This window comes from Salvia splendens, chromosome 8 (genome assembly GCF_004379255.2).
Source record: "Salvia splendens isolate huo1 chromosome 8, SspV2, whole genome shotgun sequence".
Classification (NCBI taxonomy): domain Eukaryota; kingdom Viridiplantae; phylum Streptophyta; class Magnoliopsida; order Lamiales; family Lamiaceae; genus Salvia; species Salvia splendens.
Genome location: NC_056039.1, coordinates 29101377 through 29173465, shown reverse-complemented (window position 1 = coordinate 29173465; position 72089 = coordinate 29101377). Strand labels below are relative to the sequence as shown.

At 36.8% G+C, this 72089-nt stretch overlaps 4 protein-coding genes across 6 annotated transcripts; 1 reads left to right on the top strand and 3 right to left on the bottom strand.

The window, feature by feature from the left end:
• Positions 1-25382: 25382 nt before the first annotated feature.
• LOC121746038 (uncharacterized protein At2g29880-like) lies at positions 25383-26628 on the bottom strand. Its single transcript, XM_042139973.1, has 3 exons — positions 26574-26628; positions 26120-26472; positions 25383-25997 (listed from the first exon to the last, which is right to left on the bottom strand). The coding sequence occupies exons 1-3, from the start codon at positions 26626-26628 to the stop codon at positions 25383-25385; spliced, it is 1023 nt and encodes a 340-aa protein (XP_041995907.1).
• A 6501-nt stretch (positions 26629-33129) lies between these two features.
• On the top strand, positions 33130-37697 carry LOC121743853 (calcium-dependent protein kinase 2-like). The gene is made up of 8 exons (XM_042137232.1): positions 33130-34333; positions 35368-35511; positions 35605-35757; positions 36348-36457; positions 36632-36799; positions 36882-37009; positions 37136-37235; positions 37310-37697. Exons 1-8 carry the CDS (start codon positions 33559-33561, stop codon positions 37382-37384), a joined length of 1653 nt encoding a protein of 550 aa, XP_041993166.1. The 5' UTR covers positions 33130-33558; the 3' UTR covers positions 37385-37697.
• Positions 37698-37893: 196 nt separating this feature from the next.
• LOC121743854 (putative late blight resistance protein homolog R1A-3) lies at positions 37894-41923 on the bottom strand. Of its 3 annotated transcripts, none has more exons than XR_006038338.1 (3): positions 41330-41923; positions 40324-40994; positions 37894-40108 (listed from the first exon to the last, which is right to left on the bottom strand). XR_006038338.1 is itself a non-coding variant. In XM_042137233.1 (3 exons), the coding sequence occupies exons 1-3, from the start codon at positions 41432-41434 to the stop codon at positions 39872-39874; spliced, it is 834 nt and encodes a 277-aa protein (XP_041993167.1). In that variant the 5' UTR covers positions 41435-41923; the 3' UTR covers positions 37894-39871. The 3 variants fall into 3 exon arrangements, 2 of the variants coding, with proteins under 2 accessions (XP_041993167.1, XP_041993168.1); XM_042137233.1 differs by having other exon boundaries at positions 40324-40815; XM_042137234.1 differs by lacking the exon at positions 40324-40994 and having other exon boundaries at positions 37894-38868.
• Positions 41924-49548: 7625 nt separating this feature from the next.
• LOC121745275 (tRNA wybutosine-synthesizing protein 2/3/4-like) lies at positions 49549-55034 on the bottom strand. Its single transcript, XM_042139115.1, has 9 exons — positions 54174-55034; positions 53245-53629; positions 51831-52970; positions 51587-51716; positions 50988-51223; positions 50730-50865; positions 50403-50479; positions 49933-50039; positions 49549-49827 (listed from the first exon to the last, which is right to left on the bottom strand). Exons 1-9 carry the CDS (start codon positions 54976-54978, stop codon positions 49733-49735), a joined length of 3111 nt encoding a protein of 1036 aa, XP_041995049.1. The 5' UTR covers positions 54979-55034; the 3' UTR covers positions 49549-49732.
• Positions 55035-72089: the final 17055 nt, after the last annotated feature.

Sequence of the window (72089 nt, the reverse complement as noted above, 5' to 3'; positions counted from 1 at the left end):
TGCACATGCATAGCGCGTAGTTATTTTTTAACTGATATACATGATGTACATATTTTATAGTATAGTGCGTAGTTTAGTTTCTATAATGCATTATTTGTGATATGTAATGAACATTTATCCTGGCGCGTTTAATTTAAGTTGTGCCGTGTTTCGATGTTTGGCGCACGTTTCTTATTTTCCCTAAGGGTTTAACCAGCCTAGGGGCTAGGGTGTAGTATGTTTTAAGTCTAAAAAACGTTGTCCAGATACACGAGCTGCGGTAATTCATCTGGGGTGCACATGCATAGTGCGTAGGTTATATAGTCAATAATATCCATTACTCGTTACAATTTGGTGCATTATTCGTATCGGTTTACAATTTGTTATTAATGTCTACGTACTATACCCTAGCCCCCAAGCTTATTAAACCCTTAGGGAAACAAGAAACGTGTGCCAAACAACGTAACACGGTACAACTTGTTCGTATACATTGCAGTTCACATATTGTGCATTAAATAGTCATTAATATCCATTACTCGTTACCATGTGGTGTAGTATGTACATAATAATGCAAAATACTTGACAAACAATCCATCCCAGAACATATTACGAAACTGATATTGTACATTGTTAGCGTTGAAGGTTTTTCATTATTATGCACACACACTTAATGGAATGTACAATAATAATATACTACAGTTTAGAAACTTAGACGTGGTTTGTCGACAATAGAGATGGTCGACCTCTCTCCCCCTGGCTTTCTTCTGCTCACCCTGTTCTGGAGTCGTGCTTGGGCCTGCCTCGGCCAATCGTTCCCTATATTTTTGTGCTAGGGCTACTGGAATAACATCATTGACTGCTTCGTCGATTTGCAGTCGTAGCAGCTTCTCTGATATGGAATCATCAAAATTAAATATCAGACTTTTACTATTATAAAATACAATAATGCATAATATATGCTATATAATGCATACTACTGGTTACAGAATGCACAGATTCTTTAAAATAATGCACAAATGAGTAATACTAAATATTTTTTTGAACTCTCGTTAAAACCTTTTGAACCATGTACGCATGAAATCTAATAATGCATAATACCAGGTAAATAATATTTACTACTACAACCAAAATGTTCAGAGTCATTCGAATATTGCATAATAAATGACAATTATGGAACAGTACCTCATAAATAATGTATAGTTTCAAACAAATAATGTACAAGCAAACTTTTGAGATGTGGTAAGCAACAATTCACCCATCTACACAATAATTATCATAATGCCTACTAGATTACAAACAATGACAACTACTTGATACATAATGCACAGACTCGGGTAAATAATGCACATATTTATGATGAAATTTAGTTGATTAAGCCAGATACACAATACCCCCAATAATGCATAATATAATGCATATAATGACTCTTTAAACATACAAATACTCATAATGCACTAATCAAACCAAACAATATACGCATGTACTCTTGACTAAACTGCACAAGCACTACATAAAATACCCCTAAAATGCTTGCTATACTGCAAATAATTACATTACACATGTACATAATGCACTGCATATTCAAAAACCATAAACACATACAGATTTTTAACACACCACTTTTCATCAACAACACTGAAGTACATGGTACAGTTATTCCATTTTTAAAATGGATAATACGCAATCAACAGAGTTGCAAATAATCTTTCACACACTCAACAAACAAGATATTGAATTGCATAAGTTGTGAGTCAAATTTTACCTGCAGCCTGTGATGCTTGAGAGCGCGGTCGACCTCTCTTAGGCATTTTGGATCTGGTAGAAAACAAAAACATCAGAAATCGGAATTCATGCCTATTTAACCCGACCCAATGTCTACACGACAGATTCAGAGAAAACCATAAACACACAACAAGTTATTTCTGCATTATATGATCCGCGGAATACTCAAAGATTCAATTTTTAATTTTCGGGTAACATAATCACGAAAAATAGGTGCCGAAATCAATTTTCAAAAATACCTAGTCGAAACGGGTAGGTGGTTTGGGGTAGATTTTAGCACCGGTGGATAGTTGTCGCCGATCTCTTGGAAAGTTGCTGCTAAACCTTCAAACACGGCGAATGGCGGCGAGAGCTAGGGTTTTCCGTAGTGGAGAGAGTGAAGCGAGTGGTTTTGGAGGTGTGAGTAATGAATGAGAATGGATGAATAGACGGATTGGTTCAAATCCCATTAATTTCGCAATTACCAAAATATTGCGGTTCACTTTCCACGGAGTGACTATATTACCCCTCTAATGCATAATGGCTTCCCCTATAATGCAACGCGAAAATAGATTTGTAGCATCAATCTAGTCCGTTAATGCATAAGATCTAACGCCTAATATTAAGAAGGAAAAAAGATCTTAGAGATGAAAAGGAGAATAATGCTCCCCTATATATATATATATATAGTTGTGATCAATGTCGAACCCTTCTTAAAGATCAAACTAGAGACCAAATATTGTCCATCCATTTTCTTAATCTTGTGGTTAGGATTAATTTTCCATTATTTCATTATTTTATCCCAAAAAAACTTGCTGAAGGGTATTTTGGGAAATCAATATATTATGAAACATAAAATACGCGTTTCCTCCTATCTCTCAATTCTTCAATCGCCGATCTGCCTGAATCGATCGATCTCCTTCATCTTCATCGATCTCCTTCTCGTAATCTCCTTCAATCTTCATTGATATCCATCATCGGACAATTGTGTTGCCTCAATTGCCTCAATCGCGATCTGCCTGAATCGGAGTCACTAGTGTCGTCATCAATTGCCCATCTGTCGCCATAATCGGAGTGACTGGTGTCGTCAGCCAGGAGTTTCTCTCCGTCATTCCAGACAGAGACTACCCCTACCAATCCCTCAATTTGCTCGCCTCCAAGCGCTTCGCCGAAAATCGGATTGTTTGTGAAAAATTAGTAATGATGTGATTGTTTGTGATAATTAGTAATATGAGAAAAATTGGCGCTGGTGCTTGTGAAATTAGTAATATGAGAAAAATTGGCGCTGGTGCTTGTGAAATTAGTAATGATGTGATTGTTTGTGATAATTTGTAGAAACCGCATTGGATTTCAATTACTCTGCACTACTTCTGGCTGCGATCTGGTCAAACTTGGGGGATTGTGTTGTTGATTTGTTGTTTTATTGTGTTTATGTGTTTGTATGTGGATACTGAGCTGCGTGTGTACTTCAATTTGCAGATCTAGCTAGTTCATGCATGAGTTGTGCATTTTTTTTAAAAAAATAAGAGCATTTTTCGCTACTGAATTTGGAAAATTTTCTTTTTTGATAAAGAGCTGAACCTTTCTGCAACCAAACCTGACTTATTAAAGCCATCATCTTCTTTTTTTTATTGATACAACATATATGTAAATTACACTTGGAACACGGACACACACACACACACACAAGCATGATGCATACAAAATCGAGAAGTGGAAGAAGCTGCAGAGCAGCGTTGTCTTCCTCAATCATCGCGGTTGATTGAAGGCATTTCAAATTGGAGAAGAACAAGTGTGGAAATCGCCAATATTTAGATTTCTATATTACTTCATTCAACTAGGATATTACTTATTTCAGTTAGATTATTACTTCATTCAACTAGGATATTACTTCTTTCAGTTAGATTATTACTTCATTCAGTTAGGTTATTACTTCATTCAACTAGGATATTACTTCTTTCAGTTAGATTATTACTTCATTCAGTTAGATTATTAAGTACTTCATTATTTAACTTTCTTATTACTTCATTGACTAACTCATTACTTCATTTTCTGTTTTACTACTTCATTCAAATAGTTCCATCACTTCATTCGACTAGGTTATTACTCTAAAGGATTTTGGAGCAGATAAGAAAGAGTGATCACTACTTCATTCATACATGCAATTAATTCATTCAACATGTATATCAATTCATCAAAATAGGTTTTTACTTCATTGAACTTCAAGTGAGTTATTACTTCAGTCCACTACCTTGTTAAATGAGGTTATATATATATATATATATATATATATATATATATATATAGGGATGTATTCATTCCCTTTTTGTATCTTTTGTTCTATTGTTCTTTTTAATCTCAGCCCCACGATTTTGTCATCCGACGGTTAGATTGATGTCACGTGTCATTTAATAATGCAGATTTTTAGTTGAATAATGCACACCAACTAATAATGCACCATTATGGTGTAATAATGCAGATTTTCAGTTGAATAATGCACACCGACTAATAATGCACCATTATAGTGTAATAATGCAGATCATCACAACCATCCAATTCAAGGATCCAAGGGCTGTGATTAAAAAGAAGCTTGGACTGAAAAGCTGCGAAGGACCTTAACACACCCATATATATATATATATATATATATATATATATATATATATAGGGATGTATTCATTTCATTTTCTCATATTTCCTCCTATTTCCTTCTTGATCTTAGCCGTTGATTTCCTGTATCCAATGGCCTAAATTAGTGTGTTTAATCATTTAATTTAATGATTAAAAAAACGAAAAGGGCTGAATTGGTAATCAATAATTTGGTTGGTTATGGCAACTTCCTAAATTTACTCCAACTCAATCTTCACGGTTATTATTCCTTGCCAAACGCCACTGACGTGAATTTCTCCATTACATCTGTGCTTTATGAGAGGCAGCGACGGGGAACAGGGGTTGATGCGACGTCGGCTCTGGGCTGGATCGCGCACAGCCACGACGGGAGGAAAACAACAATATCCGTTCAACGGCGACCCTAGTGGCGGCAGCGGTGGCTGATCAACAACGATAATGGAGAGTCGCGGCTGCGACGAATCGCAGCGGCGATGAGAGAAGAAGATAGGCGGAGAGCTGAGCTTTCGAGCTCGCCGACGGTGACGACGGAGTACAGATCGGAGGGCAGAGAAAGCGAGGTTGGGAACAGGGGCAGTAGTTGCGCGAAGGACAGCAGTCGCGCAGCAGTTCAGCGACGGAACGCCGACGAAGGAGGGAGAGCAGACCTAGACAATGGCTGACGGCGACGGAGAATTTTCTAAGAGAGAGGGAGCACTGCGTGAAAGGAGATGCGATACTTTGTTGAATTTTGATCTGTAGAGTATAATGCGCAGTTTAGTTTCTGTAATGCATTATATGTGATATGTAATGAACATTTATCTTGACCCGTTTAATTTAACTTATGCAGTATTTCGATGTTTGGTTCACGTTTCTTGTTTTCCCTAAGGGTTTAACAAGCCTAGGGGCTAGGGTGTAGTACGTTCTAGGTCTAAATAACGTTGTCCAAATACACGAGTGCACTATTTCATCTGGGGTCGCACATTCATAGCGTGTAGGTTTTTTTTACTGATATACATAATGTACATATTATATAGTATAATGCGCAGTTTAGTTTCTGTAATGCATTATTTGTGATATGTAATGAACATTTATCCTGATCCGTTTAATTTAGTTGTGCCGTGTTTCGATGTTTTGTTCATGTTTCTTGTTTTCCCTATGGGTTTAACAAGCCTAGGGGCTAGGGTGTAGTACGTTCTAAGTCTAAATAACGTTGTCCAAATACACGAGCTGCAGTAATTCATCTGGGGTCGCACATTCATAGCGCGTAGGTTTTTTTTACTGATATACATAATGTACATATTATATAGTATAATGCGCATTTTAGTTTCTGTAATGCATTATTTGTGATATGTAATGAACATTTATCCTGATCCGTTTAATTTAAGTTGTGTCGTGTTTCTATGTTTGGTTCACGTTTCATATTTTCCCTAAGGGTTTAACAAGCGTAGGGGCTAGGGTGTAGTACGTTCTAAGTCTACATAACGTTGTCCAAAAACACGAGCTGCAGTAATTCGTCTGGGGTTGCACATTCATAGCGCGAAGACATTTTTAAAACATATGTACGTAATGTACATTTTTTGTAGATTATAATGCGTAGTTTAGTTTCTGTAATGCATGTTTTGTGATATGTAATTCACATTTATCCTGCCCCGTTTAATTTAAGTTGGGCCGTGTTTAGATGTTTGGCGCACGTTTCTTGTTTTCCCTAAGGGTTTAACAAGCCCAGGGGCTAGGGTCTAGTATGTACACATTAATAATAACGTTAACAAAGACCATTAGTTTGATCTATAAAACTAGTGTTTAGTTATAATCGCGGATATGCACTCATTTTGACTGATTTACATAATGTACATATTATGTAAGAGACGAGGGCCCTTTCTTCCTCTACGGCTCTTCGGCTCACCCTGATCTCCAGCTGTACTTGGGCCACCTTGGCCAATCTATCCCTGAATCTTTTCGCAAGTGCTACCGGAATTACATTGTCGATCGCTTCGTCGATGTTGAGTCTTAGCCGCTTATCTGATATGGAACAAACAACATAAAACGTCAGAAAATTATCATTAAAACAGAATACAACAGGATATGCGCACTTTGAATCTTCACTGAGTTGATTAACCCATATACAAAATAATCTCATAATGCCTAATATACTCCAAATAATGACAATAACCTGCTACATAATGCACTGCCTAAACCAAATAATGCACATATGTAACCTTCACTGAGTTGATTAACCCATATACACAATATCTCTCATAATGCATAATGTACTGCACATAATGACAATTAGATAATATATAATGCACTGCCTATACCAAATAATGTCCATATGTAACCTTCACTGAGTTGGTTAACCCATATACACAAAATCTCTCATAATGCATAATGTACTGCACATAATGACAATTAGATATTACATAATGCACTGCCTAAACCAAATAATGCCCATATGTAATCTTCACTGTGTTGATTAACCCATATACACAATATCTCTTATAATGCATAATATAATGCACATAATGACAATTAGATACTACATAATGCACTGTCTAAACCAAATAATGCACATATGTAATCTTCACTGAGTTGATTAACCCATATACACAATCTCTCATAATGCATAATATACTGCACATAATGACAATTACATACTACATAATGCAATGTCTAAACCAAATAATGCACATATGTAATCTTCACTGCGTTGATTAACCCATACACACAATACCTCTAATAATGCATAATATACTCAGTTAATGACAATTAACAGCTACATAATGCACTACCTAAACCAAATAATGCACATACGTATCTTCCAATAACCACAAATAATACCATGAATAATGCTTAATATACTGAACATAATGCCCAGCCCAGTTTAAATAATGCACATAAATTTTTTTTTGAGTTTAGTATCTAAAACAAACAATACCTTACACATACATGGCCCTAAAATGCATGATATACTGCAAATTATGCCAGTATACAGCTACATAATACACTGCATATTCAAAAGACAATATGAACTGAGAGTAATGAGGATTAATACATATACCACAACAAATAATGCACCAGTCAGAACAAGTAATGCATAAAACTTGCTCCATAATGCATAAGACAAAGCAAATAATGATCATGATAAAATCACATTACAGCCTTATCAATCTATTCGTCAAACTGAATCCTCTGTAATAATCTGAGTCTACAGCCCAATACAAACACTAATTATGTTTTAATCAACATAATGCATATATCATTGTACATACTGCACAGTCTTGCCTACATAATACACACATACACACCAACGAAATCAGTTAAATTCCTTCATCCAAATCCACAAAAAACATAGATATAACTGAATAATCAACCAAATCGCCATTAATGGACATAATCGACAACACACTGAATACAAAATCGACAATTTCCAGAAACATCTACAAAATCCGTATGGTTTCAATCGCAAAAATCAAACATATACCAAATACAACTCAGCAATAAACTAAAAAATTAAATAATCGGCGCGCGCGAAACTTTTGAAACATACCTTGTCGATAGGAGTCGGTGTTTAGGAGCAGCTGTTAACGCACGTAGCTTGTTGTCGCAGAAATTTTGGTGCACTGCTGCTATTTCTTCGAACGCTGCGGCATGGAGTGAAAACTAGGGTTTGCGGTAGTGGAGGGAGTGGATGGAGTGGTTTTGATTGTGTGCGTAATGAATGAGGAAAGAAGAAGAGGCGGATGTTTTCAAATCCCGTAAAATTTGCATATACCAAAATATGGCGGTTCATGTTTCCATCAAATGTCTACATTACCCTTGTAATGCATATAACCACCATCTATAATGCAACACAGATATAGATTTGTAGAATCAATCTGATTCGTTAATGCATTAGATCTAACGGATAATATTAAGAAGAAAATAGGATCTAATAGATGAAAAGGAGATTAATGCTCCCATATATATATATATATGTATATAGAGTCGTGATCAGATGATAACCCCTAAATATCGTAATAACCCTATAACCAAATCTGGACCACACATATTTCTAATCATGCGGTTGAGATTCAAACTTAGATTTACTTCATAAAAAAAGCGCGGGGGTAAAACTGTCATTTCTCTCATTTAATTTCTGAATTTTGCCAAATATCACGTAAAATGATAAAATGATAGGTTTATTGCATAGAATGATAGTTTTGAGATTCAAACTTAGATTTACTTCATAAAAAAAAGTGCGGGGGTAAAACTGTCATTTCCCTCATTGAATTTCTGAATTTCGCCAAATATCACGTAAAATGATAAAATGATAGGTTTATTGCATAGAATGATAGTTTTCCCGGATAGAATGATACTCTGAGTTGATAAAATGATACTTTTGACCGACTGATAAAATGATAAAATGATAGGTTTATTGCATAGAATGATAGTTTTGCCGGATAGAATGATACACTTAGTTGATAAAATGATACTTTTGACCGACTGATAAAATGATAAAATGATAGGTTTATTGCATAGAATGATAGTTTTGACGGATAGAATGATACTCTGAGTTGATAAAATGATACTTTTAGCTTATAAATGTTAGGTTTACTGCATAAAATGATAGTTTTGCCGGATAGAATGATACTTTCAGCCGATAGAATGATAGTTTTGCCGGGTAGAATGATACTTTCAGCTAATAGAATGATAGGTATTTTTGGTGTATAAAATGACATTTTTGTTTAATAAAATGATACTTTTACCTGATAAAATAATAATCTAAGCGGATAAAATTACAGAAACCTTATCCAAGCCCCTTGGCCTAGCGGTAAAGGGTGCTGGATACCGCGTCCATCCTGGAGGTCTCGAGTTCGAACCCTGGGTGGCGTAATTTGTCTTTCCTCCTTGTTATAGGAGTTAATTTGTAATTTCCTCCTTCATATATATGATATAAATATATGAAGTTAATTAAAAAAAAAAATTACAGAAACCTTATAAAAATGATAGTTTTTCCGGATAGAATGATACTCTGAGTTGATAAAATGATACTTTTAGCTTATAAATGTTAGGTTTACTGCATAAAATGATAGTTTTGCCGAATAGAATGATACTTTCAGCCGATAGAATGATAGTTTTGTCGGGTAGAATGATACTTTCAGCCGATAGAATGATAGGTATTTTTGGTGTATAAAATAACATTTTTGTTTAATAAAATGATACTTTTACCTGATAAAACGATAATCTAAGCGGATAAAATGACAGTAACCTTATAAAAATGATAGTTTAGCTGAAGAAATTGCATATAAGCTGATAAAATGATACTTTAACGTGACAAAATGACATAAAACTGATAAAATGATAGTTTTTCCGGATAGAATGATACTTTCAGCCGATAGAATGATAGTTTTGTCGGGTAGAATGATACTTTCAGCCGATAGAATGATAGGTATTTTTGGTGTATAAAATGTCATTTTTGTTTAATAAAATGATACTTTTACCTAATAAAATGATAATCTAAGCGGATAAAATGACAGTAACCTTATAAAAATGATAGTTTAGTTGAAGAAATTGCATATAAGCTGATAAAATGATACTTTAACGTGACAAAATGACATAAAACTGATAAAATGATAGTTTTTCCGGATAGAATGATACTCTGAGTTGATAAAATGATACTTTTGGCTGACTGATAAAATGATAAAATGATATATGTTAGGTTTATTCCATAGAATGATAGTTTTCCCGGATAGAATGATACTCTAAGTTGATAAAATGATACTTTTGACTGACTGATAAAATGATAAAATGAGCGAAATTCTGAAATTAAATGAGCGAAATTTGGATACGTAAATTTTATCATGAGCGAAATGACATATTTACCCCCGCGCTTTTTTTTATGAAGTAAATCTAAGTTTGAATATCAACTGCGTGATTTTAAAAATGTGTGGTCCAGTTTGGTTATAGGGTTATTACGGAAATTGAGGTTATCATTATAATGCACCCATATATATATATATATATATATATATATATATATATATATATATATATATAGGGAGATGATCAAAATAAGTATGTGTTTAAATCCAGAAATGCAGACCAAATCTTGGCCCTAGGATTAGATGATCTAATGGTCAATAATTAACCAAAACACGGAAGGTCATAATTAAACAATTTTAGGTCATATTATAATATTTGGGTTTAATGTCATGCTAAGATCGTTTTAGGTCATGCTTTGTTAGCATGACCTAAAAATTACCTAATTATGACATAAAAGTGCCCTAATTATGATATTGTTCTGCGTTTCTGTATTTAAATCTAGTTTTGCATAGATCAAAACCCTATATATATATATATATATGTATGTATATATATGGGTGTATTAGAGTCCTCACAACTCTTTAGTGTTAAGCTTCAAACAGATCACGACCCTTGGATCCTTGGATTGAATGATTGTGATCAAAATAGCCCAGCTACATTATTTGATGAAAAATCTACATTATTAGTCGGTGCACATTATTAGAATGAAAATCTACATTATTAAATGACACGTGACATTAATCCGACCGTTAGATGACAAAATCGTGGGGTTGAGATTCAGTTGAATGTTTGGACAATATTTACATGTTGAACTTGAATAGGGTTTAGGGTTATATATATATATATATATATATATATATATATATATATATATATATATATATATATAGAGAGAGAGAGAGAGAGAGAGTTGTGATCATAGGATAACCCACAAATCACGTAATAAGTCTATAACCCAATCTGAACCACACATATTTTCTAATCTTGTGGCTGAGATTCAAACTTTGATTTACTTCATAAAAAAGGCGCAGAGGGTAAATATATCATTTCCCTCATTTAATTTCTGAATTTCGCTCCATTATTTCACTCTCTCTCAGTTCGATCTCTCTTCTCAGCAATTTTATTTCCATATTTCTCGCCTATTTTATTTTCATAGGCTCCAGATTTTCTTCCGATTTGGTTCATTATTCCATAATCTCCAGATTTTGTTTCCATATTTCTCGCATAATTGTGACCGGGAAGATGTTTTCAATTTTGCATATAAGTTGATAAAATGATACTTTAACCTGACAAAATGACATATTATGCATTGCCGATTATGTGTTAACATGATACTTTTGACTTATAAATGTTAGGTTTACTGCATAAAATGATAGTTTTGCCGGATAGAATGATACTCTGAGTTGATAAAATGATAGTTTTGCCGGATAGAATGATACTTTGAGTTGATAAAATGATAGTTTTGCCGGATAGAATGATACTCTGAGTTGATAAAATGATAGTTTTGCCGGATAGAATGATACTCTGAGTTGATAAAGTGATAGTTTTACTGATTTGTAGGTATGTACATTCCTGTTTGTGATGATGCTTTGAAGTCAATGATTGGTATGAAATTCAATACATTAGTAGAAGCAGCTGATTTCTATGAACATTATGCTCGTTAAGTTGGTTTTGGCATTCGTAAACTGGGCAACAAATCAGTTCATGATATTATGTAATTATATTATGCATTGCCGATTATGTGTTAACATGATACTTTTGGCTTATAAATGTTAGGTTTACTGCATAAAATGATAGTTTTGTCGGATAGAATGATACTCTGAGTTGATAAAATGATAGTTTTGCCGTATAGAATGATACTCTGAGTTGATAAAATGATAGTTTTACTGATTTGTACGTATGTACATTCCTGTTTGTGATGATGCTTTGAAGCCAATGATTGGTATGAAATTCAATACATTAGTAGAAGCAGCTGATTTCTATCCCTGGTATCATTTATCATTTGAAACTATCATTTTATCCCCTGAAACTATCATTTTATAATTTAAAACAATAATTCATCATGGAATAAGGTATGAATTGATGATACAAAACAAAGTATGAAGTAAATTCAAAGTAAATTCATCATGATGTCATATGTAACTCTAAATTTACACTAAAAAACTATAGAATCTAAAAAAATGAGAATCTCTAGCAAAATGATAAAATCGAGCAAAAACAAAAGTGAAATAAGTAATAAAATTCATCCAGCCTTCCTTCGATGATGCTTGAGTGTTTTCCTTCGACATATTCTAGAATTTGGATGATTTTACCTTCGAAACTGAAGAAGCAAGGGTTTGAAATGCTGTTCGAAGGGTTTGAGTGTGAGAGAAATTGAATGCAGCGTTTAATTCACGTTTTCTTCTTACCCGCCCAATTTTATAACGAAATGACAATTTTGCCCTTAATATATCCGAAATATGATAGTTTTATTTGATAAAATGATAGTTTTGTTAGAATAAATGTAGACCACATATTTTAAAAATGTGTGGTGGAGATTTAGTTATAGGGTTATCACACAAATTGGTGTTATCATTATAATGCACCCCTATATATATATATATATATATATATATATATATAGGGTTTTGATCTATGCAAAACTGGATTTAAATACAGAAACGCAGAACAATATCATAATTAGGGCACTTTTAGGTCATAATTAGGTAATTTGTAGGTCATGCTAACAAAGCATGACCTAAAACGATCTTAGTATGACATTAAATCCAAATATTATAATATGACCTAAAATTGCTTAATTATGACCTTCCGTGTTTTTGGTTAATTATTGACCATTAGATCATCTAATCCTAGGGCTGAGATTTGGTCTGCATTTCTGGATTTAAACACATACTTATTTTGATCATCTCCCTATATATATATATATATATATATATATATATATATATATATATAGGGGAGCGTTATTCTTCTTTTCACATCTTAGATCTTTTTTCCTTCTTAATATTACGCGTTAGATCTAAGGCATCAACGGATCAGATTGATTCTATAAAACTGGTTCCGTGTTGCATTATAGAAGGTGGTTGTATGCATTACAGGGTTATTATTGACATTTGACTGAAAAGTAACTGCCACATTTTGGTATCTGCGAATAATGCACCACATGGTCACGAGTAATGCATATAATTGACTATATAATGCATACGAATAAGATGTACCATGTTATGATGTTTGGACACACGTTTCTTGTTTTCCCTAAGGGTTTAATAAGCTTAGGTGCTAGGGTATAGTACGTAGACACGTATGTAATCTTCACATGGTAACGAGTAATGGATATAATTGACTATATAATGCACAATTTGTTAACTGCAATGCATACGAACAAGATGTGTTGTGTTATGATGTTTGACACACGTTTCTTGTTTCCCCTAAGGGTTTAATAAGCTTAGGGGCTAGGGTATAGTACGTAGACATTACTAACAAATTGTTGTTATTGGAATATACGTATGTGCATTATTTGGTTTAGGTAGTGCATTATGTAGCTGTTAATTGACATTATCTCAGTATATTATGCATTATTAGAGGTATTGTGTATATGGGTTAATCAACGGATTGAAGATTACATACGTGCATTTAGTAATGTCTACGTAGTATACCCTAGCCCCTAAGCTTATTAAACCCTTAGGTGAAACAAGAAACGTGTGTCAAACATCATAACATGGTACATCTTATTCGTATACATTGCAGTTCACATATTGTGCATTATATAGTTAATAACATCCATTACTCGTGACAATTTGGTGAATTATTCGTATCGTTTTATAATTTGTTATTAATGCGTACGTACTATACCCTAGCCCCTAAGCTTATTAAACCCTTAGGGGAAACAAGAAGCGTGTGTCAAACATCATAACACAGCACATCTTGTTCGTATGCATTGCAGTTCACAAATTGTGCATTATATAGTCAATTATATCCATTACTCGTTACCATGTGAAGATTACATACATGTCTACGTACTATACCCTAGCCCCTAAGCTTATTAAACCCTTAGGGGAAACAAGAAACGTGTGTCAAATATCATAACACAGCACATTTTGTTCGTATGCATTGCAGTTCACATATTGTGCATTATATAGACAATTATATGCATTACTCGTGACCATGTGGTGCATTATTCGTAGCGGCTTCCAGCCATTATTAGATTACTATTGTACCCTCATAATGCACAAAATAGGACAAATAATGCAACACGGGATTAATTACCCAATGTTGATCTTGACCGTCCATTTCTATAATCTAATGGCTGATATTAAGAAGGAAAAAAGAGGAAATATAGGAAAAGGAAATGAATACATCCCTATATATATATATATATATATAGGCCACATGATTATGTTCATCTAATGGCCTAGATTCATGCGCCTATTATTAATAAAATTATTATTATAATATGAAAAAGGGTAGTTTAGGGAGTGATAGTTTTAGGCGGTTAATTGTATTCCTTAATTCACTCCTTTTAACTTTGTTAATATATAATATAATTTATTTTTCTTAATTCACGCCTCCCATGATTTGGTGGTTATAATCTTGAATATATTAGTTGATTAACTTAATTATTTTGCAGCATCTTTAATTCTTTATATCAACCCATACATCAAGTCCTTATGATGACTATGTTTAAAAGTGACGTTGTACATCAATATACCGTTTTCGTACATTATCTTATTTAATTTCTATTTGTATCCTTTGGTTTTGGTTTCATACGGAACTGGATGTACGAATATGACTTTGTAATGTACGAAAGACTTAGTTTAATGTACAAAATGCTTAGTTTAATGTCTTGCAGCACGTTGAATCCATACCCTTTGGGTTTAGCAATCCATCGGGCTAGGTTGTAGTACCGACCGACTAAAGAAAACTTTACCAAGGGCGGGGGGTTTAGCAATCCATTTGGCTAGGGCATATTACCAACAATTTCCTATAATTTTTGTTTTTATCATTTGGTTTTGGTTTCATACGGAACTTGATGTACGAATATGGTTTTGAAATGTACGAACGACTTAATTTAATGTACAAAAGAATTAGTTTGATGTCTTTCAGCACATTGAATCCATATCCTTTGGGTTTAGCATCCCATCGGGCTAGGTTGTAATACCGATCGACTAACGAGAACTTCACCAAGGCCAGGGAGATAACTCCTTTCCCCTAGGGTTTAACAATCTATTTGGCTAGGGAATATTACCAACAATTTCCTATAATTTCTGTTTGTATCCTTTGGGTTTTTGGTTTCAAACGGATCATGATGTACGAATATGGCTTCGTAATGTATGAACTATTTAGTTTAATGTACAAAAGGCTTGGTTTAATGTCTTGTAGCACGTTGCATCTATACCCTTTGGGTTTAGCAATCCATCGGACTAGGTTATAGTACCGATCGACTAACGAAAACTTCACCAAGAGCGAGGAGATAACTTTTTTCCCTTATAGTTTAGCAATTCATTTGGCTAGGGCATAATACCAACACTTTCCTATAATTTCTGTTTTTATCCTTTAATTTTGGTTTCATACAGAACTTGATGCACGAATATGATTTTGTAATGTACGAAAAACTTAGTTTAATATACGAAAGAATTAGTTTAATGTCGATGTTAATGTATGAAAATAGTATTTGAAAGTATGAATCCCAGACTTTAATGTAATTGAATTAATGAATAGTGTATGTACATATATAGCTACATCATGTCGCAGGGAATGATATTTTGAAGTTGTGTACAATTATGCACGTATAATGTATCTTGGGTTGGGAAAAGTTGCATGTCCTCCCCAAAGTCCTCATCACCAACATCTTTTGGGCGCTTTGTACCTATTTAAAAATATTAAGATTGAGAAGATTAGACTACAAGCAATATCAAACCAAAGTACTAGAGATTACACTATAAGCAACATCAAAGAAAAGTACATCAAATAATAATGTAGATAATCAAGTATACGTAATGTACAGAACATGTTCAACAATGTAGCAATCTATATCAAAAGTAAATAATGTACATCTGGGATTGTATAGTGTAGCAGTCTATATGAAAATAATGAACAACGAGATTTTGTTAGTGAGTCGGTATTACACCCTAGACTCATGGATTGCTAAACCCTTTAGGGATGGATTTAACTTCCGCAACACATTAAACCCATTATAATCTATATTAATACGAATGTTACATATCCATTAAACAATCATAATCATACATTAAACTCAAAGAAGTATTCACAGTGATTGTTTGATATTCGTACATTAAATAACCTTAATCGTACATTACCGAATTAATGTACCAATTTGTGTGAATAATGTACACGACCTGATTGTAAAAAAACATTCAATCGGCGACAAGCACACACCAACATCACATTACAATCAAAATCACACATAGAAAGATGGTTCAGGGTGAATTCAGGCACCGCATCAAAGTGAGTTTCACCAATTTCACGACTTTAGATTCCCTAAAGTACAATAACAGGCGAATGAACAACATTCGAATCCACAAAACTAAAAAACTGTACAAATCAGAACGATAATTGCAGAGCAACATAAATTTTCAAAGGCATGAATTTAGAGCACAAATAGACCTCTCAATCAGACACAAATCAAAATTGATATCCAATAATGTGCATAAAAATCAAATTCCATGTCCAAAAGTTTAGATTAAACTGAAATTTGATGAAAATTTCTCGCTTTTGGGCTTTACCTTTCATGCCGCCGCCGGAGCTAATTAAACCGAGAGAGAAATTGGGGATACTAGGGTTTGAAAGAGAGAAAACTGAGGGAGATGAAAGATTGGTGGTGAGAGAGAGAGAGAGAATGCAGTTTTAATTAGAATGACTGAAATCATGGAATTGCAGTTTAAAAACTGTTGTAAATCATAGCTTCTGAAAATTTTGCCCTTTAATGTACGAAAACGATGTAATAATGTACCGACTGACATTTAATCAAAGTCATTGGATTAATAGATCTAATTGATTATATTAAACCTATGTTTTATACTATAAGTTAACCAATTGACGTTCGATATACCCCAGGTCCTAGGTCCCAATGATTATAATGCTTTTATGTTCGATCATTATCATATTTTTATTTACTCCCTCCGTCTTTTAAAAATAACAACTATTTTCATTTTTGGTGGTTTCTTAAAAACAGAAACTTTAGAATCTTTCTAATTTAGGATATGGACCCCACAATCCACTTAATCTATTTTCACTACTCTATCTCTTCATCTCTTTTACTTTACTCATTTTTCTTTTTCTCTCTCTTACTTTAGAGCATCTCCAGCGGCGGACGTCCGGCTCGGACGTCGGCGACGGGCGACCGGACGTCCGCCATTGTGGCAAAAGGGGTCGGATACGCCCATCAAGGTAGGACATCAGACGTCCTCGGATATCCGAGGGACGTCCGAGTGGACGGGCGCCATTGTGGGGTGGGGGTAGGACGTCCGGTCGGTCGTCCGGTATTTTTTATTTTTGAATTTTTTTTTAACTCTATATATACGGCCTGTTGAACTTCATTTCATTCGCACCACTTGTGTTTTCTTTAAATCATGTATGTTTTTTTAATGAAGTTGTTAAAGTGTTTTTTTAATGAAGTTGTTAAATTTTCCCGTTCGTATTCGTGTTGAAATTTTTATTTCCGTAAACGTAAATTGCATAATAATTTGTGAATTTGTGATTTATTTTATTGCGGGAAGTCCTAGTGGGAAGGGCGATGGGAAGGGCGAATTGTGCAGGGGAAGTCCTACTGACGTGTCAGTGGAATGAGAAGTCCTAGTGACGTGGCAGGGAGGTATTTTTGAGAAGTCCCAGTGGATGTCCGAGTGGGATGGGCAACCACCGGAGATGCTCTTACCAATTTTTCTTACTTATTTTATCAATTGTGTATTAAAACCCGTGCCGTTTCAAAGGTTTCTATTTTTTAAATACGAAGGGAGTATTTCTCTCTCTCAAACTACTGTTGGCAAGATAGAATGAATTTTAGGTTTTATCCTAAAATCAATAGATAGGAGGAGTGATCTATAAACTTAATTATATAATGGTTTTATTATCTTTTTAATTATACTGATATAGGATATTATTATAGTTATTTTTTTATTTGCCAACAATATAATCTTAAGTTCTTATCTAATTAATGGCTATTTATGCCTCTCTTACATACTGTTAATGTTTTTTTAAGAAATGTATTTTATTATCATGTCTGTTCTTTCACATGTATGTCTTGCTAAATCATAATTAAGTCTAATGGGTCCAATTTAAACATCAATTAACAACACTATACCACTATTTAGATTTGCAATGACGACGAAGATTCCATTTTTGGTGGTTTAAATGCAGTTTTACTGTCTAATGGATGTCCACCAATCGAAATTCCTCCACTTATTCTTTTGTAGATGAAATGTCATTAATCAGTGCAGCAAATATTACTAGAATAATCCACAATTATTTGATAATGAGATTCTGTTCAAACCAGACATCATAGAATATCAGTGTTAGTAATAAAGTTCATGATTCCAAGTACACAACCACGTTTAACTAATAAGTTCAAACAAATTAATATAAGTCATAATAATAATTTAACTATAGAAAATAAACCAGAATCTTGGCTTTTCACAACCTAGCTAGCTACAAGAGTGTTTCTTCACTTGTAGACCAGACTGCCACGTTTTCATCTTATTTATACAGCTAGCATAATTGCTATATCTATAAATACTGTTAACTTCGTCCCACGATAATTGTCACTCTTATTGTAGGCATAGATTTTAAGAAATGTAAAGAAAAGCTGGTTGAAAAAGTTAGTGGAATGTGAGACCTATTTTTTTATATTGATTTTATAATAAAATGTTAGTGAAATGAGTTAGTAGAATGTGAGATTTACTTACCATTTATAATAAAAATAAAGTGTGACAGTTATTGTGGGATAGACCGAAATGAAAAAGATTGATAATTATTGGGACGGAGGGAGTATAACTTTTTTGTTTCTAGATATCATACTTCCATATATGTTTAATCTTGCATTAGCATGAATACATTATACATGGTCAATCCATACAATTAAATTCGAAATATATTTACGATTACAAGCAAGGCTAATTTCACAACATGATCAATCAAATGAGCCAAAGAAAGTATTAATCATGTACTAGTACTTTCATAAAAAAATTAATTAACTAAAAATAAGTTATGGAACATGTGATCAGTTTCAGCCTAGCTAAGATTGATTATTTCGTTTACTTTCGTCTTTAAGAGTTATACTATTAATTTTATTTTATTTTTACTTTTAGGGCCCAAGTTAATTAGTAGGAGTATAATGATGAATCCTAAATTAATGATAAATTGCTATGTACATATGGCATGTCTCTGACACGTTTATCAACTCACTCTAAGAGAAGAAAACATTAATCAACCCAAAAAGAGAGTATCTTAGTTTCGGGAAACAACTGGCTGTGTTTAATTGGATTTCAAGTAGTTACAGATAGAGATTTGGCAAATTACAATCTGTCAGATTAATTGTGACTTGTAATATGGGTATCGGAAATTATTCTAGCTTACCTATAAGGAGTCGTTTGGTCGTAAGGTTTTAGCTAGATTATAATCTTTATCTGCAATATACTCATTGTTTGGTTACTTGAGCAACATTGTTCATGGCCCGTTTTTAACTTCTGAGGCCCGCACTATTCATGTAATATTCGACTGGTTGGAATCGGGATTTTTTCGGCAGTTTATTAGCTGACATCGAACGGCGTGCCTGTTTAACACCCTTTTTCCCCAATTGTCCATCCCCATTTCAAATCGAATTTGAAATCTTCGCAGCTCAAATTGAAAAACCCCTTTTTGAAAACGGGAAGAAAGTGCTACTCCTCACCACCCGGAGACAGGAGCCAATGCACAAAGGTCTGATTTTAGTCTGCTCAAGGTAATTCCGTTCTCCGTCGACTACCTTCAAACAAATCTTTGACGTTTTTGTTGGATCTTTCCCCAATTGCTCATCCTCGTTATTTTATGTCGGATTTAGGGAAGCAGCCCAGAGCTAAAGCCTCGTAGCAGACGAAATTGGTAATCCTTAGTAGTAGTCGGCGGTATTTTGTAGGTGACAGTGGAATCGATTTAGCTCGTAGAAGGTAATTTCATCTTTTTGCAACCCTATTGTGATTTTATGCTGACGTCTCAGATGTATTTTTTGGAGTAATTGTTCGGATCTGGATGTTAAAAATTATCGCGTGATTTTGTGTGTTTCCTTATACCGCAGATCCTTTTTTACAGTGCGACATTTATTTGCGATTTCTGTACATGAGAATTTTCGTTTGTTAATGTGTGATTATCTGCAGAGTTTGTTGTAGTAAGTTGTTGATTAAATTGGTGATTTCTAGTTCGTAACCACCGTGATGATAATTTCTTTGCTTGTTCTGATGTCCTATTTGGATTCTTTTATGGTGCAGTAGCCTGATTTGTTTGCTAGTATTACCAACTGTGGTTTTTTTTATTTTATTTATGGCTCGACAATTTCATTTTTCCAAAGTCGTTTACCTCATGGTGGAAGGTGTATTGCATCTCTTACATATGCACACGTTTATCCTGTTGCACTTATATCTGAAAAGACACCCACGATGCGGCCGACGTACTAGGCATAATCTAATTAGGTATTCACACAAGGATAGGATGCCCCAACAGGTGAGACACATGAATAGACTCACTAAAATTAGTGACATAGACTGTTTTGTGAACCTACGTATGGATAGGAATGCATTTGGTCGTTTATGTATCATGTTGAGAGACGTGGGTGGGCTGTGAAATGGTAGATATGTCTTACTAGAGGAACAAGTAGCTATTTTTCTAAACATCCTAGCACACCACAAGAAAATTCGTCCAGCTGGGTTTCATTTTAAGCGGTCCGGGGAAACAATTTCGCATTATGTTCATCTTGTGCTGAAAGCAGTTCTCAGACTTCATACCATTCTTTTGCCCCAACCTGATCCAGTAACGAATACGTGTGTTGATAATCGGTGGAAACATTTCAAGGTAAATAACGAAGTCTCCAAATACAGGTAACATTTTTAAGTCACGAGGTTCATGTGGAATTTTTATAGTTATATGTGATTCGTCCTAGGGCTGTATTGGCGCATTGGATGGGACCTACATAAATGTCCTTGTAAGTAACGCGGATAAGCCACTAAGGGATGGATCTGCCGAGTGGGAGGGATCTGCCGGCGATTCTCGAGTGCTAAGGGATGCCATTACAAGAGACCGGGGATTGAGGGTGCCCAAAGGTTTAAATTCACTGGAGTCTTTGCCACTAATTGATTTTTTCAGAATTCATTATTCTTTCTGTTTAAATATATAAATATCCTGACCCAGTGTGGTATTCTTAGTAAATTACTACCTATGCGATAATGGATACGCCAATTGTGAAGGATTCTTGACGCCGTTCAAAAATGTTCGTTATCATTTGAAGGAATGGGGCGTCGGTAACCAAAGACCCCAAAATGCTCGTGAATTGTTTAATTTAAGGCACAACAAGGCCCGTAATATTATCGAGCGAGCTTTTGCTGTCCTAAAAATGAGATGGGGAATTTTGCGAAGTGCTAGCTTCTATCCGATCAAGATCCAAATACGAATGATAATGGCTTGCTTTTTACTGCACAATTAAATTCGTGGTGAGATGACCAACGACCCAATAGAGGAACAAATTGCGGGTAACACACAACTTGGTGTTGTGGAAGATGCTGATGGTGAAATTGAATATGTTGATCAAGTTGAGACATCTGCTGCTTGGACTCAAATGAGAGAAGATTTGGCTAACTCTATGTGGAACAATGTGTGTATTTCAGTGTGGTTCATTTATAATCTGGGTTATATAATTTGTTTTCTTGTTTGATATGTTTTGAGGAAATTGAATAAATATAACACAGTCTGATCATATAATATTTGTACTTGTTTTACTGTCTTCTAATGTCGACGACAACAACCGACAGTGACATGATACCCGAGTGTGTTTGCGGTGTTGGGAAGATGAAGTTGTTGTGTGCCGGGAAAGAAGCCAAACACTGCGGTAGATGGTTTTACAAGTGTCCGACTAATGCAAACCACTCGGGGTCTTTCTTGTGGTGTGACGATTATCATAGTAGGATTGGATACGGCAAGCTACCAGCCTATGTCTTGAACCAAACTTGGCGCCCTGCAAAAACAGTACGCAACAAGGAGGAAGATAAGAATAAAAGGAGATCTGGCAGCGGTCATGTATGTGGAGCTTGTGGCCGATGCCAAGCTGAAATTAGAATGAACTTTGTGTTGGTTGTCATAGGTTTGGTGTTGTTATTGTTGGGGATTGTGTTAGGGAAACTATTCTAGTTTGCATTTGAGCTTATTTTCAAGTTTGAACTTTAATCAACCTTCACTCCATGAACTTATTAGCCGTATTTTATGTAGCTGACTTCCCTGAACTTATTAGTAACAACTCATGCCTTTTTGAGCTAGTATTTTTGGATTAGTCTTTGTTTCAAAGCAAGCATATTTGGATTGTTTATATCTAATTATTTTTGCTAATGTTGCGTTGAACTACTGTTATTTATCTAGACAGATATATTAGCTGCCTACATGATCTACAATAGATTAAATTTAATTTTGAATACAACACCAAATTTAAATTATCAAATTCAATTTCTAAATAAATAATTTCTCTTTTAGTCCTTTCACCAAAGAATGATAAGTATTTTTGGTGTATAAAATGACATAAAACTGATAAAATGATACTTTCAGCCTATAGAATGATACTTTCAGACGGTAGAATGATACTTTCAGCCTATAGAATGATATGTATTTTTGGTGTATAAAATGACATTTTTGTTTAATAAAATGATACTTTTACCTTATAAAATGATAATTTAAGCGGATAAAATGACAGTTAGATTATAAAAATGATAGTTTAGCTGGAGAAATTGCATATAAGCTGAAAAATGATACATTAACGTGACAAAATGACATAAAACTGATAAAATGATACCTTTTCCCGATAGAATGATACTTTCAGCCTATAGAATGATACTTTCAGCCGATAGAATGATACTTTCAGCCGATAGAATGATAGGTATTTTTGGTGTATAAAATGATATTTTTGTTTAATAAAATGATACTTTTACCTTATAAAATGATAATCTAAGCGGATAAAATGACAGTTAGCTTATAAAAATGATAGTTTAGCTGGAGAAATTGCATATAAGCTGATAAATGATACTTTAACGTGACAAAATGACATAAAACCGATAAAATGATACTTTTGCCCGATAGAATGATACTTTCAGCCTATAGAATGATACTTTCAGCCGATAGAATGATACTTTCAGCCGATAGAATGATAGGTATTTTTGGTGTATAAAATGATATTTTTGTTTAATAAAATGATACTTTTACCTTATAAAATGATAATCTAAGCGGATAAAATGACAGTTAGCTTATAAAAATGATAGTTTAGCTGGAGAAATTGCATATAAGCTGATAAAATGATACTTTAACGTGACAAAATGACATAAAACTGATAAAATGATACCTTTTCCCGATAGAATGATACTTTCAGCCTATAGAATGATACTTTTGCCGGGTAGAATGATAGGTATTTTTGGTGTATAAAATGACATTTTTGTTCAATAAAATGATACTTTTACCTTATAAAATGATAATCTAATACGGAATACAGTAATATAGTGATGTGTTAAACGTCTAAATACGCCGTGTTAGTGGTTATTAGGTCAACAACTACACAAACTAATCAATGAAAAATAGCTTATGGCCTTAATTTTGAATTGAATTAGATATATGATCTTCATAATACTGCCGAATGTTAAATTAATTTTGCAAATATTGTAAACTTATTCAAAATTTCATCAATAAAATAATTACTACTATTCGATAATCTATATAGCTAGCATTGGAGAGGGTTGAGGGGGTTGGATTGGACGTTAACCAACCCATCCAAAAAATCTAAAACTATCATTATTAAATAAAAGTATCATTTTACCATTTGAAACTATCATTTTATCCCCTCAAACTATCATTTTATAATGCAAAAGTATCATTTTATCATCCAAAAAATCTAAACTATCATTTTAAAACAAAAGTATCATTTTATCATTTGAAACTATCATTTTATCCTCTCAAACTATCATTTTATGATGCAAAAGTATCATTTTATCATCCAAAAAATCTAAACTATCATTTTAAAACAAAAGTATCATTCTATCATTTGAAACTATCATTTTATCCCCTCAAACTATCATTTTATGATGCAAAAGTATCATTTTATCATCCAAAAAATCTAAACTATCATTTTAAAACAAAAGTATCATTCTATCATTTGAAACTATCATTTTATCCCCTCAAACTATCATTTTATGATGCAAAAGTATCATTTTATCATCCAAAAAAATCTAAACTATCATTTTAAAACAAAAGTATCATTTTATCATTTGAAACTATCATTTTATCCCCTCATACTATCATTCTATGATGCAAAAGTATCATTTATCATCCAAAAAATCTAAAACTATCATTATTAGACAAAAGTATCATTTTATCAACGATATTTTGTGGAATTTTGAGAAATGAAGACAACGAGGTTGCAAGAAATGAAGATAATGTTGTTGATCATGACTTCATAAATTGTTTTAGATTTGAATGTTGAAGTTTTATTAATTTGAATGCTATGAACAAGATTTGATTATGATGAAGTTTTATTGTTTTGGGCTTTTTTAAATAGTTGAACACTTGAATTGTTATTTTAAATATTTTGGACACATTTTTTAAACAATATAATTCTATTATATTAGAACAATTCATTGTTTTGAATTTATATACAAGTCGACGAGTGTATCCACTTTTTGTTAGTGTACTTTTATTATTTTCAATTCATGAGTCAGTGTATTACCCACCTTCAATCTGGAGTTCTTTAATGGGGAAAGTGAGATGGCCAACATATCGTTCACATCAGTTAAATAGGGACCAAATACGAAAATTCAAGTTAATCAAACTAGATATGCATAAGTCATCACGAACGATTAGTTTTCAGAGGTCTTAACGTCGCCCATAATTACATTCCCAACTACAAAACGATTACCATACTACACCATCGGCTAAGAAGTGATGAAATTGTCCAAAAGAGCATATTTTTCATAAGACAAAAAATAGCCGATGTGCACAGCCAGCTAGGTGCGACCTTCTTTCTCCAAGACACGCTTCGCATATCTGGCCTTCGAAGCATCAGGGAGTCCTCTGAAGATCTCTAGCCGGGAGTTCTCTTTACCAATAATGTCACACAGATCGTACCTCTCATTCTCGGTCAGCTCTGGTATGTTTCCCAAATGACCAAAGATTTCCGCCCTCACTTTACCCAAATCCATCTCGTACCCTATGCGTAATGCCAAGGTCTCCAAACGAGCGCTGGTCTCAGAGTGCAACGTTCTCAGTAATTCAACTATGCCGCTATCATCCTCCCGCACTTTGCGTTTGCGCTTGTTTTTAGGAGGAACCTGAGCATTCGCAGTAGCTTTCGCCCCACTCTGCGTGCTACTGTCATCAACCCTTGGATTCGCAAACGTAGCCTGCATCTGCTCATCATAACCTAGAAAATCTTCGAAGCTGGGATGATAATCACTACTCTCACCTATCTCCGTAACAGGCGCATCTGGCGAACTATTCGCAGCCGCATCAGCAACCCATTCGGCATGGCCACCATTTGCCCTGTCTTTGCCGAAGATAACCTTCCAGTCTTCCCAGTAGGGCCAGGACCTTGTGCGCATTCCGCGGGCATTGCTGTCTTGCTGCGAGAGAACATACAAGTGTGTACAAGGTCAACAACTATGCTTAAAGAGACTATCAAAAACTAAGCCAAAGAGATTATCAGAAGGAATTAATATTCAAGGGCTAGATAAATATAACAAACCTTCACGATTTGGTCCCACTGATCATCATCACAGTCAATCTTAAAATCTCCATGCACATTGAACCCGACACCACTACGATCAAGGATCTTTGCCAGTGAGTTGTAGCTTTTCTTCACAGCCGTTAACTTAGACTGAATATGCGGATTAGCTTTCAAATCGGTTCTCGGAAACTCCTTTTGCATCCATTCCTCCACCTTGTTCAAGTAGCCTTCTCGGAACCCATTATCCGATTTCCACCCATGGGCGACCAAATCCTTCATGGCAACCATGAGGACGGCCTCCTCACGGTCAGACCAAGAACGACGGGGAACAACAGGTCGGCAAGCATTTCCTTTTCGGTATTGGCTACCCCCTGGGACAAAATGAAGTGTAAATGGCAACAACGTAAAAAAAATGTACGAATGCAGACGCGGCCGGGATTTGGATAGGAATATGTTCATACAAAACCCAAACCTTGTGTGTTCTGGCTACCATCGCCGGAAGGTATAAATCTTCGAGGATCGGACATAGCTTCGAAGAATGAACGAGCAAGAGTCAGACTCAAGGAAAATTAAGTAAATCTATTTTATCACATAACACACATCTACACATTTGCAGCAAAGTTCGTTAAACAAAGTAGAAAGAGCATTCATTGCAAGAAATTCAGCCATAAAATGTAAACATTCAAACAAATATTTTACATTGACATTGTAGTAACAGACACCCATTTCAAATCACCACCACTAGGTTTAACTCGTCAATGAAATTAGCAGGGAACAAAGAGTGCATAACGGAATGGAAAACCGATTCGCAAAACATAAAATCAGATTTCAATCAAGGAGTGAGCGACAAACGGTCGAATAATCTAACTTGTGTGGGATTTAGCCCGTCAAAATAAGAGGAATTTTGCAGTAGTCGCCGCTTTACAGTGGGAGGCTGCTCCGAGAAACACCGCGCGAATGACAAAATTCACAAAGGGGTTCGCGGTTTTATTAGACTGCAATCCTGAAATTCCTCTGCAACCCTAGGGGCAAAAAAGGGATCACAAGTATACAATCTCTTTGAATACGGTCAACCAAATGAGGGAATTGGCCTTGTTTGTAATTGGACCTATATTCAACCAAACGGCCGCATTGTGAGTAGTCACGACTTCCACAGATTATACACTCAAAGATACCCGGTTTATAAACATTACCGCCTTAGTAACCAAACGACTCCTAAATATAATATACTCCATAGTCCATACAACTACAAGGGTATCTAAAAGAATAGTAGTACTCCTATAAAATAGCGTGAAACTAAACCACAAAAATTATTCCGAGTTTTGTTAATGCATTAACTAATACTCCATTAAGATTATTTAATAATCGATATATGGTCACGCGAACACAGTATTTAGGATTTTTCTTGGTTTTCATAAATGTAAGGTAGTGTAGTAGTCTCTCCTCCCTCTTGTACCTGAATAATTAAATGCTTTATAATATCTGTTTTGTCACGTCACTTTCTTGGCGAAAGCATAACTTTAATTATGAGATATAATCTTACCAAACAAAGATCCCCTCCTAATGGTAATGTTTAATGGGCTATAGATTATAAATATACTACATCCATCTACAAAAAATAGACTAATTTTATTAGTTTGAATTGTCCACCAAAATTAGAATAATTTAAAATTTATTGAATACTACTACTAATAATGTTTATTTTTAGTGAACAGAGAGGTACATAGCATTTGTAACTTAAATCAAAATAAATTGGCGGCGGGCCCTTTGATCTAGCATGAGTGCTTAGAAATTTATTGGTATGCAATGCATTTCAAACACTAGCGCAAGTGGAGTATATAATTAAGGAGTAAGTTAGGCTTGTCGTAGATTGTTGATGTAACGATGCGTATATAGGCCGATTGAATTGATAGATGCATGAGATGATTAATCCTATAACTTTATCATAAGTGCAACTAGCTAGCATTGCCCTCGCAGTAGTCACGTTGAGCTAAGCCTTTCTGCCAATGGACTTTGCTCGTGACTGGGGATGCAATTTGACTAACTATTATTTTTATGAAAATGGCAATTTCAGCAGTAAATGTTAGTATATTCCATTCAATAGGCCATTCTACTGCCACTGCCCACTGGGCTCTGCCTTTCAATACCCATGGAGTTTCTAGCTGAAGTCCTATTACAGATCCAAGCCCAGTCGCTGATGCAGGCCATGAGCCCAACTCAGTTATTGCAGCCCAAAAACATCCTCAGCACTCTCATCCAGTAACCCATGAAGGCCCATTTATTTGAAAGACTCCATCTAGTGCTATCGACCAAGTCATGATCCACTAAGGGATGAGCAAAAAAACTGGAAACCGAATATCCGAACCGAACCAAATCAAAATTTTGAAATTCGATTCGGTTTTTTCGATTTTTCGATTCGACTCGCCTAAAAAACGGAATTATATATATATTCTATTAATTTAATATATTATATTATAATATATATATAGATAGATATATTCTACTATATAATATATATTATTAATTTTATATTATATATATATATGGTTGTGATTAATTGGGATTTTTTAATAATTAAAAATTGAGATGCATTATCAGTCACTTATTTTTATTAAATGAGTGGTCCAGAATTTGCCACATGAAAATTATTTTTAGATTAATTAATTATGAAATGACAGAATCATAATTTCATGTTTTAATTAGGATAAAAGGTGCAAGGAAATTGAGATTGTTGTGCCTCCATGGATCCCGCACCAGTGACGAGATCATCAGGAAACAGCTCATCGCAAAATGACCGGAATATGTGCACGATAAATTGGATCTTATATTATTATTATTATTATTATTATTATTATTATTATTATTATTATTATTATTACTCCACTATCTATATTTTCAGCTACATCAAAGTATTTGTTTTTTAATTTCAATGAAAATATTGTCCTGTTAAATTGAAACGGGAATGACTCATGGATAAGCCTTGATGGCGTGTTCAAACCAATTTCGTCCATGCACACTTGTTTACGATTTTAGTATCAATCCATGCACACTTGTTTACGATTTTAGTATCAATTATCCATGTATCCTTATACTTATTCGGATATAAGTTGTTGACATTTGATATAAAGCTATTGACATGTGTTGTATGATCATGATGCCAGAAGTTGTGTCAAATAAAAAAATTAAGATAAAATAGTTGTTATTTTTTAATTACAAGAATTGTTTTTTAGTTGTTGACACTATATACAAGTTGTTGATAAGCTGTTGACATTTGATATACAAGCTGTTAACATTTTGGTATAAGTTGTTGACATTTGATAAGCAGGTTATTGACATGTGTTGTATGATCATGATGCCAGAACTTGTGTCAAATAAAAAAATTAAGATAAAATAGTTGTTATTTTTTAATTACAAGAATTGTTTTTGAGTTGTTGATACTATATACAAGTTGTTGACAAGCTGTTGACATTTTGCTATAAGTTGTTGACATTTGATATGCATGCTATTGACATGTGTTGTATAATCATGATGCCAGAACTTGCGTCAAATAAAAAAATTAAGATAAAATAGTTGTTATTTTTTAATTGCAAGAATTGTTTTTGAGTTGTTGACGTTATATACAAGTTGTTGACAAGCTGTTGACATTTTGCTATAAGTTGTTGACATTTGATATGCATGCTATTGACATGTGTTGTATGATCATGATGCCACAACTTGTGTTAAATAAAAAAATTAAGATAAAATAGTTGTTAGTTTTTAATTGCAATAATTGTTTTTGAGTTGTTGACACTTTATACAAGTTGTTGACATTTTAATACAAGTTGTTGAACTGATTGACATTTGATATATATATTACATACTGCTATGTTCACATTTTAGTTTTTTTTTTTTTTTTTTTTTTTTTTTTTTTAAATTAACTTCATATATTTATATCATATATATGAAGGAGGAAATTACAAATCAACTCCTATAACAAGGAGGAAAGACAAATTACGCCACCCAGGGTTCGAACTCGAGACCTCCAGGATAGACGCGGTATCCAGCACCCTTTACCGCTAGGCCAAGGGGCTTGGATTATGTTCACATTTTAGTTGACATAATGTAGTTGACATAATGTCTCTGTAGTTGACATCGAGCAAAAATGACAATTATGCCCCTTAGTTGACATAATGTCTCCGTAGTTGACATCGCGCGAAAATTGTGGATGGGTGGCTGAAAATGCATCTCAATTCTCAATTAAGCTAAAAAATCACAACATAACAGGACCATATATATACATACATATATATATATATATATATATATATATATATATATATATATATATTATATGCTTTTTTCGGTTTTTTCGAGTTTTTTGGTTTTTTCGGTTTTGTTCGGTTTTTAATTTCGGTTTTCAATTTTTCGGTTTCAATTTTATGATTTTTCGGGTTCGGTTCGATTTGAGTTTTGAACTATATTCGATTTTTTGATTTTGATTTGATTTTGAACCGAACCGAAATCCGAATGCTCACCCCTAGATTCACTTCATGCATTACTCTACCCTTTCTCCATTTAGTTAGTGAGTTGCATATTGCTACCTTTGTTTTTTTTTTAAATAAGATAAAACGTAATTAATGTGTGTAAATTGCTTATCCATCTCTTTCCTTTCGCTATTTATAGCTCCCATGTCACTTTTTTTTACTCTATCTCAACCAAGAGACATCACATGTTAATTTAATTCTTTCTTATCTTACCTGTTCATGGGTTTCACTAATTATTTTATTCATTTTCTATTTTAATTTACTTATTCTTAAATTTAATTAAATTATTTTTTTCAATCTAATTAAAATATAATATTCATTAAAAATAATATATTACACACAATTAATTTTAATTAAAAATTTAATTTAAATTCACATTTTAACAAAAGTGTAAGCATGTTATTAGAAAAGTTATTTACTAGTATGACATTTAATTAAATTGTTTTTAATATAATTAAGATACAATATTTATTAAAAATAATATATTCACATATAAGTTAAATTTTCAAATTGATATTCAAATTAATGAAATTTTGTAATTTTATGTTGAGTGCAGTAACGAAAATGAGACCCTCGCACTCATATGTATATGCGCATGTTGGCATTAACAAATTGATATGTACTACAAGTATATACTAATATTGAATATTTATTCGAGCAAGGATAACATTTACAATTTTATTTAATCCAAATGTGATGGTATGACTTATTAGAATAATTAAAGCTAATATATCCTTCATGATTTCATATTTCTTAGAATAAAGAGGGAACTACGCAAATGGCACCTGAACTATGCATTTTGCATGTAAATAGTACCTAAACTTTAAAAATATCGTGGATTGTCCCTGAACTAAGATGTAATCACATTTTTTTATACTTTTTCACTATTCATCACAATTTTTCACCAAAAACACCCTCAAGGCATGAAGGGCATTTTTGGATTTTCATATCTAGGTACTGAATTTGATATTTTCTTTATCTTTCTCTCTAGTACTAAATATGGTATTTTCTTATAGTTTGAGTACCTAAAATGATACTCCATCCGTCCCTCAAGAGTATGCACTATTTCTTTTTTAGTTCGTCCCACAAAAATATGCACTTTCTAATTTTAGATAGTTTTTTCTCTCTAATGAGGTGTGACCCATTCTCCACTAACAATACTTTATTTACTTTTTCTCTCACATCTATCTTACTTTACCAATTTTACATTAAAACGCATGCCGACCCCAAAGTGCGTATTCTTTGGGAACGGAGGGAGTATTATTCACTTCACTTTTTCAATCACTTTATGTCATATCTTCATTCTCTCTTTCTCTAATAATTTTAGGAAGTAAAAAATTAAAATAAAAAATAGTATGAAATTTTTTAATATATTAATTATAAAAATCAACATTATAAAATTAATTATAAAAATAATTAGTAGCAAAATTTAATTTTGAGTGTGATTTGATTATTTTTTTAATATTAAAAAATAATTTTAATTAAAACTAAATTCTTAATTTTTAATTAATCATAATACTTAATATTAATTTTTTTTAAATCAGAATCCAATTAAACATAGCTTAAATTTATTTTGATAATTAAATTTATAGTTTTAAATTTTTTCAATATTTAAGAATTTCATAATGTACTTTTTTATTTTTATTTTTTACTTCCTAAAATTTTTTTGAGAAAGAGAGAGAAAGAAAATACTACCTCCGTCCCCCAAATATTGGCACACTTTGACCTGACACGGGTTTTAAGAAATGTAATGGAAAGCGAGTTGATAAAGTTAGTGGATTGTAGGTTCTATTTTTATATATTAGTTTTATAATAAAATGTGAGTAGGAATGAGTTAGTGGAATATGAGGTCCACTACCAAAAATGGTAAAAGTGAAATGAGACAAACTTTGGGGGACGGACGGAAATGGAAAAATGAGACAAACTTTCAGGGACGGAGGTAGTATAACATAAAGTGGTTGAAAAAGTGAAGTGAATAATATCATTTTAAGTACTCAAATTATAAGAAAATATCATATTTAGTACTCCCTCCGTCCCGCACTACTCGCACGTATTTCCTTTTTGGGCGTCCCAAGTTACCTGCACTCTTTCCATTTTTAGTAAAAAATTTCACCTATAGCCGTCATTTTTGACTTTCCTATACACTCATTCCTTAATCTCCGTGCCGAAAAGGAAATGAGCGAGTAGCTCGGGACGGAGGGAGTACTAGAGAGAAAGATAAAGAAAATATCAAATTCAGTACCTAGATATGAAAGTCCAAAAATGCCCTTCATGCCTTTGTGGGCATTTTTGGTGTAAAATTATAATGAATAGTGAAAAAGTATAAAAAAATGTGATTACACCTTAGTTCAGGGACTACCCATGATATTTTTAAAGTTTAGGTACCATTTGCGTGCAAATCGCATAGTTCACGGACCAGTAGTTCACTCTGGAATAAATAGACATTTATCATTTTATGTGGTCGTAAAGACTAAAGAGATATTGTTCTAGATAATTTAAAAATTCAGTCAACACTAACGACAACATGCCAGTTATTATAATTTGCTAGGAAATCCAATTGCAATTGAGACGTAAAACGTATAAAACAAAATTTAAATCGAAAAATGAAGAAATAAAAGCGTGTGAAAAACTCAGGCGCGCGTCAAGGCGAACACGCTTGCCGTTGTCGAGGCCTTCTCCCACAACTCTGCTTCAAATCATTCTCAATTGTACGCTCTCTCTCTCCTTCGTTTCAATCTCACTCCCATTTTTCCGATCGTCATTTCCAAGCATATTCCTCGCTACTCGGGATTTGACAGAACAACTCCTTTTTCAGTCCCAAGATTTAGTTTTTTTTGGGGCCCGCTTTTCTGTTCTTTCCAATAATTCCGACCGTAAAGCGACACTAATGATTTCGTGCACCTAATTTGGTCGGACTGTGAGAAGAGGAAAAAAATGGGAGGTTGTTTTAGCAAGAAAAAACCCCCTAGCCGCGATGTGAACGGCTTCAGATCAGAAAGAGCAACCAATCATCAAAAGGCACCAATTGATCTCCCCGATCAATCCGAAAACCGAGCCATCATCCCTGAAAGGCGGCAGCATCAGCATCAGCATCAACATCAACATCAACATCAAGCGCCGGCGCAAGCTCAGCCGCGGCCAATTCCATCTCCATCTCCATCTCCATCTCCCCGCACTCCATCCCGGCAGAAATTGGAGGCGAATAACATATTGGGGAAGGCATTGGAGGAGGTGAAGTCCAAGTATTCGATCGGGAAGGAATTGGGGAGGGGGCAATTCGGGGTGACGTACTCGTGTACGGACGCGGCGACGGGGCTGCAGTACGCGTGCAAGTCGATCTTGAAGAGGAAGCTGGTGAGCAAGAACGACAGGGAGGATGTGAAGAGGGAGATTGACATCATGCAGCATTTGAGCGGCCAGCCCAATATAGTGGAGTTCAGGGGCGCCTACGAGGATCGCCAGTCTGTGCATCTCGTCATGGAGCTCTGCGCCGGTGGGGAGCTCTTCGACAGGATTATTGCCAAGGGCCATTATTCCGAGAAGGATGCTTCTGATCTTTGCCGCCAGATTGTCAATGTGGTTGACCACTGCCATTTTATGGGGGTCATGCATAGGGATCTCAAGCCTGAGAATTTCTTGCTTTCCAATAAGGAGGAGAAGGCCATGCTCAAAGCTACTGATTTTGGCCTCTCTGTCTTCATTGAAGAAGGTGATGACCACTGCTCTTCTTTTCTTTTGCTATTCACATTCGGATAGAAATTGCTGAATTTTCTTTCCCTGAGAAGAGCTTTTAACTGCCTATATTAATTGTCTGTGCTCTAAACTGTATAAAAAGAGTTCATTTCTCCTGCCTGTTTTATGTGTATGTTTAGGCCAGTTTCTGGCGACTTGTCTGAGGTGCCATGTTCAACTTATGGTTCTTATACTTGTTTGGTTGAGTGATAATGCTGATGTTCTGGAAGACTGGAACTTTGTGCTCCTAGCATGCCTTTGCTTTCTACGATTTCAAGATTGATAGAGCTCTACATTGCACCATACTATGCATATGCTTTTCATGATTTTGCTTTCAAGACAAAGGATCTAATTTATGTTCTTTATCGTAAGAGTTGAACTGTTTTGTGTTTTCCCAGTTCAAGTTAAAGTGATCAATTTCTACTGATTAGTGAGTTATTTTGGAAATGTGACAGTATGTGTTGTAATTATGGTTCCTAATAATGTGGTGGGTTGGTAGTGTTGGGAGGTTAGCAGAATTGAAGTTAAGGTGCCATCTTTCAGCCCTCTATCACTTTATTGGGCATTTGTTGTAGGAAAACAAATCCTTTCTCCTAGGATGGGGTTATTTGTTTCTATATTTAAGTTACCCACCCTGGTCATGACTTATGATTCTGCATATTAGCCAATTATATGCTAATCTCTTGAAGGAATTTGAGTTTTGACAATCTTTATCCTTGTGAAGGAAGAATATAGCTTTAAAATTATTAAAAGTTTCATACCAGTTTTTCTGCGTAATGTGATGACACTGTCATACAGATATGGGATACATGTCTGCGTAAAAAACCTTCTTCTGTACATCCATCCAGATCTTTATATTTGCGTTCTCGATATTCATGTTTGCATTTAACTTTTTCGACACATTTATTTGTCTTCAGTTGAGTATACTAATGTTCTGTCATCTGTGTCATACGTGTCTATTATTTTGTACTATGAATCAATAATTGACTTCATTTCATCAATATTTTCCAGGAAAGGTGTATCGAGATATAGTTGGCAGTGCATACTATGTTGCTCCTGAAGTGTTGCGACGAAGTTATGGGAAGGAAATAGATGTATGGAGTGCTGGTGTTATTTTGTACATCCTCCTCAGTGGTGTGCCTCCCTTTTGGGCTGGTATGACTAACCTCTTGTGTTGCAAGATGACAAATGTTTATGATACCAAATAGTAGGAGTATATTCTAATTGGATTGTGAATTTTTTTTGCAGAAACTGAACATGGCATATTTGATGCTATACTTAAAGAAAAAGTTGATTTTGATAGCGACCCATGGCCTTCTATATCAGACAGTGCCAAAGACCTTGTTGGTAGAATGCTAACAAAGGATCCAAGAAAGAGAATTACTTCAACAGAAATACTGGGTAATTTCCTCTCTTGTTTTTTTCATAGCTGCAGTTTCAGTCTTTATAATCTTGTCTATTTGTTGCTTGTAAATTGTGTGTTTGTGTTTGCCAATGACTATAATCTTATTTTAGCTTGACTTTATGCTAGAACACAGCGCAGATGAGAATTAGTACAAATAAATTTGACTTTGTGATATGGTGTCATTATTGTGCAATTATCTTGATAAAGACAATTATTAGAATCTGCAGCATCACAACTGAAATTCTGTTTCTGTTAGTATTTTCTGTTGAGGGAAGAAACATTTTTAAGAAAATTGTCTCTGTAATTTTGGGTGAGAAAGTGTAGAAATAGGTGTTGGGATGTCAAGAAATCTATGAAATGCAGAGCAGAGGATAGTCTTCTTTGAACTAAGTTTACGTATGTATGCATGTTTTAATAATTTTTCAATCGACCTGTTGTCACATTCTACATTTTGGATAGTTTTGTATGCAATCCATTGATTATATAACCAAGTAGTTTTTTAGTATTCTTTTGCAACATACTCCTAGTCATGCAAGTATATCATAAGTAACCAAACTTGATATTATTTTCTTCTTGTTTCTTGAAGAGCACCCGTGGATTAAGGGACAAGCATCTGACAAGCGGATCGATAGTGCAGTTCTATCCAGAATGAAGCAGTTCAGGGCAATGAATAAGCTCAAGAAACTTGCATTAAAGGTCAGACTTTTGACTGCATTTTCAATTTGATATATGTTTTTCCCTTAGGAGTTGTCAAAAGTTTCTGATCAAGAACATAAATCACATTTGTGATTAAGTGAACTATTAAAAGTTACTTAGGTGAGAGATTCTCTCTACCGATCAAGATTCTGATGCATTTGAGATTTTTTGCAGGTCATTGCACAAAGTTTATCCACAGAAGAAATTAAAGGTCTTAAAGCTACGTTCATGAATATCGACACTGACAGTAGTGGCTCAATCACTTATGAAGAATTGAAATCTGGATTGGCACGGCTTGGGTCCAAATTGTCAGAATTTGAAGTAAAGCAACTCATGGAAGCTGTGAGTATCACACTTTTATATGGAAAGTAGTCAGCCTTCATTAGCTTTGCCACCACCCTAAACTACTTCTATCTTAATACAGGCTGATGTTGATGGAAATGGGACTATCGACTACGAAGAATTTATCACTGCAACAATGCACAGACATAAGCTGGAGAAGGACGAGCATCTGTTCAGTGCATTTCAATATTTTGACAGGGATGGTAGCGGGTAAGCCTAGAAATTGTTTAAGTGAAAGGAAATCATGTATGCCCCTTGTTAGTCTCATTGGTACTACAAAAAAATCAATTTTGTTATACAAAGTTGAAGCATAATGCATGACTTGATTGATTTCAGCTGTATCACAAGAGATGAACTGGAAACTGCTATGAAGGAGTATGGTATAGGGGATGAGGGCAGCATCAGGGAAATAATTTCGGAGGTGGATACAGATAATGTAAGTTACCTTAATATAGACATATTTTGTTATGTTTGTGGCGGGCGCGGAACTTATGAGGTTGCACTTGACAGGATGGAAGGATCAACTACGAGGAGTTCTGTGTAATGATGAGAAGCGGAACACAGCAACCTGGAAAGCTCTTGTAGAGGATCAAGTCGGGGATGGTGCTTCTTCACCGCGACCTCCACGATTGAGTTATGCTTTGAGTTTTTGAGGTATTTACTTGAGAAAAAGCCTTGTTTTCTTCATCTAGGCACATAAGTTTTTTTATGGTGTACTTTTGTAACAAGAGATATAGCAAGTTAGAAATGTTTACGGTTTACATAAGTTTTTCTTTTTTCGAATGCTTTTAACAAAGCTATTTCCAGTTATTCAGTTAATGAATTGTTCTGGTCAGAAACAATGGTAGAGATATTTATTTCATTAATGGAGGAATAAGGAAATTGGGTTTGATAGTTCTATATGCCTACAAATCTTGATCTGTTTAATCCTTCAAAGATTTAATGTAAGTGTATTTATGTTCATTTGAGAATCACATACTACATCTGACTATAAACACAGGTTAAAAGTTTATGAGAAAAAGCATATTTCTGTCTTAAGTTCATGATTTTAGGGATGAATAGGCTCAATTTCCTTTTTCGTCATCATATATCGGTTAATAAAAACTTTTTTTTCTTTTCTTACTATGCCAAACATGCAAAAACCATAAAAGGAGAAAGTTTAACTTTAAGTAGCTAGTTAAATCTAATTAAAGTGAAAATGATCTTACTTTACTTGAATTTCTTACCAGCATCCCATGAACAAGTGACTTGATTTTTACGAGCTGGCATACCATAAACATTCCATGCGTGCTTCGCTTTCATTTCCTCTGCCCATTTCATAACCACAGAGTTGCAGTCATCTACTTCAATCATTTTCACAGAGGATACAGTATTGAGAGGAAGCTCTTCAAAATTGTAGCAGTGTTTAATGCTTATATGCTCAAGCTTTAGGAAGCTGGGTACTGTGAGTTTCCAGCAGACCAGATCTGTATCTTCAATCACAAGATATTTTAGATTTCTAAAGTCGCGGTAATTCGTTTCCCATCCCGGCCTTTGAAAGGCATAGCATTGCAATTTGAGCACCTCAAGATTCTCCAAATTACCTATTATACTCATGTTCTTCCATGGATATCCAAGCCCACTCAGACTCAGTTTTTTAAGACCCGATGGAAACATCGAACGAGGAGCGGGCGGGGGGACAACATCAGGGGCAAGGTCAGGATTCAACACGACACATTTAAGTGACTCTAGTCTACGGAGACGAGAGATACGATTCAAACATTGGAAGCTTTTACTGTTGTCATCATCTGGTTCCAATTCGATTTGAATTCCAAACTTCTTCAGATTGGGGATTTTCTGGAGGACCTTCTTGGTGCAGCTTTGAGCATCCACCTCTAAGAGTGTCAAGAGTTTAGGTAAAATAGTGTCGGAACTGGGATTCTGTAAGCGCCCTCCCTCGATCTGAAGATGGTTTAATTCCTTCATATCCCAAATTTCTGCTGGCAAATGTGAAGAATGTTCTCGTGACTTGATGCTCAGATGCCAGCCGACAGTCAAATGCTGAAGTTTCTGAAGTTTGGATATGGAACCTGGCAATTCCCCGTTGCAAGTGAGTGCAAGAAAGGTTAGTTGAGTTAGTTTCACTACTTCAACTGGAAACTCATAAAGCGGATCATAAGAGCATAGAGTACCCTTAGGAACTTTAAAGTGAAAGATATCGGTACTGGATATTGATGGTGAGGACCAGTATAGAGCAAAGAATGTATACGCGAGATTGACATGATTGAATCTTGCAAATCTTTGAGGCTGAATAGGACTGCATTGCGAATGCACAACCTGCGATATGCCTCTATACTTTCGACTGAATTATGGACATCAACATTCAGTGTGAGGAAAAACTTGCACCTCACCGCTTTCGCTGTTAGATAGGTGCCAAAATACAGAATGAAGGCGGCAAGTCTTGACTTTGACCTTCATGCCCTTCTTGCAAACCATGACTAGACTTTTGTCAACAAGCTCTGCCAAACAATCCATGGCAAAATCTTTCAAAGTTTGGGATGGATTAGGTTCGAGGAATCCCTCAGCAGCCCACATTCTGACAAGTTTGGAAGTTGGGATCTCATAATTTTGAGAGAAAATTCCCATATACAGAAAGCAGGCTTTTAAATGTTGAGGCAAGTAATTGTAGCTCGGAGATACTACATTTGACATTAGAGCTTGAGGGCATAAGTCACTGGAGAACAACTTCCGACAAAAAAGAAGCCAACTTTCTTCTTCATCTAGCAAGGGCATCTTGTAAACAAAATCAGATCTTCCACATTTTGCTACTTCAAATTGCCTTCTTGTTACGAAGGTTTCACCCTTGATGTCGGGCAATAGATTTTTCAGGTAATGCAAGGGTTCTTTGTTCCATAAATCATCCAACACAATGAGGCATCTCTTATTGGATAATGATGTGCACAAATCCTTAACCAGTTTCTCATCTTCTCTTAAATGCATTTTGTCAACAGCAACACATAGTCTCGCCAAAATATCTACCAAGAATTCTTCCGATTGATAATTTGGGCCAAGAGTGATCCATGCATGATATGATCAAAATGGCACAGAATTAGCGAAAACTTTCTTAACCAGAGTAGTTTTACCAATCCCTGCCATCCCAAAGATCGAAAAAATCTCCATGTTCGGATGTAACCTTTTTGAGAACATTTGCAACTTAATCCCTTCCACATGATTTGAGAAGTTGAGCATTTTTGCCACTATTTTAAAAGTTGCAGCTCTTCGATCATCATCTGGCACTGAATTGTTAAAGTCGTCTTTGAATCTACAAACCTGTTAAAAGAGTAGATATGAGATTGACCACTCCTTTTCTTTAATATTGAAATTTAGTTCAAGTTTGTGGTCTGTATAATATTGACTGCAGTTCGAGCTCAACCAGTGTGTGGTTTGTTTTAGTTCAAAAACCACGATCAGTCATGTATCAAAGTAGAGATGCATTTCCTGTTTATCATTTACTAAGTTTGTTATCTTCAGCAAAGTAGAAGTACCTCAGATATTTCATCAGCAACCATGAAAATAGGATTGTCTTTGTCAGCAGCTATGTTGTTCCAGTGCTCTGGTGTCTTCTTGGTGCTGGAAAGGAAGAGAAGTACCTTAATGACTACGAGACGGAGACCTTGGCAATTCTTGATTATATTCTTTCCAGCTTCCTCAAGTTGTGGCGGGCAAAATGGCCCTCCAAAAACAACCAAGCAAAGAAAGTCCCACATAGGATGTTCATCAAAGTCAGGCATACGAGAAATATGGAAACTATATGAAAACAGAGCTATTTTCTCTAAACTGGTAGTAAGCAAGAGTAGGCTTCCATTATCTTGCTTTGGAAATGACCGTCTCAAGTAGTCCCAAATATTTGTGTCGCACACATCATCCAAAACAATCATGTATCTGCAATCCTTCAATCTCGTGTACAAATGCTCAACTAGTAGTTCCTCATCATCTCCTAATCCTAAAGACTGGTCTGGATTAACAGGATGTCCAGTCTGAAACGAGATATTCAAGAAGAAAGCAAACACATTTACTCTTTCACAAGCTTGGAGGCAACTCAACACTAGTTCCACTTGTTAGTAGATCAGTGAATCCATAACCTACATAAACCTATATTGCGTAATAATAGCGGATAACTGTTGGATTTAGCATTACGTTTACAACATTCTGCAATCTGCAAATGAGTTCAAAATCATGGCAACGAAAACACCACTTCCAGATGATTGTTACTATAGTTCAGCTAGCAGAAGTTGTATAGAGCTAAGGCAAATCGAGTCTTTATACATTAACTCGCTTAAACGAAACTCAACACTTGCAAGTGGACCAATGACTGCATACATATTAATATTAAGGGATAATTGTTGGAGAGCACAAAGTTCTGCAATGTCATATGAGTTTTTGAATCTTTGCAATTAAAACATCAGTTTCATAACATCAGCTAAGGCAGATTGCATGATCTAATCGAAAAACTTTAGTAGTGTGAAAATTACCTAAAATGAGAAGACAAACCTTAATTTCATTGGAAGGATAACCTAGTTGACGAAGAATAGCTAAAATGATATCTTCCCATTGATATTTGGGCCTATTGTCACCCACGCGCCGCAATCCACACATTTATCTTTGCCTACGAGCAGCTCTTCAAGGATGATCCTCGCAGTAACTGTTCTTCCGCTGCCAGCCCTCCCAACAATCCAGAAAATGCCATAGTCGCATGGCCTCACACCTCCAACCAGCTTTTTCTTAATGCCACTAATCTCATCGGAGATTCCAACCATCCCTAATTGACGAAAAATCTGGTGTACTATCATCCTCTTCAGGCGTGTCTAATTTTTTGATGAACTCTTCCTTCATCCTCTTCACATTTTCGGAGAAAGAAGCTATTTCGAGCCTCACTTCCTCCATCTCCAGATCCTTTTTCGTAGTATTCCAGCGAATCTTCTAATTTTTGTGCTGCCTCTCTGATTTCTTCATCCAATTCGTTCAACCTATTGCTTCTCCAGATACTGTCATCGAGTTTTCTGAGAACCTGCTGTAGCGAATTCACCTCCACGTGTGCAGATTGTAGAGTGGCAGAGGCAATTGAAGAATTGAGAAGGCGGTGGATTGTGTGCTTCAGAGAAACAACTGCAGCATAAGAGCATACACAAACCGTGCTCTTACCAGCGGCACGGTTGTAGGCCCGACCCTACTTTTTCTGTCTGCTCTCTGATAAGAGCACAACACTCACAGCTGTGCTCTTCCGCAAGGACGAGCACAATTAATTTAAAATTCAATTACACAAAAACATTTCCATAATATTAAAATTCATTAAAAAACCACAATAAATATTACAAATTACAAATAAAACAAAAAAGACATAATTAAAATCCTAAAAATTAAAAATTACATAATTAAAATCCTAAAAATTAAAAATTACATAATTAAAATACTAAAAATTAAAAATTACATAATTAAAATCCTAAAAATTTAAAATTACACAATTATTGGCTAATATTACCCGAGGAAGACTACGCATCCGACGGCACCAACCCCAATTGTTTTTGGAGACCCAATATCATGGTCTCGTGCGTTTGAAGTTGCGTGGGGGTCATAGATGACCTATCGGTCATATTGAGAGATTGAAGATGAGAATGGAGATGAGAGAATGATGATAAGAATTGTGTAGTTTGATGTGAATTTTTAGGAGTGAAATTGGGGGTATTTATAGATGAAAGTGTGTATTTTTGGGGTAAAAAAAATTAAAAAAAATTAAAAAGTGGAAAAAACGGTTATAAACGAATATAATTTTTTTGGGAAGTGAATTTTTTTTTATCGGTTTTTTTAATTAAAAACCGATTTTTTTTAAAAAAAATTAATTTAAACACAACGGCTATGCCGTTGACGAATGAGGGCGCGCCACGTCAGCTGCTCGCTGGCACGGCGCTGCTCGATGCATCGAGCAGCGCCGTGCCAGCGGCGCGAGCACAGCGACGGCGGGTGGCGTCCGTGCCAGCGGCGCGAACCGCCGTGGCGACAGACGCCACCGTTGTGGATGCTCTAAGCCATCCCGCGCGAGCGCAGCGACGGCGGGTAGCGTCCGTACCGGCGGCGCGAACCGCCGTGGCGACGGACGCCACCGTTGTGGATGCTCTAAGCCATCCCTCTTCTCTCTCTAGCTACTGGACCTCCACAACAACAGTGCAAGTAATGTGTACGCAAATGTATGGAGTAATTCGTAGAGAGAGAAAACAGAGTGAGTGATTAGAAACAGTGGTGCTACTGTATCCATGTAATCATGCATAGTCTATGTAAAGATTCGTAAATTTGTAATTTTTGTAGTAGGAGGAGTATGAAATTATCAATAATGGTGTTCTAGAAAACAGTGTAAAAAATGTTCATCTACATTCAACCTCAAATGTTTTACTTTTACCATTTGCCTTACTTTTACATAACAAAATTATACAATTGTGATGCTGACGAACTACTGCAGATCATTGTTGCAAGTGATGAACTGATTCAGATTATTTTGTATGACAGACATAAGAACTGATGATAAATTGATACTCCATCCATCATCCTAAAAAGTAGTACTCCCTCCGTCCCGCACTACTCGCACTTATTTCCTTTTTGGGCGTCCCAAGTTACTTGCACTCTTTTCATTTTTAGTAAAAAAATTCACCTACAGCCGTCATTTTTTACTTTCCTATACACTCATTCCTTAATCTCCGAGCCGAAAAGGAAATGAGCGAGTAGCCCGGGACGGAGGGAGTATAAAATTTTTTCTTTTATTCAATTCCTAAAAAAGTTTAGAAATTCTTTTCGCTCCGAAGTGGGACCATCATTACATCGCATCAAAGTTACCTCAATTTATTACTCATGTACATCAAGTTATTTACAACCTATACCACCACTAAAATATTAATATAATAATGGTGATGATGATCACCTACTACATCTCCTATACTACACACATAATACAGAAAAACTTTTGAGTCATGCTCAAAACAAATGCCTCTCCTACCTTGACAGAGAAAGCGAGAGTAAAATGTTAAAGAGAAAAAACTTTTGTCAAATAAGGAAATGACTCAATTACCTTAATACAATCCAAAAATGAATACAACTCAACTATTATAGGACGAAAGAGTATTAAGTTTTTCAAACTTATGCCTTCGTCTTCATCCATCAGCATGATAGTCATTGTTTCTCCACTTTTACCTCGGCAGTTTTTATTTTTCGATTCATTTCAACCCTTTTTCTTATTCAATATCCTATCATTTAGTCTTTACTAGTTCAAAGTATATGTGATGGACCGGAGATAGTTTTGAAAATTTTGAAAAAATTTAGAAGTAGAGAAAAAAAACATTTCAGGCCATCCACAATGATGTTCCTATACCGTTCCTATATCGTTCCTTAAACCACTATTTGAGGGCCCCACTGTACTTTTTTACTCCATTCCTTAACTAAGGAACAGAACCTGCAACCCTCCGTTCCTTAACCGTTCCTTAAATTACTATTCATTCAATTTCATTTTTTTTATTTCCAACCCAATTCAATTTAAATAAACACACTTTATTAAAAAAACAAACACACTTTATTAAAAAACACACAACATTAAAAAAAATTTAAACTTTTAGAAAAATAAAAAGCACACAATTAAAATCCTAAATAAATAAAAAGCACACAATTAAAATCCTAAAAAAATAAAAGTACACAATTTTAATAATTTCATCCGCCAAAATTTGCCCAAATGTGCTCAATTAGATCCTGTTGGAGTTGAGTGTGGGCACTAGAATCGCGTGTCCTTGCACGAATAGATAACCGTTCTTGTATAGACGGATGCGCTCCACTTCGAGGCGGACTACTTGCGGTTGAGCTTCCGGGGGATTCGTCGTCGAACCAATTTCCCGCCTCGGGTCCTTCGTCTTGGACAATCATGTTGTGCAAGATTATGCACGTATACATGATGTCGACCATGTTTTCCATGAACCACGTACGAGCCGGGGCTTTGATGATGTTGAAGCGCGCTTGGAGAACCTCGAACGCCCTCTCCACATCCTTGCGAGCAGCCTCCTGCTTCTGCGCAAAAAGAGCCTGCTTTGGGTTCGCAGACCCACTGCACGTCTTCACGAAGGTAGGCCACTTCGGGTAGATGCCATCGGCGAGATAGTACCCCATTTTATAAAGCCGGTTGTTGGCGACGAAGTTGATGGTCGGCGCTTTACCATCCAAAACTTCGGTCAAGAGGTCGGACTGGTGGAGCACGTTTACGTCGTTGTTCGACCCGGGGACCCCGAAGTACGCGTGCCAGATCCAAAGGCGGTAGTCGGCAACGGCCTCAAGTATAACGGTTGGGTGGGTGCCTTTGTGGCCGCTCGTGTAGGACCCATTCCACGCCACCGGGCAATTCTTCCATTGCCAGTGCATGCAATCAACGCTGCCGAGCATCCCGGGAAATCCGTGCACTGTTTCGTGAAGGTCGAGCAGGAACTGACAATCGGTCGTGCTTGGCCTCCGGAGAAATTCATCGGTGAAGGCTGCCCGGACGCCTTTGCAGAATTTGAGCAAGCACATTCGCCCAGTGCTGTCTCCGATGTGGAGGTATTCGTCGAACATGTCGGCCGTTTGTCCAGTCGCAAGCTGGCGGATTGCTGCAGTACATTTCTGCAGCGTCGTGTGGCTGGGACGGCCGACCGCGTCGTACCCTTCCTGGAGAAATAAAGGTTTCCCCATGCGGAAACGGCGACGGAAGTACGTATCTCCCCAAACCGGGTTATCGCAGAAGTAGTCGCGTACTAACCTTGCAGCGGCTTCCTCCCGGTTACGCTGGATGTACGTACGGGAGCGTCGTTGGGGCGGCGCGGCTTCTTCGGCCTCCCGTCGTCGATCTTCTTCAAGTGATTGTTGCAATATTTGACGCATTTGTTCAAAAGGATCCATTAGTTTGATTAAATTTGGGAGAAGGAAAGCAGAGTTGATTTGAGATGAAAATTGGGGTGGAAATAGAGAGGAATAGATGTGTGTTTGTGATTGAAATGAGTATGAAATAGGAGTATTTATAGAGTAAATAAATAAATAAAAAAAATACAAAACGGATATAAAAAAACGGTCACATTACCGTTGCAAATTTTTTTTTTTTTTATATTCGAATTTTTAAAAATAAAATTGAATTATTGCGTCACCGGGACGAAGCCCACTCGCGTGGCAGCGAGTGGGCTTCACGCGTCGAATGGGAGGCCGCCACGTCGCCTCGGCGCGTGGCGGAACGTTTCGTTCCGCGTTCCTCCGGAACGGAACGCGGCACGGCATAGGAACGGCATGGGCACGGAATGGCGACAGAACGAAGCCCGCAAAGCGTGCCGCCGCGGAACCGTTCCACCGCAACGGCACAGCGTTGTGGGTGCCCTAAGCCCTTCACCACTTCTATGTTCGCGAGTGATATTCTAATCTGCCTATACAATGGTAGAGCGCGTCATACCTGTACATATCATTGCCTTTGACAATACAAAACAGTTTGAAATTTAAAGTTATCACATCAATAGTAAATCCTAAAAAATCCTTATCAACCCTCAATTTTCATGTTCTTGGGTATCCGCACTGGTGCGGATGTCCCGGCGGACATCCCCTCGGACTTTTCGAAAACACCTCCTACCACGTCATAAGGACATCCACTGCACAGTGACGGACACCCCCAAGGACATCCCGACGGACTTCCCACAATAATAAAAATTCACAAATTCACCAAATTAAACAATTTACGGAATTAAACAATTTAAGAAATTAAAATTTCGACACAAATACGGAGAAATTGCAACCAGTTTATTTAAAAAAAACATACATAGTACAAAAAACATACATAATTATTATAAAAAATTACATAGTTAAAAAAAACCACCATCTCACTCCTCGGATTCCCCGCTGCCAGTACCCTCGTCGTCCCGTCAGTAGCCCCCTTGTCGCCACTCTCCGCCATGTCTCCCAACCCCAAATCGCGCCGCATACTATTGATGATATCCTTCAGCGACGACCTGTAATGGCAATCAGTCGATGTCCGCCATTCAACCATTGCACGTAACAGGGTTTCATGTTGCGCGACACGGGCGAGTGAGGAGAGCTCGGGATCGTTTTGGGTAGGAGTTGCCAATTGGGCCTCGGCAGACCCGCTGGCGCTTCCACTCGCCATCCTCGCCGTGAACTTTTGCCCCACCGGGCGACGGCGGCGGGCCGACGATGAAGGTGTGGGGAACTCTGCCTCGGCGGGGGGAGTTCGTGGGAACCAGCACTGCTATTGTACTCCTCGGAGGCGCTGATCTTCTTCCGCTTCGGCCAGCCAGATTCAACACCCACAGTAAACTTGGCCGAAGTCTGCACCACAAGATACACATCCCAATATTTGAATTCCCCGAAGCCCGCCGCAGCGTCTTTGAACTGTTGGTGAGACAGAAGCTTCACATCCTCGGCAGACATGCCGCTGGTTGTCGAGCGAAGGTTGTTTGTGTAAATACCGGCGAATCGGCTAAGCTGCCTCTTCAGCCGCTCCCACTGTTTCTGGCATTGCTCTCCGTTGTGAGGCTTCCCCCTGGCGGTTTGAATTGGAGGTAGTTTTGGCTAATGCGCCACCACATCCTGTCGATATGCTGGTTAGCCCCGATATATGGATCCTCCACTATACTGATCCACGCCTTCGCAAGCGCGATGCACTCCTCTGTGCTCCAGACGGTCCTCTTTTTCCAGCTGGATCCCTCCCCCCCTCAGCGGCCCCCGCCTCACCATCGTACCCCTGCCGCAGGCGAGGTAGTGCGCCGTCCCATGCCCCTCCCTCTCATTGTCCTCCCCTCCTCGCTGTCACCATTGGTGCGTCTGTGGGAGAATCCCTGATAGGAGATAGCCCCAACTCCTCCATCGAGAACGTCTCATTACCAGTAAACTAAGTCTCGAGAGGAGTACTTCCGTCGACAGTAAATCCATATAGGGGCGATAGACATTGTCCACCGGTGATTGGGGGACCCCATGCATCATCCCCGGCATTCCATGCATCATCCCCGGCATTGGGGCATCATCCCATACCAAGGCGGGTATATGTTGTAGTACCCGGGCATCATCCCCGCCGTCATTTGGGGTTGGGGCATCATCGCCGCCATTCCGGACATCGTGGAGGACATTGGGGTACTTCCGCCAACGGGAAAGATCGGTCTCTGTGACTCGCTCGTGGCGGGGGAATCACTATCGTGGTGCTCCATTTATCTTCGAAAGAAAAGTATTTAGAGAGAGGGAGATACTCGTTAATACAAGTGGGGCGAATGAAATGAAATTTAACGAGCCGTATTTATAGAATTTTTTAAAAAAATAAAATAATCAGAACGTCCGCGCGGACGTCTGTAGGTCAACGCAATGGCGGACGTCCCGGGAACGCCGCGGAACTCGGTGTCAGCAGTAGACGTCCGTATCCGCGTCACCTTTGCACAATAGCAGACGTCCCGCGCGGACGTCAGGCACGCCGGTCGGACGTCCGCCGGGACGGGTGCCATTGCGGATGCTCTTAGTATTTATAAAATGTGATTTGATTTAAAGAAAGAAAAAGCAAACCCATCTCTCTCCCACGCATACATACAAACTTAATGTTCATATTCTTAATATTAGATGGATGTGGAACTAAGCTTCGTGTTCGGAAGAGATTCAAATCAAAAGTCGTGATTGAATTATATATTTATAGATGCATAAGTGGTTTAGAGATCTTCTTAATCAAGTACATATTCAGACATAAAATCCAAGAAAAGCAAGTACTAATGTTTTACAATAGAATATAGAGAACTACGCAAATGGTCTATAAACTATATATTTCGTACGCAAACTGTCTCTGAACTTTAAAAATATCATGGATGGTTCTTGAACTAGTGTATAATCATATTTATAGTACTTTTTCACTATTTATCACAATTTTGCACAAAAAATACTCCTAAGACATGGATGGCACTTTTGGACTTTCATATCTAGCCTCGAGGTACTGTATATGATATTTTTTCTATCTATCTCTTGAATATTGTATATAATATTTTCTTATAATTTGAGTACATGAAATGATATTTTTCATTCACTTTTTAATCACTTTATATCAGTTCTCTTTCACTTTTTAATCACTTTATATCAGTTCTCTCTCTCTAAAATTTTTAGAAAGTAAAATATTAAAATAAAAAATACTATGAAATTTATAAATATTTTAATTATAAAAATTAAAATTTTAAATTTAATTATTAAAATAATTTGTATAATTTTGATGTGACTCAATTATATTTTAATATTAAAAATTTCAGATTAATTTTTAACTGAAATTTTTAATATTACAAAAACAATCAAAACTAAATTTAGCAACAAATTATTTTGATAATTCAATTTATATAAGAATTTCATAATTTTTTTATTTTAATTTTTACTTTATAATAGTTTAAGAGAAATAGAAAGAACGAAAATTTGACATAAAGTGAAGCAAAAAATATAATTTTAGGTATTCAAACTATAAGAAAATATAAATTCATATCCAATACTAAAGAGAAATAGAAAAAATATCATATCCAATACGTAGATATAAAAGTTAAAAAAATTGCCCCCATACCTTGAGGAATATATTTGGTGCAAAATTATGATTAATAGTGAAAAAGTATCATGAATGTGATTACACCTAAGTTCAGGAACCACCCATGATAATTTTGAAGTTCAGGGATCGTTTACGTATAGAATGCATAGTTCAGAGACCATTTACTCTAGAATATAAAACCATTACAATAAATGAACGCACAGAACCATTAATCATTTGTATTGACTATCATATCATCTTTGTTCAACGGGAATAAAGAATGAAAAAGTTTCTCAGCAACAGTAATGGCGGATACAATGACTTAACCACGAATCTTCATTATATACCTCGACTGCAGCTGCGTCCTATCTGCACCTCACATCTACCACAAGATGGCGAATACGAGGAGCATACCATTTTACTCTTTCAACGTGCTCGACCGACACTTCCCACAAACGACCTGCAGGTAAAGCCATATTGAGTTGCAAGTAAGTGGAGTTTGCACGTTTTTATCAGTTTTGTTTCTAGAGAGTTTTATGTACTTGTGGTTGGTGGATCAGATTACCTTGTGATTTCGAAATCTCAGAGATCATTTCGACGACATGGTTTGTCCATTGACCCTCCTCCGTATCCTTCACATTCTCATGGACATGTAGCACCCCACCCTCATCCCTGCAATTTTAATGTTGCATGAAAACTTGGAAGATTAACATTTGGATAGTCAATCTAGTTTGACAATCGAGATCTTTTTTGTCTTCAAAATCCAAGAACACTGAAAACTTTGTATGGTGCAATATATGCATGCAGACTCAAGTCAAGATATGTTTTCCCACAGGCACAGCTAATAAAACAATCCTCCTAAAAGACATATTCGACTGCAAAGAGGGTTTCAGGGAAGAATAGGCTCTTACCCGTTTCGTGTGAGATTAATATGTAAAAAAGTTCAAGAAACACATATATAGCTTTCAAAACTAGGAATCTTTATAATGCTGCAGGATAAATAATCGCAATCATTATCAAATTCAGATATGTTACCTTAAGGCCGTGACAGCAGTTTCCCAACTACATTCACTTGACGGTATGAGACCAAGACAGACTCGATGAGCAACTCCCTGTATATGAAAATTTTTGTTAATAGAAGTATAGTAAAAGCACAGCCAATCAACAGCTATAATATGATGCATATTTCTTATTTGGTGGCTCAGTTGGTCAGTTGGGGGGGGGGGACAGCTCAAAATTATCTGTAAATGAGATTGTCTTCAAGAGCAAAGTGCCACGAAATGAGACCCCTTCAATTAGTTTTGACATATGAAAACAAGATCAAGGAAACCAATGTAGCACTGCAGGATAGAATTGTCATACTTTAGGAGCTGTAACTCTATTATCGCCTTCCAGTACAACACAGCGATCAGCCACAGAATTAGCGCAGAGGTTGCGATGGAGTGCCTCTATAGCATGTGGATTCCACTCACAAGCATAAACCATTTTGGCATTTGCCCTGATAGTCGTGACATATGAATGAATGCAGATAATCAATTAAAATGGAGACTGATAGAATAGGTTTACAAAACCAAATGAATTTAAATGTTGAGCCAAAGAGGATTTCAGGAAATAGCACACCTCACAAGGAACGGAAGTACAAAATACCCTATGCCAGCAAACAAATCTACAACCACTTGATCTCTACAGTCGAGATGGGCCATCCGCAGCTTCTCAGAAAGATTTCCCCAAGAGAACATACACTTTGTGGCATCAAAAGAATAAAGTATGCCATTTTCACGGTGATCAACCCAGCCATCATCTCCAACAAGAATCTCCAACTTACTATCTCTTGTTCCTGTTTGCGCAATCCGGCCCTAAATATCATCAACAGACTCCATCAGCAGACAGCCCTTTGATTAAGGCTTCAGATAGAACTCGGGAAATATTAATAAAAAAGCAAAATGCAGATCTGAGTAGAAGAAAATAGGTCAAAATATAGTAGCATCCAAATGCAGTAGCACAATTGTTTTTCAGGGAGAAAATAAAGCCTTGCCATTAATTATATTAACACCGTGCCATTCAAGCTCAACAGGGAATTTCAACAACTAATTAAAGTTCCAAAAGCGTCTACCCAGATTTCATTTTCTTTTTGTGAGTCGAAATAAAAATGCAACATATCTTTCAAAGCGAAGAATCATGTAGATTCTATAAAAGATAAGAGAAGTTTCAGATCTTACTTGCCGTGCAAGACGTTGAGCCCCCAGAGTACGTGCAACAAGAGGCCAAAGCTCCCCTCCAATTGAATTCCACACTTCATCTTTGAATGATGTAACAGGAAGCACAATAATATCCCCTAGCCGCTCCCATCTGCCAAAATACAAAAGACTCTAACTCAGGAATTTATGGGAACTTACACCAACGTAAAATAATGTTAGTTTATAATAACATCACAGAAACAACAGATATCACATATAAGACCACCTTGAGGGCAACTGTTCTATGAGATTGGCTGGCAGACCAGCATTTTCTAACAAAGTGGCTACGAATTCCTTCAAAATTTTGAAAGGAGAATTAGGAGTTTTCTTGACTTTGATAACTTCATCCACCTTCTTGGTCGCACCACATGACATAAGAAGATCCAGAGCAGCTGAGCTGGAGATGTCTTTCAACATAATTTGCCAGAAAGTTGGCTTTGAAAGCTGATCAGCTGGCAGCCCAAGTTTATCAGCTATGCCCTGGTTATCTCCTGATACTCTGCAGAATTCTTTGGTAACAGGAAAACAGATATGCGAGCCTCCCTCCTGGGAGTAAACCTTCCTTTCAAGATCCAACCAACTAAATTTTTTTAGTACATCCTTTGCCAGTTTTGCATACTGCTTTTCTAGCTGAAGAACACAAGGGGTAGGTACCTCTTCACTATCTACCCTCAGTTCTTCAAACTCAGAATTTAGGTTAGTACACCCATTAACTTTTTCTTTACTTATAGACTGAGAATGTAGAAAGGCAACACCCTTCTCTCCATTTTCTGTAGGCTCTGAATTATCACAAGCGGACATCAACTGAAGCAGGTTGATCTTCATAGGTACACTGAACTTCGTCCCAAATGCATAACAAGAAGCCCCGCCACCAATTATTATTAGATGATCACCGATCACATTTATTGTACTTCGAACAAATAGGCTTGCTTCGGCAGTCTTTATGACTATCTTCTTCCAGCGTTCTGATTGAAGGTCGAGTAAGAACAATTCTTGGTGCTCGGTGACAGGGCATCCTCCAAAAATACCAATAAAATTTAGATAACCAAACATCAAGTGTGAAAACCTTGCCTTTGGTGACTGCCCAATTGTCTTTAGCTTACTCCATAGACTTCTATGTACATCAAAAGTGTAAAGATCCCTAAGAGCTTTGTCTCCATCATATCCACCAAAAATAAATAGCTTAGACCCATTTGCATCCATTGAGTGTGAATGTCGGGGACCAGGAAAGTCTCCATGGGATTGTATCTCTGACCACTCAGAGGTAAGAGTGTCGAGGACATAAATAGACGATAAGACTGAATTATCATGGATTCCACCAAAGACATATATTTTAGAACCAACAACAGCAGCTGAATGCCGGTGCCTAAACACAGAAAAAAAAATTTAAACTTTCAAAGCAGCTGAGTTTAATTTGACCTACAAACAATGAAGTCATCATATATAGAATGCTGCTGAGGAGAACATTTAGTAAATGGAATGGACTATTCATATGAATAAAAAATATAAAGTTACCCCAGTTACAAAGAAAGATTTTTTAACAGTGATGCCCCAATCAAGATGGACGTGTCAAAAGGAGAAAAACATGGATATTTTAACAAACTGAGTACCTTTAGAAGCAAGAATCATTTAACCAATACCTTGGAGGAAACAAACTAACAGAGCATGGCAAAAGCTTCCACTCTTTCCTTGGCAGATGAAATACCCAAACATCGTTCAGGATATTCATGGGGTCAGCCCTACCTCCAATTACATATATGGAATCTCCTACTAGGGAAGATGTGTGACCAAGCCGAGGGGAAGGGGCTCCAGAAGCAGCAATTACCTCCACACATCCAGATTCGATATCAAATATCAAAAGATCATTTCGACGTGCATGTCTTCCAATACCTCCAAAGCCACCAAAAATAATAATCTTCTTTTGGCTCAAAGGACAAGAAGAGTGACCCCACAAGAAGAGTCTCTCAACAGGTTCACCAACTACTTCAATAACAGAGAGATCAAGGCCAAAAACATTCTCTGGTCCTGTCAATTATATAAACATTTAAACCCCTGACACATTAAGGGAAAGCAGTCCTGCAACCAGACATTTATCAGTTGGCCACACTTCTGTTCAATAGCCAAATAAGTTTATAATTATGGTGGAAGACAATATTACAGTATTTTAATAGAATCTAGCTAAAGCATGTTAACGTATGTGCATGTAAATTCATACTAAGTGGAACTTGATAATTGATTGCCAGTACAAAATACAAAATCTATATGTGAAAATGCTTCTACAGCAAATTGCATGTCTCCTGTTCGATTATATTTGCATATATGTAAGTCTTACTCTTACAGCAAGTTATGATGCTCAATTCTTTTCCTGAAAATCATGGATTTACAAAAATAGTAATACCAATGCTAATAACAATCAAAATGTATCTCTAAAGATATCTGCACACTGATCAAACACCAATAACATGACGGGCTAACAAATTAACATAGTTTCAATGGCAGATCAAACATGGAGCGTTAACCATCATATGCAAATTATTCCTAAACAATTGATTTTGTGTTCAGCAATTACCATTCTCAGCATTGCGATCATATATGCTTTCAGACCCCAACTGTCCCTCCAAGATATCCATTTCACCCACCTCAAAACTCTCCAAAACTTCAATTTTTTTAGCCTCGGGATAGGCTTCTTCACCATTTATAATTAGTTTACAATCTGCCTCAATCTCACTTCCCAGAAATCCATTCTCCCTGAGCTTATCATGAAAATGATCAGTCCTCTTCCTGTTAGTCCCCATCTTCTCATTAGCTATATCAACAAGATACTCTACATACTCAGGGGTCACCATAAGCTTGTGTGCGCTTCCCAGAGGCACTTCCATCCGTATCGAGCATCGTATAGCAATTATCGTTCTCTTACTTACACTCGTAATGCCGCTCTCTCGGAAACCACAAGCAATAGCAAGAGAAACCAAAGACTGAGCCGCCTCCACACTCACACACTCCACGGCGATTATCAATGGCTCAAACCTGAAGACAATGCTCTGGTCGTCGATTGCATCGGGGAGAGGCGGCTGAGAAGGAAATAGTAAGGCGGAGACGGAAGAGGGGTGAACTGGTTCGTGAGACAAGAGTAGCCAGGAGCCGCCCCTTGCCTTCTTCTTGGGTGCGGAGGGAGAGAGGATTGGCTGAGAGAGGATGGAGATGCGGCCGGAGCAAGAGCTAGTCGTGAAGTAAGAGGGGTGGGAGTTGATGGAGAGTAAGAGCGGGATGATCGGCGCGTCTATGGTGCCTTTAGGCGATTTATCTGGTGCATCCGAGTTCATGGCCGCAAGGGCCGCGCTCTTCCTCTTCTCAAACTCCATTTTCTTCGACATTCGGCGGCGTTTGATTCGGAGGGTTTTGGATTTGGGGTTTTAGGTGTTTTTTATGTCAAAATTCCGAATTTCAGGTATTTCTTTTATTTAATTACTACTCGTATTAGTTTTTAAAATAGCGTAGATTCTTTGGGATTAAATCTTTTGAGGCCAAATCTATCTTCTTAACATCGTTTTCATTTGCCTCCATCTCCTAGATTGACACCATGATGCAAATAATGCCACCGTCTGTTAAGTGTGGATACTTAAATGAATGACTCAAAGAAGATCCGGGACTATTTTGCAAAAACTAGAATAATGGATTTCATGTATCAGTTGCAACGGCTACTTTCGGTTAAAGGAAGTTGAGCTCGGTTGAGCTGATTAAAAGGGAGTTAGAGCTGCGTTTATTAGCTCATAACTGCATCAACACATCAAGAGAAGAGAGATACACTATCTTTGCGAGGAATTAGAGAGATCATAGATGTTCTTTGATCCGAGAGTTCATAGAGAGATGAGACAAGTAATTCTAGAGTGTATAGCTTCTTGCTTGAGAGTTTGATTTCATTCTTTGTATTTGTAATTAAGTGGAGTGAAATAAAAGTGATTCGTGATTCTCCGGTGGACGTAGGTTCGAAAGAGCCGAACCACGTAAACTCATTGTGTTGTTCTGTTTCTTGCGTCAATCCTTACTGCATTGATTGTGTTCGACAAATCGTTCAAGTGAAGCATTCTTCATTGTCGGTCTCTGATTCATAGTTTTACAAATTAGCGCCGTCTGTGGGAATCGTAGCCCTACGAGAATGATTTTGGACTATGGCGCTTGAAGATGAAGGCGGTTCTCATGCAGCAAGATGGGAAGTCTTGAAGAGCAAGGGCGATGGGGATAAAGGAAAGGAGGATGACAAGGTTCAAGATCTGCATGATCGAGCCTATAGCACTCTGATCTTGAGCCTCAGTGACAGGGTGTTGAGAGAGGTTTCAAATGAGGAAACCTCTGCTGGTGTGTGGACCAAGCTGGAGTCATGTATATGACTAAATCTCTCACCAATAGACTCTTGCTCAAGCAGAAGCTCTTTACGTTCAAGTTCTCAGAATCAGGAAGTATAGGAGAACAACTTGAGGATTTTGCGAAGTGCATTGATGATCTTGAAAATATTGAAGAGGTCATCAAAGATAAGGATAAGGCCCTAATGCTCCTTAATTTTCTGCCTAAAAGTTTTGAACAATTCAAGGATGCAATATTGCTAGGAAGAGACTCCAAAGTCACATATGAAGAAGTGCATTCTGCACTCAAGATGAAAGAATTTCAGAAGGTGGCTCAAAGGGCTATTAATCCAGCCAATGAAAGTTTTAATATCAAGCTTGATCCCAAGAAGAATGGAAAGAAGAAGTTCCATAAGAAGCCTAAACCTTGGAAAGATAAGTCTGGGTCTGAGAAGGAAACCAGATCGTGTCATTACTGCAAGAAGCCTGGGCATATAAAGAAAGATTGCTACTCTTGGAAGAGAAAGCAAGCTGAGAGTGAGAATGTCACAGATACGGCTGATGTTACTCAAGAACTGGAGGTGGCCCAAGTTATGAATGTGACTGAGGATGAGGCTCAAGATGTATGGGTAATGGACTCTGGTTGTAGCTTCCACATGACTTCCAAGAAGAGATTGCTTATGGATCTGCAGGAAGCCACTGGTTCTGTCCTGCTGGGTAACAATCAAGTTTGCCAAGTAAAAGGCATAGGGAGTGTAAGAATGCTCATGGAAGATGGATCTCAGAAAATCTTATCAGAGGTCAGATATATACCATCAATTAAGAGAAATTTGATTTCACTTGGAATGCTGGAGAAGAAAGGTTTCACAACCATTCTTGCTGATGGATTCATGAAGGTTTTGAAGGGCAATGACATTCTTATGGTGGCTGAGAGAGTGAATAATTTGTATTATCTCAGAGCAGAAGCCCTCAATGCAGATCAGATCAACGCAGTAACAAAATGGAAGTTGATAGACTGGCATAACAGACTGGGCCATCTGGGGTTTGGTGGATTGAAAGAGTTAGCCAAGAAAAGTCTGATAGCTTTGCAAGGGGGACTGGATGAGGAAGAGCTCAGATCTTGTGAAGAGTGTATACTTGCAAAGAGCAAGAAGATGGCATAACAAAATGGAAGTTGATAGACTGGCATAACAGACTGGTCCATCTGGGGTTTGGTGGATTAAAAGAGTTAGCCAAGAAAAGTCTGATAGCTTTGCAAGGGGGACTCGATGAGGAAGAGCTCAGATCTTGTGAAGAGTGTATACTTGCAAAGAGCAAGAAGATGACATATGCCAATGGGAAACACACTTCAACAAGGCCACTAGAGTATGCACATGCTGATATCTGTGGTCCATCACCAATTCAGAGTATGGGTGGAGGGAGGTATTTTCTATCTATCATAGATGATTTCTCTAGGAAGATTTGGCTCTATGTGATGAAGGAGAAATCCGAAGCTTTCACAAAATTTCAAGAATGTTGTGTGGAGGTTGAGACTGAGAATGGAGGTGTTCTGAAGTGCCTTAGGACAGACAATGGGCTCGAATTCCTCTCATCCAGCTTTGATGGTTTCTGCAAAAATAAGGGAATCAAGAGGCATAGAAACACTCCACACAATCCCCAACAAAATGGAGTAGCTGAGAGAGCTAATAGGACAATCTTGGAGAGGCTGAGATGTATGCTTATCTCATCAGGCATGCCCAAACATTTCTGGGCTGAAGCTGTTGCGACTGCTGCAATACTCATCAACAAATGCCCATCTAGTTCTATAGACAATGATACACCAGATATGAGATGGTATGGGTCTGCAGGTGACTACACAAAACTGAGAAGTTTTGGATGTAGGGCATATGCACATTCTAAAAGTACAAAGCTAGATCCTAGAGCCCTCAAATGTGTTATGATTGGATATCAGAAAGGTGTAAACTACAGGCTATGGTGCACAGAAAAAGGGATGGGGCAAGTGGTGATTAACAGAGATGTTGTGTTCAGAGAAGATGAAATGCCAAACCTGCAGCAAAAATCAAATAGTGCTCGGTTTGAGGTGGAGCTGGCAGGGAATGAGCCAAGGGATGCTACTGATGAGGTGTCTGATCAGGAGGTTCCAGAGATGATTCAGACAGAAGAAGCAAGTGAAAGGCAGAGACCAGTCCCTTATCTTCACTCAATCAAATTGAGGTGGTTAAAGAAGAAACTGCTAATGCAAGTGGTGATGAAAAAGGCTCTCATATCAATTGATGTTTTGTGGTACATGGCACCAAGTTTAACGGTTGCCATGGTCGGCCGCCATGTCGTTATTAGATTAAAAAAAGAAAAATATAAATTGGTGGTCTTCTCGCTCATCGACCTCTGGTCGATTTTTACCCAACCGCCAACTAAGAGGTCTCCTTAGAGCATCAGCAATGGCGCCCGTCCTGGTGGAATTCCTACCAGCATGCCGAAATTTCGCAGTGGACGTCCGTCATTGTGCATGGTATGCACGGATACAGAATTATACCGAGGACACCGCAGTTCCGCGGCGTTACGCGAAATTCCGTCGCGACAGGCGTACGGACGTCCGCCATTGCGTTGACTCCCACGGACGTCCGCACGGAATTCCAATTTATTGCATTAATTTTTTTAAAAATTTTCTATATATACAGCTCGTTGAACTGCATTTCATTCGCACCACTTGTTTTAACAAGTTTCTCTCTCTACATTTCTTTTATATATTCGGAATGGCTGGTAGTGGTAGTGGTAGTGGTAGTGGTAGTGGTAGTGGTAGTGGTGGGCATTATGAACACATGATGCGTCTGATTCATGCACGTGTGCGGGAATCAGCGGAGAGTAAGGAACAAGCGGCCTTGGCGCTGGCGGTACCTCGACCCATCCATCGTCGAACTATAATACCCCGGGACCACCTCGCTATCCACGCTCGGTTGTATGAGGATTACTTTGCGCCGGAGCCATGGTTTGGGGAGAACCTGTTCCGGCGACGGTTTAGGATGCATCGTCCGCTCTTTCTGCGTATCGTGGGCGCTTTGGAGCGTCGATACGGGTATTTCAGGGTGTGGGAGGATGCAGCTGGTAAACCTGGCCACACGCCGATTCAGAAGTGCACTGTTGCAATCAGGCAGTTGGCATACGGAGGCGCGGCCGACATGTTCGACGAGTACCTCCACATCGGCGAGACGACTGCCCGCGATTTCCTGAAGTATTTTTGTCAGGGCATTAGGGAGATATTCGGGGATATGTATCTTCGGAGGCCTGCCACCGAAGATTGTCAGGCTCTGCTGGATATGCACGGGAATCAGCACGGGTTTCCAGGGATGTTAGGCAACATAGATTATATGCACTGGGAATGGAAGAACTGACCCGCTGCCTGGAAAGGGATGTACACTACTAGTTTTAAGCCCAAGAATCCCACGATGATCCTTGAAGCGGTAGCTGACTACCGACTGTGGATTTGGCATGCCTATTTTGGAGTAGCCGAGTCTAACAACGACATCAACGTCCTCCAGTCGTCGCCCCTTTTCAACGAGCAGTGCATGGGCGTTGGTCCATCCGTCAACTTCGTCGCCAACGGCAACCAGCACAATATGAGCTATTATTTGGCGGATGAGATATACCCTATGTGGCCCGTCTTTGTGAAGACGATCAGATGTCCAGCAGATTAAAAGAAGATATATTTTGCGGGTCGCCAGGAGGGAGCACGCAAAGATGTGGAGCGGGCATTTGGTGTGCTCCAGGCTTGATGGGCGGCAGTGAAGGGTCCAACACGGTTGTGGTATGTTGACAGCATCGCCGACATCATGTACGCATGTATTATCATGCACAACATGATTGTCGAATATGAATGTCCAGCACTAACTGATTGGACCAATAATGATGTTGGTGCTGCGGGTCCAAGCCACAGCGTGGCCACTAGCAATGTACGCATGGGGATACCCCATGCCGATGTCGATCGAGTCCGTGCATTTGCCGACATGCGCCAAAGACAAGCTCATGTTCGGCTCCAGAACGATATTATTGAAGAAGTATGGCAGCGGAGGGGTCGTCGTTGATGTAGTTTTTAATTATTGAAATGTTTTTTTTAATTTGGTGAAATGTACTTTTCTTTTTTTTGTTTAATGGAATTTTTTCCCTATTTGTGTCGAAATTTTAATTCCGGAAATTGTTTAATTTGTGATTTTATGGTTTTTAATTATGGGAAGTCCTTGGGGATGTCCGCCACTGTGCAGTAGGAAGTCCTTATGACGTGGCAGTGCAGTGGGAAGTCCGTATGATGTGACAGGAAGTGTTTTTGGGGATTCCACGGGGAATTCCGAGAATTCCGCGCCACTGCTGATGCTCTTACTTTTTCTTTTATGAACCAATGAGATTTTGCCAAATGGCATAATCCTTGGTTAACAAATATTTTGTTTTAAATTTTTATATCTTTTGTATATTATGTTAAAAAATTATAAAAATTATATCATCCTCTACAAATAGAGACCACATTTGCTATATTTTTACAAAAAAAAAACTTATTTTTTTCTTTATATAATCCTTCTCTTTGGTATAATTTCTTATTTTTCAGTATCATTTGTTGTTCACTTATGCATTTTCAGTTTCATATTTCAATTATTATAATTTTTGTATTTTGTTTATTTTTTATAATCTTTAGTTTATCATTTATAGATTTTTTATAAATTTTTTTATGCAATAAGAATTATTTTACATAATAATATTGTTATTAAAAAAGTAATATAAAATAAATATAAAATGGTGTGGTTGGGTGGTCATTGATAAATTATAGAAAATGAGTGGTTGGGTTGGATGGATATTAATGACGTGAAAGATGATGTGGAGGAGATATAAATTAATTAAATATTGAAAAAGTGGATGGTTGAGTTGGATTGAATGATTGCTAATAAACATAGTCAAGAAACAATCAAGACTTCAAGAGTGATTTAGGGGTTACCCTGTATCCATCAAGTGGACAAGAATGGAATCCCCTTATAGTTTTCCTAAGTGAAAACGTTTTCTGTTCACCACTTTTACATTTCAGTGATCAATGTATCACATCAAGTTCCTCCTATTGGTAGAGATTGTAGGTTTTTTGGAAATCTTGATAAAACAATCACCATTGGCTTGTTGTTTTGTGTAACTATCCCCACTTGTCTTGTAATTTGTGTGAAATGCAACAATTATTGATACAATAGCATAGCATTGTTGTCAGTGGGGGCCTAAGCTAACCAGTAACCACCAAATAAATTGCTTTAGTCTTAGGATGTTTTAAACTTGAAAACACACTTGCAGCTGAAAATGATGGTTTAGTGTGACTAAAGAAGCATATTTAGTGGAACCAAAGACCCTCTTCCTTTGAAAAGCTCTAGTGATGTGTAAATGGCACTCTAAATTGTGCTCATATCCCATCAAAGTTATTTATCTCGTTTTGGACGGTTTGAAAAAAAGGGGTGATCAGATTTCATGACTTAGACACCACTTCAGTATAATATGCTCTTTTATGTGTGCCAATCACAACCATATTATTGGGCTACTTCCTCAAAAAAATAGGAATTTTCAACAACGCCCACAAAACATTTCTCTCCGATTGAGAAGAGGATGGCCACAATCCAATGCGGCGACAAAGAGACTCGGATCTTACTATACTTATACTAACAAGGGTCGCTTTAGGGTAATACTAATTTAGTATACTCGGATATGTATATAGTCGCTTACTACACATTTGTTTTTCAATCTCATACTACTTTTAAACTATTTTTATTCGTTACTTTAATTAGAGCTAACACCTGCAACAATCCATCCCATTCCTTAATTACTCATGGATCCCACTATTTCATTGTACAATTACATGATTGCTATGCCATGCGCCCATTCTTGACGATAAGCCCAATTGACGTTGAAGAAATTCAGTCACCATGCCATGCGCCAAGGCATGCACAAACCAAACCGGACCGGCAGTTAACCGCCGGTTCATAAACCGGAACGAACCAGAACTGACGCGGTGGTTCTGAACAGCCGGACGGTTCGGCGGTTCACACGGTCCTGTTCAAGTTCAACGAAATACAAAACCGAAACCACCAGTTCCGAACCGCCGGTTCAACCGAAATTTAAAAAAAATATTTTTTATTTATAAAAATTGATTTTTATATTTAAAAATAATTTTTACAAATAAATGAATACAAGAATTCATAATAGCCCATATATATTTGATGGGCTTGCGAATTTATGAAACCATTCTAGGTTGTTTCTCTTTTATAGAGACATCCTTGAATATTTTTTGTTTCACTTTCAATGTGAGACAAAATATGTTGAAGTTTCTTTATAACTACATGTTTAGATCATTCAGTCATCTTTTTCCAATGTGGGATACAAAACTTCCTTTTGTTTTCTACTTTTCTTTATTTTTTACTATATTTTATTATTCACTAACTTTATCTTTATTTTTTTTATGATTCTTTTCTAAGATAATTTTATAGATAATAATAGCATAAACTAGAATAGTTTAATTAAATTTGAATGTTGCATGTTGCTAATAATTTGTATATTTATAGAATGTGGACGTGTTCAAATAATTGGATTTAAATGTAAGTATGTTGCTAATATTTCTCAATATATTGATTAAAATGTGAAAAAAACAACAATTAATATAATTGGTATAATAATGATAAAAATAGATAACTAAAGAATGATTTGTTTAGTGGTATAATATAGTTTATATATTTATATATTAGTAGTAGACTAATAGTATGATTTTGTATAATAGTTGTTATTCTAATAGATGTAGTATAATTTATATAAATAAAATTATTATTTGTGAATATATTCTTGATAGATAAGAATAAACAATTATTGAGTAATATGATTTGTATATAGATAAATAATTATTCATATTATAGTTATCGCTAGATTAATACAATTTGTATAATAATTATTCTCTTAATGCGTATAATGGTATTTATTAGTTAACATACACATAAACTTATACACAAACAAATCGATAATGATAAAGAATTAAAGAATAATACTTAATGTAATTATATTTGTTGTTAAGTTATAAACTGATATAAACTAATATAAACAAAGATGATGGAGATGTATCATGTAGTTATAAATAAAGAGTTTTATTCCACATTGAAAGAAAGAGCAACACATCCAAGAACATGTAGCTATAAAAGGGAATCATCCAACACACTCTCTTTTCAACCCAAAGGCTCAAGTCCAACATTAAGTGTAAATTGTAACTTATAAGTTGTGACTTGTGAACCGTGTGCATGCCTACATGCGCCCATTCTTGTTGCAAATTCATTTGACTAGTGTCGGCCGCAATTGTCTGGGTTCAATAACCGAGTAAAAATAGTCAAAGTAGAAGACGGGGAAGGGAAGAGAGTGGAGCTTGGGGAACTGCTTGGGCTTGGGTATGCAAGCTCCACTGGCTCCAGCTCCAGCTCGGGTTGGGTGGTTGTAGGTCGGACATATTTGCTCAACTGTTAATGTAAACGTGTAGAGAAAATCAGAGAGAAAATGAAAATGTTGAGAGTCTGGTGTGAATTTTTTTGATGAATGAGGTATTTATAAATGATTTGAGGAAGAACTGTAGGATAAAAAAAAAGAAAAGAAAAATGGAAGAAAAACCGTAATAAATGGTTATATTTGGGAAAAGTATGATTTGTTTAATTCACCAATTTAAAAAAATTAAATTTTCAAAAGGTCAAAAACGACGCCCACTCGCTCACGGTGCCTCCAGAACGCGCCATGTGGCACTGGCGCGTCGGCCTGCTAGAACGGACGGTGATCTCTGTGGTGTGCTGCTCGCAATAGCGACTCGTTGGCAACCCGTCCTATCGAGACGAACTAGCAAACCGCGGCAATCACCGTTGCATATGCTCTAACAAATTAACAATCAACTACTTGTCTCCCTAAATCCAATTCAATATCAACGATACTACATTTACCTCCAAATGTCTCACGATTTGTTAATTTTGAGAACTACGTTGAAATCAAATAAGAATTTGAGGTTTATATATACAAAAACATCAAGTTCGTGAACATATTAGTAAATTTTGAGAACTACATTGAAATCAAATAAGAATTTGAGGTTTATATGTACAAAAACATCAAATTCGTGAACATACTAATTAATTTTGTTTGTAATCAAGAATGGTTATGCAATACACCGAATCAAACAAGCATGTACGTTGAAACTTATTAAGTAAGAATACCAGTTTATGTTATTATTTGTAAATTTTAAATAATTTTATTTAAAATTGTAAATTGTATTTTTATTATTTTCAAATATTATTATTTGGTACTCATTTCGTCCCACAATAAGAGTCATATTTCACTTTTACCATAAATGGTAAATGGGTCTCACATTCCACCAACTTATTTCACTCACATTTTATTATTATAAAACTAATATATATAAGTGAGACTCATATTCCAGTAACTTATTCAATTCACTTTTCTTTATATTTCTTAAAATCCGTGCTATAACTAAATAGGACTCCTATTGCGAGATGAGTGGAGTAAATTGTAATTTTATTATTTTCAAATATTATATACATATAATTTAAAATGATAAATTGAGAAATTTAATGAGATTGAAATGTTACTAAAATGAGGTTGACCTTATTCTAGATGTTGTGGCTGAAACAATGTTTATTGATATAGCATAAAAAAAGGATTGTGAAATGAGGCTCAAAATTAGGCTTTATTGCTGATGCCCTTATTGACTAGAGTGGTGAGTGTTAATAATTAATGGTAAAATAAGGGAATGAGCTATGGACAAGGGAAGTTTTAAGGATAAAGTATGATTTTGAATGCCCTTATCATCTTTAGAAAAAAATTAATTTATAGCTGCCTCGACAGGTTGCTATGATGCTGCCAATAAAGATGTAATTTTCAGAACTCTAAGAGTGTCCACAATGGTGGCTCTTAAGGGCCACTAAAGTTGGCCCGACCATCAAATGTGACTCTCCATGGTCCTCCACAATGGTAAAACCCAAAAATAACAAGGGTAACGAAATGTGGCCCTCTCCAAAATAAAAATTAATTTGTTTGCTTTTTTTAATGATATTTTTTAATTTAACTACAATAAATTTTATTAGACTATAATTTGTGATATTTATAAGTTTAATTAAAATAAAATAATTTGGATTGTAAATAAAAAAAATTTCACAACCTAACCAAAAAAAAAGTTTAACAAGAACTCCGTTGTATTATATTAAAATGGAAAAATTATACAACGAAATTTTTCTAGTTTAAAAACAACAACCCGAAAACCCATATCACTCTGCGGCGCTCCTTCTAAGGTTCCAGACCTCTTCAACCAAATCAGCCTGCAGTGTTGTATGCGATATTTGGCTCCGCATATCAGTGTACCGCTGGATCAAGTATTCATTAGTACGTGGTACACCCATCTGCAGGGGCTCCATGACAATACCCGAGCTCGAACTAGCACCATCTTCCGGTGCCCATCGCTCTGCAGCAAATCCTTCGTCAGCTATTATCATATTGTGCAATATGATACAAGCAGTCATGATGTCTGAGACATCATTTTCGTGCCATTGTCGAACCGTGCACCGTATAATGGCCCATCGCGCTTGGAGGACACCAAAAGCTCGCTCAACAACCTTCCTAGCACCCTCTTGTTTTTTCGCGAAGTAGGTTTGGAACTCTAGATCTACCGCTTCGTCAGCTTCATGTTGCACCGCTGCAACCAGGTTTTGGAACTCCAGATCTACCGCTTCTTGGTACCGTTCATCGTCGAAATCCATATTTCAGAAGTTGAATTAAAATAGATTGGAAAGATTGGAAAGAGTGGTGTTTGAATTGGGGTTGAAAAATGGAGGGAAAATGGTGTGTATTTATAAAAAAAAGAAGCAAAAAAAAAATAAAAAATTTCGGTGGCTGGGCCACGAAACGCGGCCCGCTGCAGTGGTGGGCCGCGGAACACACGGCCCAGCCACGTGAAGGCCGCGGCCGCGGCTCCCTCTCGGCTCTTGGCCCTCAGCCACCGTTCGTGGCTCTCTGCAGTGGGGGCCACGCACCCGAGCCACGGGCCGCGGCTCTCCCACTATGGACACTCTAAATGAATTTATTGAAAATTTTTAAAATTTTGGCACACATGGATTTTTTTTTTTCAAAAGTAAAGGAAAGAAAGAAAAAGACTGTACATGTATATATAAATTGGATACTTGTATTAGACTATTAGATCCTAATAATTCATTGCCACCAACCCGCAGAGAATTTGACAAGAAATTGGGTAATTAATTATTTTGCTCAATATTTTGGGCACTCTTTAACCGACTGAATCAGTCTATCACTGGAGTACATAATAAATTCATTGTTATCCTTTGGAATGACTTATTTGCCCATTTAACTCTGTATAATTATTTATTACTATTTGATTTCACCCACAGCTAGAGATAGCACTGAATATGCATTTCTTTTGTTATAATTTGATCTTGGCATGATTAGTATGACCTCAACAATCACCATCCTTTAATAGTAATGCATGAGGCCATCCACAACGCTGTTCCTATACCGTTCCTATACCGTTCCTTAAACCACTATTTGAGGGCCCCACTGTACTTTTTTACTCCATTCCTTAACTAAGGAACGGAACCTGCAACCCTCCGTTCCTTAACCGTTCCTTAACCGTTCCTTAAATTACTATTCATTCTATTTCAATTTTTATTTTTATTTCCAACTAAATTAAATTAAATAAACACACTACAAACATACTTTATTAAAAAACAAACATACTTTATTAAAAAACACACAATATTAAAAAAAATTACAACTTAAACTTAAAAAAATTAAAAAAAACACACAATTCAAATCCTAAAAAAATAAAAAACACACAATAAAAAACACACAATTAAACGTGGGAAAATAAAAAAACTACTCCGCCGGCGAATCATCCTCCGGAGGCGGTCGAGGTTTAGGGGGAGGGGGAAGACCAAGTAGTCCTGCCATATGCACAATTCCGTTCCACCAGGCCGTGAATTGGGCGTACGAGAAGCGGGAAGTGTCCGCCATTGTGGCAGTTATGTACGCCACCATAAGTGTGTTCGAGCCTCCTTGTGAGCCCGATCCCGAGGCCGACTGGCTTGATTCTCCTCGGCCCTTCCTCGCTCTAGCCGCTTTCGCCGCCTTCGTCCCTTGCGGACGACGGCGCCCACGGCTAGATCCCTCGTACTCGGCGGCCGTAACCCCAACCTCCTGCGTGCCACGATCACTGGGCGCATCGGTGTCACCAGACGAGTACTGGCCGCTCGTCGTGTGCTTCGTCCGCTTTGAGGTTGATCCCGAGCTGGAGCGGACACCACCGGCCCACCTTTCCTCGTCCTTGACGAGCTGCCAAATATCAACATATTTGAACTGTACACCGGTGTCCTGGTGGAAGGCGCGCATAGCCGCCCTCAGTATGTCGGCGCCCGAAGCTCCGCTTTGGTAGTGCGCCGCTTCGGAGGAGTAGATCCCGCAGAATTTTTTGACCTGTAAATCGACTCGGCCAAAGTGAGCACGAAGCATTGTATATTTGCGCTTCCGGGCCCCTTTCGGCTTAGTCTCGTGGTAGACATCACGGACCTTTTCCCAGAAGCACTTGGCGGCTAGTTGGTTGCCGACGATGGGATCATATGAGACGGTGAGCCAGGCGGTGTACACCGCCTTTGTTTCTTCGTTGGTGTAGGGATGCCGGCCCAGATCCTCCGGCTCCTCCTCCTCATCCTCCTCGGGTGCCTCAGACGCAGCCCTGTAGCTTCCACCGCCTCGGCCTCCTCCCTGAGTGGGTTCAACGGGGATATCCTCCCGAATCTGGGACAAACCCTGGGAAAGCCGCGAGCCGGAGCCTCGAGCGTAGGCATCCACATCGAAAGTGGGTGGTTGGTACCCACCCGGCGTCGCCGACCCCTGCGTGCCCGGCGTCGATGACCCAGAACCACCAAGTGTGTTGTACATGGTCTCCCAATCGCCGAACGCGTTGAGATCCCACCCTCCGGCGCCGCCACCACCGTAATTGCCGTCGCCGGACATTTTTTGAAGAGATAGAATATGAAAATTGGAGAGAAATTGATGTTGATGTAGGAAGAATAGATGTGTAGTTGTGTATAAAATGAATGAATTAGGTGTATTTATAGAATAAGAAAATAAAAATAAAAATTAAAAAATTAAGAAAAAGTTAAAAAAAACGGTAATGTTACCGTTTAAAAAATTTTTTTTTTTTTTAAAATTCGATTTTTATAAAAAAAAATAATTATTGCGTCATTGCTGACGTGTCCCACTCGCGGGCCGGCGAGTGGGAAGCACGCACGCACGGGGATCGGCCACGTCGCCCAGGCGCGTGGCGGCTTGTTCCGTGCCGCGTTACGTGCCGTCGGCACCCGGCACGGAATGGGAACGGGACGGGAGCGGAATGCAGCGCCGCAACGCGTTCCGCGGCGAAACCGTTCCGGCGGAACGGCACGCGGAACGGTTTCGGCACGCGTTGCGGGTGCTCTGAATAATTTGTTTAACACTAGCTAGTGACAGAGACTCGCTTGGCTATAAATTTTTAAACTAATGTCATCCACCAAATAAATAAAATATTTATTGAAACTCTCTTCCCCCACCCTCTCTCTGTGTGCGGGCGTGCGTATTGTTCATTTTTACATGATTTAAAACATGAATATTTGAATTGAGAAGCTTCACGTTTACACTTACACATACATTTACAAACATAACTTTAGTTATGTATTTATAGGGAATATAGTAAAGCATGATATGGATTCTAATTTCTAATGATGTAGAGAAATTGAGCCTTTCTAATCAGGAAGTGAATTGGAAGGTAGGATGTATTCTTCCTGGGAAAACAATTTATGTATTCGACATGAAAAAAAGTACTATACTATATTTTTAGGACTCCAAATACCAGTATTAATACAACATAATCAATATGCTCTCTCTGTATACATATTCCTGACATATAATCACTCAGGACTGAGGAACACAGGCATTAACCCACATATAACTGCATACATACATAGGTAGTAGCTATGGAATTATCCCATTTTCCAAAAGATAAGGCCTACCAAGTTCTGCTGAATTTTACAGTTTTTCAGTAGACTGTGAACTGCACTGTCATCTCAGTATAAAATCCCAAAACACAGGAACAGTGTTTCGCATTCAAGAATTAATATTAAGGACGGGCTTCGTTTAATAAATATTAGAAATATACTTCTACTTAATTTGAGATAAATTTGGTGTTGAGAATAGTGTGGATAGTATTTTACAAAGGGTAGGTACCCGAAAAACATTTTACTTTCTCTCATGTCCCTTGTTAACTGATTCGTATTCCTTTTTTTAGATGTCCAAGCTAAATGAGTCATTTCCTTTTTAACATTCTCTCTCTTACATTTTCCTCTCTTGCTTTATCCATCCCTATTTAACTAGCAAAACCCCATTTTGTTAAATCTTGTGCCCAAAAAAAAATGTCTCACTTAGTAGTGAGGGTCTGAGGGACAAAGTGAGTATAAATTTGGGATATGGATATAGTTAAGCCGACGGACCTGATCAAACATGCAGATTATGTTCAGTGAGACTTGTATTTCTCATATAATTGAGTCGGATGTTGAAATACCACTCATTTTGCAATAATAGTCTCAACCACTTACTCTCTCTATTGTGCGTTAGTGGAAACATTTCTTTTCGGTATGCAATATAAAAAAAATTGCTAAGTGAATTAAGTAAAAAAAAAGAATAAAGTAAAAAATGAAAAAGATAGAGAGATTAATAGAGAATAAAGTAAGAGAGAGTAAAGTTAGTAAGAAAAAAATGTGTTGACTTTTACTAAAAGGAAAATTACTTCACTATTATGGAACGTAGTAAAATGACAAATTGGCTCCACTACTATGGAATGAAGGGAGATGACAAATTGACTCCACTACTATGGAATGAAGGGAGTATGATATTGGAACGTCAGTAAGGGAGTAACATCAGAGCCCAAAAGTACACATTTGAGGTATGAATTTGGCCGGCGACACTTCTGAAGTAGATACGGTGGTTTGAGTCCTTATCGATTTCACCCAATAAGAACCCGATTATTTTAGATTGGGTCGTGGTAGGTTCGATTTATCCGTTGAGAAATAAAATTATTATTTTAATCAATTAAAAATATTATAATTTAATTTTATTATTTAGATTTATATTGTGATAAAGTTTTAATCATGTTATAACATGTGTTAATTGTTTAATATCAGGTTTAATTGTGTAATATCATGTTCAAGTCATTATTGTGTTGTGTCGAGCTAAATTATATAGTAACTTACTTGAGACAATGGGGTGGACTATAGTCCGTCTATAGCAATTTATAGTCTTCCACATCACCATTCTATAGTCCTACGCATTCACCTGCAATGGGGAGGACTATAATCCACCCTATCTTTTAACAATCATTTTGTATTTATTTTACATTTTTCTGTTTTTGAATATAATAAAATAGTGAAATATACTATCTCCGTCCCATTCAAAATGTCTACAATTTGAAGTGGCACAAAGTTTTAGAAAAAATTATTTAGTGTAATAAAGTAGTGAGATGAAAGGTAGTTGGTTGTTTTAATGATGAGAGATGAGAGATGAATTTGTTTCTAAAAAAGGAAAGTGGACTTCTTAAGTGAGACAAAAAAATGTGGACATTTTGAGTGGGACGAAGGGAGTGCATAAATTTAAGACCACAATATGAAAATATTCGTTTTATTAAAAATCCGAAAGTGCAACGTGAAATACTTAAAAACTAGTACAATTCAACGGTTATGTGACTAAATTTATCTCTCCTTCCTTATCTACTTGTTCTCTCATCGCTCTTACTTTACCAATTTTTCAATAAAATTCCTCTCGTCCACAAATAAGACTATTTTTCGTTGACGGATGGAGTATAAACTTCAAACTGAATTCAGAATTGGACCCGGCCAGATGAAGTTAGGGATTACTTCTACTCTACCTGGTAGATTCTCCTAGAATGGTAGGCTTGATTGGTACCTAGTCGGGTGACTATAATGACTTAGTCTTACTCTGTTGGGTAAAACTCTTAGGAGGACTGTCGCACTGGAATGGTCGGATGAAATTAAGGCTTGTTTCTACCACAAGTAATAGGACGGATGAAGTATTCCCTTTGTTTTATCATAAGCGAATTACTTCCCTTTTCATAGTGTCCAACTATAAGTGAGTCATTTTCCTTTTTAGCAAAAATTAATACTTCCCCCTCCTCCCGTCCCACAAAAATCTGGACATTCGGGATATCACGTGGATTAATGCACAATTGGTAAAGTAAGAGAGATCAAATGAATAAGTAATTATAGTATTGTTAGTTGAGAATGTGGATCACTTTATTAGAAAGAAAGAAGTTACCAAAAATAGAATGATATATTTTTATGGGACTCCCAAAATGGAAAATGTCCTTTTTGCTAATCTATCCCTCCATAACCAACAGCATTGTCCCTGCAGGAAAAATGGAAAATGTCCTTATTTTTATGGGACGTGGTGAGTACAGTTTTTCTCTCTTACTTTATTCTCTCACTTACTTATTCTTGCGATAATGTCATTTTTATCATCACCAAAAGACGTCAATTTGTACTATATGAATAAGGTAAATTAGAAAAATGAAAACTTTGTAATTTAATGCTCTAATTGCAAAAGTTGTGGAATAGACTAGAAGGGATGTAATCAAATGCAAACTCTATATATTGTACAAACTCCAAACTATGATCTGAACTGTTAGAAAATGTCAACAGATGACAAAATAATAGCAATAAAAAATGTCAACATAGTATCAACGGTTGATGTTTAGGGTTGACATTGTGTTGATATCAAAATATTGAAATTTTACGTTGTGTTGACATTGTGTTGATAATGTGTTGAGGAGTTTGGAGTTTGTACAATATATAAAGTTTGCATTTTATCACAATTGTGTTGACATTGTATTGACATTTTGTTGACACTGTGTTGATATCAAAATCTTGAAATTTGACATTGTGTTGATAATGTGTTGAGGAGTTTGGAGTTTGTACAATATATAAAGTTTGCATTTTATCACTACCCCTAGACTAGAATTTGACAAAGTTTTAGTATAATTTAAATTG

Excerpts from the sequence above, each read along its gene's own strand:
- LOC121746038 (XM_042139973.1), bottom strand. The coding sequence starts at position 26,628 with ATGTCCGATCCTCGAAGATTTATACCTTCCGGCGATGGTAGCCAGAAC. Across the intron at positions 26,473-26,573 it reads TGGTAGCCAGAACACACAAG|GGGGTAGCCAATACCGAAAA; the intron begins GTTTGGGTTTTG and ends ATTTTGTCCCAG. Across the intron at positions 25,998-26,119 it reads AGTGGGACCAAATCGTGAAG|CAAGACAGCAATGCCCGCGG; the intron begins GTTTGTTATATT and ends GTTCTCTCGCAG.
- LOC121743853 (XM_042137232.1), top strand. The coding sequence starts at position 33,559 with ATGGGAGGTTGTTTTAGCAAGAAAAAACCCCCTAGCCGCGATGTGAAC. Across the intron at positions 34,334-35,367 it reads CTCTGTCTTCATTGAAGAAG|GAAAGGTGTATCGAGATATA; the intron begins GTGATGACCACT and ends AATATTTTCCAG. Across the intron at positions 35,758-36,347 it reads TACTTCAACAGAAATACTGG|AGCACCCGTGGATTAAGGGA; the intron begins GTAATTTCCTCT and ends TGTTTCTTGAAG.
- LOC121745275 (XM_042139115.1), bottom strand. The coding sequence starts at position 54,978 with ATGTCGAAGAAAATGGAGTTTGAGAAGAGGAAGAGCGCGGCCCTTGCG. Across the intron at positions 50,866-50,987 it reads GTACTTCCGTTCCTTGTGAG|GGCAAATGCCAAAATGGTTT; the intron begins GTGTGCTATTTC and ends CACGACTATCAG. Across the intron at positions 50,040-50,402 it reads ACTGCTGTCACGGCCTTAAG|GGATGAGGGTGGGGTGCTAC; the intron begins GTAACATATCTG and ends TTAAAATTGCAG.
- LOC121743854 (XM_042137233.1), bottom strand. The coding sequence starts at position 41,434 with ATGTGTGGATTGCGGCGCGTGGGTGACAATAGGCCCAAATATCAATGG. Across the intron at positions 40,816-41,329 it reads ATCCTTCCAATGAAATTAAG|ACTGGACATCCTGTTAATCC; the intron begins GTTTGTCTTCTC and ends ATCTCGTTTCAG. Across the intron at positions 40,109-40,323 it reads TTGCTGATGAAATATCTGAG|GTTTGTAGATTCAAAGACGA; the intron begins GTACTTCTACTT and ends CTCTTTTAACAG.